At 43.0% G+C, this 72089-nt stretch overlaps 1 protein-coding gene and 1 long non-coding RNA gene across 3 annotated transcripts; one reads left to right on the forward strand and one right to left on the reverse strand.

Annotated features, from left to right (window-relative positions):
* Positions 1 to 4153: 4153 nt before the first annotated feature.
* On the reverse strand, positions 4154 to 59180 carry Dcp1a (decapping mRNA 1A). Of its 2 annotated transcripts, XM_059273958.1 has the most exons (10): positions 58924 to 59180; positions 55140 to 55180; positions 53497 to 53624; positions 30326 to 30392; positions 22483 to 22621; positions 15805 to 15918; positions 9308 to 10039; positions 7006 to 7071; positions 5189 to 5407; positions 4154 to 4923 (listed from the first exon to the last, which is right to left on the reverse strand). In XM_059273958.1, the coding sequence occupies exons 1-10, from the start codon at positions 59116 to 59118 to the stop codon at positions 4843 to 4845; spliced, it is 1782 nt and encodes a 593-aa protein (XP_059129941.1). In that variant the 5' UTR covers positions 59119 to 59180; the 3' UTR covers positions 4154 to 4842. The 2 variants fall into 2 exon arrangements, with proteins under 2 accessions (XP_059129941.1, XP_059129942.1); XM_059273959.1 differs by lacking the exon at positions 15805 to 15918.
* Positions 5978 to 16428, forward strand: LOC131919622 (uncharacterized). The gene is made up of 3 exons (XR_009381317.1): positions 5978 to 6166; positions 10118 to 10259; positions 16144 to 16428. It is a non-coding gene; the product is annotated as an uncharacterized LOC131919622 (long non-coding RNA).
* Positions 59181 to 72089: the final 12909 nt, after the last annotated feature.

Here is a 72089-nt window from a genome sequence, read left to right on the forward strand (position 1 = left end):
AACCTAGAATAATTTATCAGTGAGGGGGTGGAGTAAAGAAAGGCTTTTTAAGAAAAACAGAACAAAGCAAGCTTTTCCTACGTAGCTCAGGTTGGTCCCTTTGGATTCATGACTCTTCCCCTCTACCCTCCTGAGACAGTTTCATTTATATAGCCCAGACTGATCTTGAACTTGCTATGCAGACAAGGATGGCCTGGAACTCATGCTCCACCTGCCAAGTGTTGGGACACAGGTGTGTGCTACCAGGCCTGCAGAGTTCTAGACAAGACTTCTGTCAAATATAAACGTTTTCTTCCATTCAGTGGTTGTCTTTATTCTCTTGACATTGTGCCTCAATGCACAAAATACATTCAAGAACATATTATTCTTTGACAATTCCCAAGCAGGCCAGCTGTAGCTCTAACCTCTATAAAGAGTAACTGTAAATTAAATTGCTTTCATTTTCAGCTAAAAAACCAACCTCCTAGGAACTCCTAGGAAGTGGAGTGTGGGTCAGTGCTAGAGTGTCCGGTTAGCACACACACACAGCCCTGCGTTGAATTCAAAACCAAACCTTACAAAGGAATCAGGATTCTAGTTACAAAGAAAGGCAGTTTACTCCTAAACTGACTTTGTTCTAAGTGGGTATCTGACACCAAGGTTTCCTCCCCTAACCCACGCCTTTGCCTGTGTGGTATGTGCATGTGCAGGTATGCCTGTGGGCACACACAGAAGCCAGAGGCTGACATCACCTGTTTTCCCAAATCACTTTTCCACTTCATTCTTCTGAGACAGGGCCCCTCACTGAACCTGGAGCGGTATAAACCAGTTAGCCAGTGACTTCCCAGGATCCGGCTGCCTCTGCCTCACCAGCACTGGGCACGTCCTCACACTGGCAACAAAACCAAACCAAACCAGTTGCTGGGGGTCTGAGGCTCAAGCCTTTACATTCGTGCAGCACTTAGGCACGGAGCCCAGCCCCACACACGTGCTCCCTGTCTTCCGAGGGCTGCTTTTCTGGAGAAACAGACGCCGAAAACACGTGGTAGTCTTGATTCTGGCTGCTTTGTTCCCTGCCCTCATGACACCTGAGCAGTACATGGCTCTGGCGAGGTACAACTCATTCGAAAATTCCCTTTTATACAAATTAAATAAAAACACAATTAGAATTTTTAGTAGGTGCTAAAACTTGGTTTTGAAATTTTATTAAAAAAATATATTTGCAAACATATAAAATTTAGGATGAAAAATGCTCATTTTAAAACATGTAATAACTTAATATTTGCAAACATACACAGATGGTCTAAAATCCACACCACTAAAAAGGTGAACGAGGCGGCATTGCGCTCATGGAACAAAAGCTTCATGGTGGTGTGGGCTTCTCGTCTCCGCGGAGAAGCTGAGAAGCTGGTACAATGAAGTCAGGAGCGCCACACGGCCAAAGCAGTACGAGGAGAGACCACTCACAGCACGGACACCAACACGCTTCTTCAGGATTCACAGCTCAAAGGGAAACACAACTCTGCATTTTTCCCATTTCGAAGTGATCGATATTGCAATGCAGCATTTTAAAGAATGATGTCAGATCTGAATCCACGTGAAACATTGCATCTCTCCTGCTGAAACTCTAAGAAAAAAACCAAAATAACCCCAAACCAAAAACCCAGCAGGCTGCTCGAGGCCCTAGCTGCTCGTGGAAATGCTCTCAAGCGTGGCCTTTGAAGTCCACTGTAAGGTGCTCTGCTCAGACCCCAACACTCTGGATTCTTGAAAACAGGGCACTGTTAGTTCTAGAAGGTACTCTGAACACAACTGAAGAAAACCAAAGGCAGGCAAGAAGAAACACATGGCCCACAGAGGATGTGCCGCAAGGACACAGGACTCAGGCCATGAGCCTCAGTCCTTGTCCCGCACAGGGTCCTGCTGTGCCCTTCTCTTCCCTCCAAGTTCCAGCGTGATGGCTAACTCTGCCTTGTAAGCATTAGGCCCCTTCAGTTTCACATTGCATTGTTAGTATTACAAGGGCAGTTACGCCTCCACTACTGAAGGGAGAACACCTCCAACATTCTTTGGGGGAAGAAAGCAATAAAGCTGCATGGTTTCCAAAGACTACTGACGAGTGGAGCCAATGGCTTTATAATCCCCACAAGAAGATTCAGGCCACAGACACACCGAACGCTCGCACATGCAAACTCTGGTCACTGGTATCTACGCCAAGCCTGGGCCAAGGCCTTGAAAGAAACACCGCTGTCCAGGGCCAACCGTGCACAGCCCATATGGAGACTGCAGGGGATGCCTCTCCCGATCCTGACGGGACTCAGAGTCAAGTAGATCAAGTGGCAAGTGTCACGGGGCCCAGGAGAGGTGTACAACCGGGCACAAGGCAGTCTGAGAGGGATGGGGGTCAGCTAGGGTGTGCATCCATTCAAAAAACGTAATGTTAACTACAACGAAAAGAAGAGCAGTGTCACTCACTGGTGACACGTGTCCCAGACACACGGTACTCCAAACTCTTGGCTGCTCGTCCCAGATCCTTTGACCACAGGGGTGAGGGGATGGGATGTGTACACAGGTGGACAGAGTGGCCTAAATGCAGTCTCCTGGGCTCTGCCAACCTAGCAAGAAGCAACTCCAATGTCGCTTTCAGTTCAGCTAAGGTTCCAGCAAAGACACTGTAAACAGGCAGGCTCGGCTAGCAGAGGTTCTCGATCGCACGCCTGAACAAGCAATAAGGCAATGGAGCCGACTGTGAGGCCAGGCTCATCCAGCTGCACTAGCCACGCTTGGCCTGACTTCCTAGTAATCATGATCTGGAACTTCTGGCTTCTGAATCTGAAGTAAATGCTTGGAATATATAAATCTGGGAGTTGAAACAGGTTTCCCCTGTTCAAGTCTCCACCACTTCGGCACTTAGAAGTCTGTGTTTACACTGAGGAAGCCTTCCAGGAGATTCTGCTGCACTCCTGTCAGTCATTCCTAGGACTAGGGTGAGAAGCAACAGATCTGACGGCAGACACTCTTCAGGGTACCCATCTTCACCCTCCCAGAATATCACACACACTCAAAAGCATCAGCTAAGCTCAAATACCTACTGGAAGAAGAATGCTTTGATTCATCTGTTTCCTGATGTCCACTGAGACCACACATGGGGTGACCAGACCTACAGGAGTGTTCACTTTAGGAGAACAGTCCGGTGGTTCTGTGACAACAGATCCGTTTACTACAATTCTACCTTCCTTAGATGACGCATCAACAATTAATTTTTGGTTACTAAATGTACACACTATCATGAAAACAAACTATCCCTAACTGAGCATGAGAAAGTCTAGGCTTCCCTGAATTCTGCACACTTCACATATAACTAGGTAGACAGCAAGAGAAGACTCTGAACTGAGAAGCAGAAACATTGTCCAGGAAGCATATTGAGATCAGCATGAGCCAATCCAAGTATTCTTTAGCCTAAAAAACTAAGACCAAACTAAAATAAGTAGTTAATAAGTAATTCTCTAAAATTTCAGCTAGAAAGAAATGGATGAGCCTTTGATTGAGTTCCCATTAAAGCTTAAGCGACTATTCCTGTGGGACTGGCGCATCCGTTGGCACAGTCACAGAGAGTCCTTACACTAGCTGGCTGAGCCAACTGGGTTCCTACCCATCACTAAATAGTGCTCAGAAAAGTAAGCAGTGCATCTTAATTGGTTAAATACTACAAAATGACCTGTATCATAGAAACAAAGACACTTTTCATTCAAAGAATATCTCAAAATTACTATTGCTGAAATCATCAAATTCTACATTAAAATATTACTAAACACCATTACATGCCATAAAAGAATAAATAGAAACCATGGCAGATCAATAGCAGCATCACAAAGCATCTTTACAGTTTCACACTGTGGCTCAAGAGCTCACAGCCTAGGAATATACTGGTGAGGTTCTGCGTCTCCCACTTTCTTTGACTCCATAGTCTACAACGAAGGAAGAGCAGTGTGAGGACGGCCCCCTTTTCTGCATAGCTTGAGAACTGCTCTCAGCACATCTGAGGAATGGAACCAGAATGGCTTTGTCAGATTGGTCCACTGGTCCTTTTGTCAAAGTGTTAAGGAAAACAATCAACAAGAACTTTAACTGTTTAGACAGAAAAGGAAAATAAGGCTGTGCTTCACACACAAACTTGACACTTCCAAAGCACTGGAGAGTTTATTAAGAGCGGAGCCTCCGGTAGGATGTGGATCTGGGCAGCCCCAGCCTCTGCTTCCAAGGTTCCCAGCCTCCTCCACCAGAGCCCAGACCGGCCTATCCCAACAGCCGTGCTCCACTCGAGTCTGCCCACGGCAGGACGGGGACACTTAACGAAACACAAAGAAATCCCAGAAGTTTAAGGCCCAAGCGGGGTGCTCATAGAAAACATACTTCACTTGAACAAATACCTTCTAAAGAACCAACTTAATTCCGATCCTTAGAACTCGAAGCTACTTTGTGGAGCTGACATTCAGTTTAGAGCTTTAGGGCCAGCAGTGGAGAGAGGGCCTGGACTCCACTGGGCTCTGCTACAAGGCTGGTGGCCCCGCCCGAGGCCTGGAAAGTAAGCTGACAATCAGGCTCCTCATTCCACACCCCCACGGAACTCAACACAATGGTCTTTTCTGCTGTCTTTGTCAAACAAAGGTCTGCTGGTGATGCTTCACAGTGAAACCTCCATCATCACTGAGAATGTCTCTAGAAAACAGCCTTAAGGAACAAGGCTCTCTCAAAGGCTCAAACTCAGGCTTCTCAAAGCTCCACGTTCTATTGAGATGTTCCATGAGGAAGGCTGCTTGTTTCTGAGGTGCACCCTCGACCTTCACATTGACTGTACTCCAGTTATAGGTTGTGGTTGTCCTTCTTCTTGGTCAACACCTGCAGGTAGACTTCATGAAGTGTACTGAGGAAGCTAGAGTCATTCTGGAAGAGACGGGAGAGGTAGAGACACAGTGTCAGTTACCGCTTCAGAACTTACTTCAACTTAGGAAGACACAAAAATGATTGGTGTAGCTAATTCCCCCAAAACCTCACCCCAGAGACAGTCACAACAACAGTCCTGGAGTTGACAGTTGTCATTCCACCAGGAGAAGATACCTGGGAAGAGAGAGGTTTCTCCCAGGCAGTTGTCTGAATTTACACTTTTATTGAGGTACAAAATGAAAAGCTAAGCTGACACCTTACATACCTTTATTAGATGTATCAGTGTGTCCTGGAGCTGAGACTTGCTGAGAATAATGGAAGGCTTTCTCTGATTTTCTGGTGTTCCAACAGTGAGGGGGGAGGGAGAGCTTGCTTTCCTCTCTAGGTCTGTGGACCTGGGAACTGTTTGCTGGAACACACTGGGGGACAGCAGGATAGAAGATACTGCTGTGGTTGTTGCAGTAACCAATGGAGGGCCTGCAATCTGCGGGGAAACAACAGAGTAACAGTCACTTCGCACTGCTGTACAGAAGCAAACCCTTGGCCCACAGAAGGGGACATATGGTGAGAGAGCCATTAGCATGAGATGTCGCGGAGCAGAGTTAAACACTAGCCTCTTTTATCCGCTCTTCTTTCTTTTTAGAGAGGGCTGCAGCCCTTGCTGTCTTAGAACTCACTAAGTAGACTAACTAGGCGGGCCCAGAATTCTATCTCCCAAGTGCAGGATTAAAGGGGTGCACATCACTCCCAGCCTCTCTTCTTTTTAAAATCTGTGTATTCCATCATGAGTGCCATGGAGCAGGTATGGAAGCCAGAGGACAGCCTCGGCATCGGTCTTCACTTTCCACCCTGTCTGAATCTGAGATCTGTTATTCGAGGCACTTAGCACACCCCGCCCCGCCCGCCCCTTTCCTTAAGATTTTATGTGTATGGTGCTTTGCCTGCCTGTATGCCAGAGCACCATGTGCATGCAGTGCCCATAGAGGCCAGAAGAGGGCGCTGGATCCTCTGGAGCTGGAATGACAGTTGCCAGTGGGTGCTGGGAACGGAACCTGGATCCTGAAGGAGCAGCAGCCAGTGCTACTCAGTAGCTGCCACGGAGACAACTCTCCAGCTCTTCGCTTGCTTTTTTTGGTCTAAGACTGGGCTGGGAGCTTCTACTGACCACAAGAGGAAAAGCTAACCTAAAGCAGACAGAGGTTAACTTCTGAAAATCCAGGAGAGGATACAGGCTCACCAGCAGGTGGGCAACTGACATGGAAGAACTGCGTCTTTCAGGGTTGGTGGATGTAAAAATGAGGCGAGCGCGTCACAAAGAAGGAATGAAGTATGCAGGCCCAGGAGGCTTTGTCATAAGTGAGGGACTGTGGAAGGATACTGGTTGTCTCCTGGGATGCTCTGCTTTTCCAGGTCTAGGAGGATCTCTTACTTATAGAAACCAGATTAAGCCAGGCATGGTGGCGCACGCCTTTAATCTCAGCACTTGGGAGGCAGAGGCAGGAGGATCTCTGTGAGTTTGAGGCCAGCCTGGGCTACAGAGTGAGATCCAGGAAAAGCGCAAAGCTACACAGAGAAACCCTGTCTTGAAAAACCAAACCAAACCAAACCAAAAAAACCCCAAACAAACAAAAGAAACCAGCTTGATATGTGCCCAGCACCCACCCAGTTACAACTGAGGCATGATGGCCCACCCAGTGGCTGACCTGCTCGCTACAGTCAAGGCCGACATCTCCGTAGAGTTAATATAAGGTCTCTAAGCCACAGCAACTCAGGCCCAGAAGGGACACCTAGACAGGTTTTCACTAAGGTGCTCTTCAGAGAAGTCTCAGGGCTGGAGAAATGGCCTGGGGCTGGCTATGTCTGCCCTAGGTTAGCTTGTGAAGACCTAAGTTTGGATCCCCAGGAGCATGGAAAGATTCTGGATGGGTGTGGTGGCCCAACTAAGGAAGACACCCCAAGTCAGTGCTGGCCCTCCACACGTATACATACATGTGTATACACACACACACACACACACACACACACACACACACACACACACACACACACACACGGGGGTGGGCTGGGGGAGGGGGTCCTTACCGGGATGGCACTGGGTAACACCTTAGACTGGGCAAATATTTCAGGATCCTGGTTTTGCTGCATAGACTGAAATGTTTAATGGGAAGAAAAAGATGAATAGATACAGCAAGTTTCATGAGTTATTGGTGACACATCTATGTTTTCAACAAGGAATGGTCTAGAGGCTGAGAGACCTGTTGGCAATGCAACCAAGGACTGCTCTCCACACGAGAGCTCTGCACAGCAGCTCCTGGGGAGCTCCCCCGGGAAGATGTGCAGCCGGAACCCCTCAGGCGACCCCAAGAAGTGTGATGGGAACTGAATTCAGAGCTCGTGCAAAGCAGGCAGACTCTACTAGTGAGCCATATCCTCAGTCCTGGGATTTGTATGTCTAGAGCTGAGACTGGCCTTGAATTTACAATCTTCCCGCCTCAGCCTCTTAAGCATCTGGAATTTGTTGTTTTTTGGAGACAGAGTTTCTCTTTGTAGCCATGGCTATCCTGGAACTTGCTCTGTAGACCAGGCTGACCTCGAACTCATAGAGATCCTCTTGCCTCTGCCTCCTAAATGCTGGGATTAAAGGCGTGATCCATCACCACGTGGCACCTTTTTTTTTTTTTTTTTTTAAGACTGAGTTTCTCTGTGGTCCTGGCTGGCCTGGAACTCACTTTGCAGACCAGACTAGCTTTGAACTCAGATATCTGCCTGCCACTATCACCCAAGTGAGGGCATTAAAGGTCTGTGCCACCGTGCCTGCCTTTGGAAAATACATCACCTGTCAAAACTGGGGATAGCCCAGGCCTATCTTGCCACTGAGTGTGTATTGATCAAATGATTTAACACGTTTTCCCTGCAGTCTGAAAGTTGAACTCAGGACCTTGCACATGACAGGCAAGTGGCTCTACTACTATGTCCCCAGCCCCTACTTCTTCAAAGGTTGTTTGAACTTGGTTAGATGGCACTGAACAGCCTTCATCCTAAGTCACATTTTAAATGCTCACTTTTGTGAGAGGAAGAGAGACTTTCCTCTCTCTGTTTTTTTCTTCTGAGACAAGGGTAGTTCAGGCTGGTCTCTAGCTTGAGACTGCTGCTTCAGCTTTCTTCCTACAGGCATGCACTATCGGGGCCTTTGGGAAAGATGTGTGATACACAGCGCACACACAGGAGAACTCAATGTAGACGAAGGTCTTTTGTTTTGAGACAGGATAGCCCTGGCTGGCCTGGAGTTTGTTATGCAAAGGCATGTGCCACTATACCAGGCAAAAGCAAGATCTTAAAACCAGTTACTCCCTCTAAAGGAGTATTTACACATATGTAAGTGGTTTCTGCCAGGAAGCATGCAAGAGTGTTGTGTTGTCTTTTGGGGCTGAACCTGGGGAAGGCAAGGGCAGGATCACTGCCTGAGCTTCCAGATTAACTGAGCCAGGAGCAGACCCTTTGCCCTGAACAGAAACCCAAGGACACTTCCATACGCTTCTTCTGGTGTTTTCTCACAGCAAAAGAAAGTATGAGGAGCACTTCAGGGCCGTGACAGCTACCTCCCGAGCAGAACCCTGCCCGCAGAGTAGAATGCTCCTCCCTTTCTATGCGGTCACACCCAAATGCTGAAGGGCGGCCAGGGTCCCAGGGCAGCACACTCGACCCCCTTCCAGCCGTGACCACTACCACTCCTCTGAACTCAGCTTGCTTCCTCACTCGTGAACTTGCCACTATGAATTACTTTGAAGGGCAAATCTCTCCTCTCCCTTCTATACCACTCTACCATGAAGCCTTACTGACTGGATATTTTAAAAATCCACTTGTCCACACTGCCCAACCCAGGCCCCTACTGCTCAGGCCCAAGTGACCATCAGCTTGCTCTGTCATGAACGGCCTGACTCCATCTCTGTCATTTCCAACAAGGCGTTCTTCATTCAGAACCTTTCTGTGCCTTCTGAGGCCTGAGAACAAAGCTCAAACTCCTTAACTGACAATTTACTCATCTTTCTTTTTTTTTTTTTTTTTTTTTTTGGTTTTTCGAGACAGGGTTTCTCTGTGTAGCTTTGCGCCTTTCCTGGAACTCACTTGGTAGTCCAGGATGGCCTCGAACTCACAGAGATCCGCCTGGCTCTGCCTCCCGAGTGCTGGGATTAAAGGCGTGCGCCACCACCGCCCGGCTTACTCATCTTTCAATGCCAACTCCCCCAGGTTTGTTTCCACAGCAAATTCAGTTACTTCAGACCATGGGGCGGGTGGGGGTGGGGGTGGGCACACACAGACACCTTTGGCCAATGCACAAAATCTCTCCCTCATCCCTCGTCCCCCCACGGTCTCCTATCGTTACCTGAAGGGTTGGAGCAAGCACCATGTTGCTCAGGGAGGCTGAGGTCGCTGCTCTTGCTGCTGCCGTCTTAGAGGGGGGCTCTATGAAGCTCTCAGGGGTGGCCAGCTGGCCAGCTGCTGATGAAAAGCTGGGTGCCGCGGCACCTTTTCCAAGCGGCGGGGCCTGTATTTGGTCATGCTGTGGGGTCAACCTGAGTTTCTGGAGCAGATCAATGTTGGGGAGGGACGTGCCAACGGTGCTCGACAGACTCACCGGGGGTCTGAAGGGGCTTAGCTCAGGAACTGGCTGGCTCAGAAGAGGAGACTTCTGTCTAGGTGTGGTCTTCACTGCTTGCATCATGGTGCTATTCCGAGGTAAGTGAGGAACCTGTGTGGCAGGAGCTTCGGCTGGCAGAGTAGGACTGAGGACAGGGCTCAGTGGGACTGTGGAGCTTGGGGCATGCTTTTCCCCCGACTGTGCAATGGAGGCAGGCGTGATGAGCACTGGGGCGGTGACTTCAGGCTGGACTGTGTGGTGAGCCACAGAACGGACACCCAGGCTTTCAGACTGTGGCCCTCCCCCTGACTGCTCAAAGGGAAAGGGGAGGAATGAGCTGGGCTCCTTCTGCAATCCATCTCCGGGCGGCTTCTCCACGTCTTCTGACTCTAGACCCACAACTGTTGGTTGCTCCTTTGGCAAAGAGGTTCCAAATAACTCTTCTACTGTCAGATGTTTGTGACCAGATGGAGCCGACTGAAAAACAGATCCAACGACAAAAATGAAAGAAATCCCTGCAAATCAATGTAACCCAAACTCTTTCTCATTATGCAGAAGCATGTAGAAGCAAGGACAGAGTGTGAAAACCGCCTGGGGTAACCTAAGACGCAGCAGAGCTCAAACAGCTTCTACCAGTCTCTCCAGGTCCGAGGATCGAAATCTGCTAATAACTAAGTTCTGTACTGTCGAGTTCCAGGTAATCGTTTAGTTTACTTTGTTCCCCTTGGTGAACGTGGCTAAGGCAAGGGGCACTTACATTACAATAAAGCTCTAATGTGCCTAAGTGCCCACTGTTACTAACACACTGGCACATGACGCCAGCAAGACAGGGGGACCAAATTCTAAGAAATTCACTTTTACTGTTCTTGACAAAAAGCTAGCATTGAACTACACGAACCTAATACCCAAAACAATTTTAAGCATTTATTACCAGCCTTTCCTGCTCCATCCCCCCAATCACAGAATCCTGAAGCAAACGAAAACATTTTCACTGAAGACTGGAGCTAAGGAAGCAGCTCACTGGTGAGCCTGCCCCGCACGTGCATACGCACAGTTTTTATTTTTCGTCATCTTTTTGCTGTGGTCTTAAAGTTAAAGTGAGATTCTAAATCTGGAATGTTTCTTTTCTTTTTTTGTATTTTGAGACAGGGTCTTTCTACATATTCCTGACCTAAAACTCACTTTATAAACTGTAGAAGAGGAGCCGGACAGTGGTGGCGCACGCCTTTAATCCCAGCACTTGGGAGGCAGAGCCAGGCGGATCTCTGTGAGTTCGAGGCCAGTCTGGGCTACAGAGTGAGTTCCAGGAAAGGCGTAAAGCTACACAGAGAAACCCTGTCTCGAAAAACCAAAAACAAACAAATAAATAAAATAAATTGTAGAAGAGGAATAATAATAATAATTCACATGGTTCATTTTCCTCGTATTTTTACTTCTCCAAAGCCCAGTATCTAAGTAAAAAATATCAAGGTTCAAGTCAAGTATTAACTGGAAAATTAACACAATTGTAAATATAAAAATTACATAACCATATACACAATTGTAACAATTATTTCACAGTTCTACTACCAAGCTATGTACACCTCAGATCTTGGGATGTTTTATATTTTGGGGGCATGTATCCAGGCTGGTCTTGAGTTTTTAACAATCCTGCTTCATCTTCCTGATTGCTGAATGCCCAACAATTAAAAAAATTCTTTATGATAAAACAAAATGGTTCACGATTGTGTGACAAAAAGAACTTGGATGTGGTAGTTCATGCATGTAACCCCAGGATGGGGAGTGGAAGCAGGAGGGTTAGTGTGAATTTAAGGTAAGCCTTGGCTACATAGTGTGTTCCAAATTGGACAACCAACCAACCAACCCAAACCAACCCAAACCAAACCAAAAAGCCTAACAATTTTACTCAGCACCAAGCTGGGAGTAGAGCGCAACAGCAATACTAGAATTCAGGAGACAGTGGTAGAGGATCAGAAGTTCAAAGGCACCCTCAGCTACCCACTGAGTTCTTGGTTAGATGAGCCTATCCCTAGGAGCTAACGCAATTCTGTCCAAGTGAATGTAAACAAACAAAACCAGTTTTTTGTTTTGGAAAGTACTGGAAAGCAATATTTTCATTAATATAAATTAATGTGGAGCATAAAAATCATACTGTTACATATATATACTAATGTTTAGAGATTCCTATTTTGAAAAATGAAATATTAGGGCTAGTCTGCAGAAATTTCAGGTAAGAAATCATACTTCTATGTTAAAGACTGGGAATAATTAAATCGCATGAAAAAACAAAAGAAACCACACCAGGGAAATAGTACCAAGAGAATTTAATAATTATGAAAGTGAAATTCATTTTTTGAGTTGTACTTGTGGTATACAGACAAGTTCATTCGGGTATACTCGTGTGCACATGTAGGTAATGTGCATGTTATGTGGAGGACAGAGGTCAATGTCAGATGTCATCCTCTATGAACCAGAACTCACCTATTCAGCTAGAGTGGCTGCCCAAGGAGCGTTTGAGGTCTCTGTGTGTGTTTGCCTCCTCAATGCTGGATTAAAAGATGAGTGCCACCGGGCAGAAGTGGCACATGCCTTTAATCTCAGCACTTGGGATGCAGAGCCTGGCAGATCTCTGTGAGTTCGAGGCCAGCCTGGTCTACAGTGAGTTCTAGGACAGGCACCAAAACTACATGGAGAAACCCTGTCTCGAACAAAACAAAACAAAACCAAACAAAAAAAAAAGAGTGCCACTGAGCCCAGCTTTCTATGTGGGTGCTGGGAATCCAAACTCTGGTCCTTATGCTTGCACGGCACCACTCGTACAGACCTCAATCATCTCAGCAGCCCTCATGAAATGGGGTTCAATAGTAAGGTTTGGCAGCAGCATCTGCTACTCAGCACTAGATGGCAGTGTTACTAAACAGATACAAGATCTCCGCGTGAGCACTAGATGGCAGTGTTACTAAATAGATATAGTATCTCTGTGTAGGGCAGATTAAGGATTTATATTTGTTTTAGACAATCACACAGCTTTTGACAATATCCAAATCTCAATACTTTAGAATTCCTTGATTTTAGCTGGAAAAAGGTACAATTTTCTTTATTTCAAGTTTTTGAGACAAAGTCTTGCTATGTAGCCTAAACAGCTTTCAAAGTTGGGATTTTCCTGGTCAGCTTTGCATACTTGTAATCCCAGTGCTAGGCAAGTGGAGACAGATGGGTAACAGGGACTTACTACTGGCTAGCCATGGGCTAATGAAAAATTCTGCTTAAAAAATAAGCTGGGCGGTGGTGGTGCATGCCTTTGATCCTAGTACTCAGGAGGCAGAAACAGAAGTATCCTGTGAGTTCGAGGCCAGCCTGGTTTATAAAGCTAGTTCTAGGACAGCCAGGGCTATGCAGAGAAACCCTGTCTTGAAAAACCAAACAACCAACCACCAAAAAAATAAAAGGTAGATGGGGCGCAAATAATCGCATTTGAGGTGGTTGTGCCCTCCACATGCACACATGTGTAGTACACATATGCGCACACTTCCCACACTCTCCCCTAAGGCAAACAAATTAGTGGAGCTGGGAATGTAATCCTAGACCTTGGGAGATAAAGACAGGATGATCAGAAGTTCAAGGTTGATCCTAGGTTATATAGGAAGTTTGAGGCTAGCCTAGTCTATATGAGACCCTTTCTCAAAACAAATGAAAAAACAAATGATTCATTGGTATACATATAATTGTAACATAACAATCTTGTTAACATGTATAATGCAAACTTAGAAATACTCAGATAACTCTTAATAGCCAAAAAACTGCATATAACCTAAATATCCTTTAATAGGAAAATGATTCAAAATGGTTAAACTAGATTATAAAGGTTGAGCATTCCTAATCTAAAACCCCACAATCTAAAATGCTCCCCAAACCCAAATATTTTAAATCCCAATGTGAGGCCAGAGATGAAAAAATGTACTTCATATGATAAGTCACAGTTAAAAGCACATTGAAAAATATTTTGTAACTTTACCATCAAGCCACATCTATATGAAAAGCAAGTAAAATTCTGGTTTAGATTTCAGTCCCATTCTAAGATATCTCACTTCTATATGCAAATGTTTTAAGATCTGAAGAAACCCTAAGAACCGTAAATGCTTCAGGTACGGGATACTCACTATGAACTACTCTCTCATTAACTTCTACAGAGCAGTCAGAAGGAACACACTTGGGCTGGGATGCTGAGCTGAGGAAGAGCACTGGTCTAGCATACATGGTTCAAACCTCTCAAGGGGAGGTGGAAGCAAACAAATTCGACACATACAGCAACTTCAACAGGTCTCTGGGAATTATGCTTAATGAGAAAGACTCTCAGATTACATACTATGATTCTATTTGTATAACATTCACATGCTTGATTTGGAAAAACAGATCAGTGGTTAGCAGGGATTAAAGGGTGGTGGTGGCTGGGCGTGGTAGTGCATACCTTCAATCTAAGAACTCAGGAGGCAGAGGTAGGCAGATCTCTGAGTTTGAGGCTAGCCTGGTCTACATAGCAAGTTCCAAGACAGCCAGCACTATATAGAAAGACTGTCTCAAAAAAACAAAATATAAGAAAATGGAAAAGACGGTGGAAGGAAGAGGGCCTGACAGGGAAGTTAGTGTGGTTATAAGAGGGCCACACACAGGACTCTGTGTTCACTGATGCTGAGACAGTAGCTACCGTGACTGGTGGTGAGTACAGAAAAGCTATCCACAGGATACTACTACAGGCCGAGTGCGCACTTACACATACAAACGAGAAACTATGAGCAAGATGGTGTGTGGCTTGTGTCGACATCCTGGATGTGATGGTATACCACACTTTACAAGATGTTATCAATGGGAAATAGGAGATGAGTACATGGAATCTTTCTGTATTATGCTCATATTTTTATTTAGTATTTTTTTTTTTTAAAGATTTATTTATTTAGTACACAGCATGTATGACTGCTGGCCAGAAGAGGGCACCAGATCTCATTACAGATGGTTGTGAGCCACCATGTGGTTGCTGGGAATTGAACTCAGGACCTCTGGAAGAGCAGTCAGTGCTCTTAACCACTGAGCCATCTCTCCAGCCCTATTTAGTATTATTATTGAGATAAGATTGGCTTTCCTTATCCAAGGTGGCTGGGGAAAGTTATGTAATACAGCAGACTGGCCTCCCTGCTTTAGCCTCTGAAGTGCTGGGATTACAGGTGTGCACCACCACATCTGGCTCTTTCTATCCAACTTATCATTTAATATAAATACAATTAATACAAAGAAATAAACAGAAAAAAATTTAATGACTTAATATCTGTTGTTTTTATCAGATCATCAATTATAAAGAGAACAAATCAGTTCAATAAATGTTTATATTTCTAGGTGCTAAAGACACAACAGTGGTACAAAGTGACTTCTAGGGCAGCCAGGGTTACAGAGAAACCTTGACTCAAAAAACCAAAAAGACAAAGCATTGAACAGGGAGAGAAAATGGCTGGTCCTGGGTGGGTGTGATGGTGCACCCCTTTAATCCCAGCACTTGAAAGATAGGGGCCAGCCTGGTCTATACAGCTAGTTCTAGGTCAGCAAGGGCTACATAGTGAGATCTTGTCTCAAAGAAACAAATAAGCAAACAACTGCAGGCCTCATTAGCATGAGAAGTGAAAAACAACAACAACAAATCAAACTATGCTAGCTAATTAAAGTCAGTGAGGAAACAAAGCAAGCAGGACAGAAGGGCCTGACTAAATGGAGGATACTGCAGACCAGGAGAAAGTCCTGCAAGCCAAGGGGAACACCAGGTCAGAGTCCTATAACGAGGCAGGGGCTAGGTGAGCGGACAGTAGGAGTTGTTGGCAGAGGGAGGGGCCAGATGCCAGGTGCAGTCTTGTGGGCCGTGACTATGAGTGAGACAGGATACTGCTGAAGAGTTGTAAAAGCAGTCATCAAAGGCATGTTTTATTGGGGTCATCCTCCTTGTCTAGTTGAGCACAGAGAAAGAAGGCAGTACCAAGAGCAGGAGGCTGCTGCATAGTCTAGAGCTGGGTGTTATGTCATTATGATGTCATTATGATGTGTCTCACACACACACACACACACACACACACACACACACACACACACACACACACACGATCTGACAGACAAGTGCTGAACCAGCTTGCACAGTGGTTCAAATCCTTATAAAATGTCACTGCTTTGTTACTTGACAAGGCTAGGCCTTTAACTGTACGAACCTTATCGTGTAACCCAGAGGGTGTCTCTTCTAGTGTCTCGGTGCTTCCCAGATTGGAGAGCTGAGTGCTTGGCTGTAACCCAGGGCTGGAGATATTTGAGCCGCCCATCTGATTCTTGGAAAAGAATTAAAAGAAAAAGTCTATCATGTGAAAAAGGATTGCTGTCGAAAACCTTCACATTTGAAGTTATCAAAAATTCCTTAATCAAAAAATAAGCAAAAAAATCTCATGTTTCTATCAATTCTCATAACTTCTATAACAAAATTTCTATAAAGTGGAGAATCTATTTTATACATGGTAGGTCCAACTACTATGGTTTTATCCCTCATTTATTTTCAGGAAAAGATGCCATTATCCTACCAGATTTTCCCATGACTGAAGTGACACTGGACACCTTTAACTGTGGAGACACGGCTCTCCCTGGATGCCCACCTCTACAGGTAGGATGCAGAGCGCACACTGCAGAGGTGCTCTCCTGGGATGCCCACTAAAGTCATGCCCCTGAGCACTCCAAGAAATCAGTGGTTTCTTCTCTGCCATGGCTTTGTCTTTTGAAAACTGCTATATAAACTGGAATGGAATATAAGCACAGTACTGGCTTCTGACACGGCATAAAACTGTTAAGATTCATGCGAGCTCATTATAGAACCAATGGCTCATTCCTTTTAAAATGCTGAGCATATACCATTTGGATTGGATTATTTTCATTTTTAAAGATTTTTCATTTGTGTGTATGACTGTTTTGCCTCCACACATGTGCATCATGTATCTGCCTGGTACCCAGGGAGGTAAGAATGGGGCACTGGATCTCCTGGATCTGGAGTTACAGATGTTGTGAGCTGTGGGTGCTTGGAACTGAACCAGTGTCTTCTAAGAGCAGAAGGTGCTCTTAACCACCGAGCCTCCTCTCCAGCACATTTTCATTCTTAAACTATTAGTCTATGTGTAGTAATCACGTGTGTATGCATGGGTGAGCACCCATGTGGAAGAAGCCAGAGGAGGATCTTGGGTCACTGCCTTGAGACAGGGTCTCACAATGAACCTGGGCTCACTGTTTTGGCTAAACAGGTTGGTAGCAAACCCTTAATTTTTAATTAACCCCAAATCCTTAATCTTCCTGTTACCCCCATCCCCTCTAGCTGGAGGTACAGGCTGACACAGCCATGCTTTTTTATGGGGTGATGGGACCCAAACACTGGTCCTCATGCTTGCACACAAACTCCTTTACAATCTGAGCCATCTCCCCAGCCCCATTTTCAGTTTTCAATTATGAACACAGTTGAATAACTAACTTCGTGTAGACCACAGTTTCATTTCACTGGAGGAGATACCTAGCAAAGACAAATCAGGGTACAGTGGTAAATACCATTTTCTTCTAAAAGTTTTTTTTTTGAGACTGTCTTGCTATGTATTTCAGATTGACTTTAAATTGATCTTCTTGCCTCAGCCTCCTAAGTCCTGAGGTCACAGGTGTGACAACCACACTTGACTCGGTTTTTTTTTGGGGTGCATGTAGATGTTTTCTGGGTGCATGTGGAGGCGGCGGGGGGGGGGGGGAGGGGTGATGTCAGATGTCTTCACTCACTCTTTATCGAGGAAGGCTGTCTCACTCAATCTGGAGCTCACAGATGCTGCTATACTGGATAGCCATCAAGCCCCAGAGATCCCCTAGTCTCTGCCTCCCCAGCACTGTCCTGAACCCAACACAAGGGTACGCATGGGGAGTCTTAGGTCCTTATGCTTGCAGAATGAACACTCTGCTGACTGAACCACTGCTCCAGTCCTCAGGTGAACAGTCTGATGTTTTTCTCCCTCTAGATTTACGGGCCAGTCTGAGCTGAATTTTGAGTAAAGATTCATTTTGTGTGGGCGTGTATGCATATGGACACCCAATCATTTCAATACCACTTCAATTCGAACTTGCTAAAAAGTGATACTGCGCCAGGCATGGTGGCGCATGACTTTGATCCCAGCACAAGGAGTCAGAGGCAGGCAGATCTCTGTGAGTTCGAGTTCAGCCTGGCCTACAAAGTGAACTCCAGGACAGCCAAGGCTGTTACACAGAAACCCTGTCTTGAAAAAACAAAACAAAACAAACAAAAAAAGTGACACTGCAAGTGAAAATATTTTGGTTGCTAAAAAGAATCTTTGGCTGGATATGTGGCTCACTGATGGGTGCCTACCAAGCACGCCCAAGGTCCCGGGCTCAAACAGCAAAACTGCAAAATAAACACAATGCAACATAACACACACAAGACTCCTTAAAGATGACCCCTGAGGAACATGCAATTACGATGTTTTGGAAACCTAAGTCACATTTTAAAGATTTGTTGCCTGGCTGTGGTGGCGCATGCCTTTAATCCCAGCACTTGGGAGGCAGAGGCAGGCTGATCTCTGTGAGTTCGAGGTCAGCCTGGTCTACAGAGTGAGATCCAGGACAGGAACCAAAAGCTACAAAAAGAAACCCTGTAAAAAAAAAAAAAAGAAGAAGAAGAAGAAGAAGACGAAGAAGAAGAAGAAGAAGAAAAAAAAGTTCCAGCTTTTGTTAAGTACTGTCTACGTCAGGATGACAACAAAAACAACAACAAAAGAAGAAACATGCTCAACAGAGGACTAGAGCCTCAAATATTAAATGAATGGATAGAATGCTACATTTCTCCTACTCAAATGATAATTCTCATATTAGTTCAGATTTTTTTTTTTTAAAGACAGGGTTCCTTTAGACTAGCCTTAAACTCATTATGTAACTAAAGCTGGTCTTGAACACTGATCCTCCCATTTCCACCTTCCAAGAGTTGGGATCATAGGCATATGCTCCTATGCTTAGCTCCAGAACACATCCAACCAGTGTCATTCAACTGAATTAGGGTGAAAACAATCTGTAAAAGGCTATGAAATATTTTAATCTCCTAACATGCTGCTTTTTTTTTTTTTTTTTTTTTTGGTTTTTCGAGACAGGGTTTCTCTGTGTAGCTTTGCGCCTTTCCTGGAACTCACTTGGTAGCCCAGGCTGGCCTCGAACTCACAGAGATCCGCCTGGCTCTGCCTCCCGAGTGCTGGGATTAAAGGCGTGCGCCACCACCGCCCGGCAACATGCTGCTTTTTGAACAGGGTCATTCATCATCAATCACTATCAACCCCACTATAGGGAATGATTGGCACTGAATATCAGAGGGACATAATATTGTTGAAGTACTTAAAAGCAGAAGGTATAATGCTCAGAAATACTAAAAATTGGGAGCGTCACTAAAAGTCCAGATCTGTCATTTTTTCAGAGTGAGGCTAGATGATCTGGACTCAGTAGGTCACCTGGTAATCACTGCTGGGGCTGTACTCTAATGACCCCTTCACTTGGGGAGCAGGCAATGAATGGGCCTCAGTTCCACTGTGGCCCATGTGGCTCTTGAGTTACTAGACTTTGCAATCCTTAAATAGAACTTGTGAGATGATGTTGAGGTTATGGGCACCTCATGGGCACCTCACTAACTGTTCTGAAGTACTTTAGGGCATTTTGGTACTTGTATAGGGCCTTTGTTGAAGGTTTATTTTCTGTGTTAATGATGGCAATCAGCCACAAAATTGAGGTGATATGTCCAATCACACACAAATTTGTTGGAGGATAATTTTACAGAATTTGGTAAAATCTTTGAGGAGGTTCAATTCCCAGTATTATAGAGTGGTGCAGTGGCACACACCTGTAATTACAGCACTTGGAAAACTGGAAGCAGAGGTTCAAGGGGTTCCTTTGCTACAACAATGAGCTGGAAACCAGCCTAAGGAAAAACCTTTTCATCTACTAATTCTATTTCAAGTAATTAATCTCAGGAGAAGATTAATGTGATATATGGTGACTTAGTTCCAGGACTGTATTGCCGAAGTTTTTTTTTTTTTTTTGGTTTTTCGAGACAGGGTTTCTCTGTGTAGCTTTGCGCCTTTCCTGGGACTCACTTGGTAGCCCAGGCTGGCCTCGAACTCACAGAGATCCGCCTGCCTCTGCCTCCTGAGTGCTGGGATTAAAGGCGTGCGCCACCACCGCCCGGCTATGTATTGCTGAAGTCTTAAGGAAAAGAATTAAGCCAGGCAGTAGTGGCCCATGCCTTTAATCCCAGCACTTAGGAGGCAGAGGCAGGTGGATCTCTATGAGTTCTAGGCCAGCCTGGTCTACAGAGCAGGCTACACAGAGAAACCTGGAAGCAGAGGTTCAAGGAATTTGGTTCTTGAAAAACCAAAAAAGAATTAAGAGAAATCTAGGGTATTATTTACGTAAAGTTCCAGTTGGGAATGGTGGTGTACGCTTATAATCCCAGCAATAGGAGGCAAGGGCAGGTAGATCTCTGTGAGTTTGAGGCCAGTGTGGTCTATAGAGTGAATTCTAGGACAGCCATGACTACACAGAGAAACCCTGTCTTGAAAAATAAACAAACAAATCCGAACATACACAAACCACACGCACTTGGACAGAATTTTGGAAGGACACATAATGAAGTATTATCAATGGTTATTTCTAGCTGGCAGAATCACTGTATTCCCTTCCTTTCGTTTACTAATTATTGAGCATAAAATTTCCTAGAATATTATGCATTGCTTGCCTAAGAAAAATAATGGTATTCCTACATTTTGAAGAACAAGTAAAAATTTTTCTTAAAAATTCCCGCCCCCCCAAAACTTCGGAAAAAAATCAAAATCCAGGATCATGTCCTGTAGCTAGAAGCAATGCCAATTGGGTAGCTGTAAAGGTCTGTGGTTTTAGCTATATTTCATTACATGAAATACAAAAGTTGGTAAAAAATAAACTACAAGGATTGTAGAGAGGAAATGCTTACAGAGTTTTAAGTTTCAACCTTTATAAATACTATGCATAATGCTGGGTTTGCGCCAGTGTGGTAGTGTACAGTGTTTGTTTGAGGCAGAGAGGCGGGGGGAGAGGAGAGAGAGAGAATACAAAAGAGATAAGAGATGATTATCTTATATAAGCTGACTGAACAGGGAAGATTTAGAACTGGAATTAAATCTCATTAAACCTGAGGCTTGCTTATCCTCCCTGTGTCCCTGGTTGCCAATCTCTCAAGTCTATCCAAAAGAAACAGAGGGACCTGCCTACAGCTGCTGGGGAGAGTTCATCCAAACACTAAGATCCAGGTCTAGAGTCACTTCTCACATCAGCTCCATACAGCAAAACAGGTAAACAAGAAAGCAAGCAGAACTGTCATAGGGAAGCTCTGCTTATTTGGTTTTTAAAAACAAACAACAAATCCCTGTAAGTAAAATGTTAAAGACTTCACAAATCTTCAAACATTTCACTTGATGAATCTAACCTTGGATAATATCTTATGTATTCCAGCATTTTTTTTTTTTTTTTTACAATAGAAGATGCTGGCTGCATGATTTGCTTTTGCAGTAATTGAAAATAGAAACCATATCAGATTTTCAGACTGCCCACTTGACACTAGAGTTTCTGGAGTCTAGGGGTTGAGCGCAATGGTAGGTAGAATGCTCAACATTAGGAAAAGTGTTCAAAGAGAAAAGCAGCCTTCTTTCCTTTTGTGGTTTCTGCTTCTCGGCCAGACAAGTAAGCCAAGACCACTTCTTCAGTACCTGTCCTACTCAAGAGTATCAATTTCTGTCTAATGGGTATTTTGATCCAGTCACCACTCAGGGTAGTGATGATCAGTACACCCATGTGAACACAGAGGTAACGATAATAGTACAAGGTATTACTACGAGAAGGGATCTATGGAAAATAAGTTAGCCTTTAGACCAAACCAAACAATAACAACAAAAAAAAAAAAAACAAACAAAAAAAAACCCAAACTTCATTTTTTAATAATCATGATTTAGCTGGTTGGTGGTGGCACATGCCTTTAATCTCAGCACATGAGAGGCAGAGGCAGGCAGATCTCAGAGTTAGAGGCCAGCCTGGTCTACAAAGTAAGTTCCAGGATAGCCTGGGCTACACAAAGAAACCCTATCTTGAAAAACCAAAACCAAAAGAATACAATGTAAAACTGAATAGATAGCCAGGTGTGATAGCACATGCCTTTAATCCGAACACTCCAAAGCCAAGGTAGGTGGATCCCTGTGAGTTCAAGGTCAGCCTGGTTTACTAAGAAGCTCCACTGTCAGGATTATACCAAAACAAAAATCAAGATACAAAATTCTCCCCAAACCACAACCCCAAAAAGCAAAAAAAGCCACACTTCAAAACAAACAAGAGATAGAAAACACTGAATTTCAGAAAAGTGTCACATTTGGGTAATGATGGGCTCAGTTATGGAACACAAATGTGCCATTTACTATTATGGGGCACAAACTAGCAATGTTTTCATAAGTCCGTAAGGCCATCTAGCACTGAACAGGACTGCAGGGGTAAAGAGACACCATGACACTTTCCCCGAGATGCCGGCTTGAGCACCAGCTTCTGCTCTCCATGACCATTTTCTCCCACAGTAATTCTACAATGACTACAGAACAGAAAATGACTGTTAAGCTTTCCTCCCTAACCAGGTACTCTGAGGGAAGCAGAGCCTCCTAAGTCTGGCAGGCTTGAAATCGTAGACTTTGTTCTTTTCTATACTAATGACTGCTGTGGGTGCTGGAGTAACTTGGTCGGTCTCTAAGACTCCAGTAGGCCTCTTCCTCTCCTTTGGTATGCCCTGGGCAGTACCCAGAGAGCCTTACCCTCTCATACTCATCCTTGGCTCTGCTAAGCATCTCCAGGATGTCGATGGGCCTCTGGTCGCTGCAGCCGTTGGCCTGGCTGGGACTCTGTTTCTCTTGAGCAGCCTGCTGGGATCGCCGTGTCTCCTCTTTGACCACACTAGGAGGAGGAGAAACAGGGTTCAGAAAGGCCACATCACACAACTGGACTCCAGTACTCTCTTGTTGACTTCCCAAGGATAAAGTAAGATTGTCACATGACATTGTCCTTGCAATAGATAACAGGCCTTGGTTACCTAATTCCAGAAAACATATTACTTAACCATGTCACCATCTCAGCCATAACAGTGAACAGTTCCTTACCTTGAGAAAGACAAATGGAATCCCTTTCTGGAGACGGTAGATTAAGAAACCCATTCAAGCATCTCCTTTTCTCCTACAAGTAACTCAAAACCAGTAGAACTAAGTGGTAAATGGACATTATAAGACATGGAAAATTGCCGGGCGGTGGTGGCGCAGGCCTTTAATCCCAGCACTCGGGAGGCAGAGCCAGGCGGATCTCTGTGAGTTCGAGGCCAGCCTGGGCTACCAAGTGAGTTCCAGGAAAGGCGCAAAACTACACAGAGAAACCCTGCCTCGAAAAACCGGGAAAAAAAAAAAAAAAAAAAAAGAAAGAAAAAGACATGGAAAATTGAACAGCATACTGTGAACTAGTCTTGAAAACGGGGGTTGAGTTCTCTATAACCAGACAAAAGGATCTGCACTAAACTAGTAACCAAACTTAGGGTAGTTATGGGTATGTACTGTATTTTTATTGGCATTATTTAATTCTTCACTTTAAATTCCACAAGTTAAGAATGCCACACACAGCTTTTTACAGGCTTATATTTTAAATAACACCCTTGGTTCCTCCTTGTATCCTTCACCAAAGAAAAAAAAAGATTTGAAGCAATTGAGTAATTTCAGTAAAATGTTAGGTTTATGTAAAATGTATAGATTTTAATAATGCAACTAATTAATCAATGCATTCAGATTTTAGTCACATACTGCAGTGAATAGGCCTTCCTGCCATGAGATTTTATGGGTGCAAGTCTCACCTGGCAGTTTTGTTACCTGAGAACTCACAGACAACGATGACAGGAAGTCAAACAGCTCAGCAGCAAAAGGCTTATTTTGAAAGGACGTGCGTAACAGAAGGAACATGAGCAGTCCTAAGGCTGGTCACTTAGTGTCCGTTAAGACAGCCTGCCCAAAACTAATTAGTGTGTGTGTGTGTGTGTGTGTGTGTGTGTGTGTGTGTGTGTGTGTATGGCAATGATGTTCACTGACACTAGGTTAGACAATACCATTTTTTTACAAAGATAGAGCCAAGATCTCCTGAGAGATAGCTCAGCTGCTATGCAAATACATGCTTTGCAAGCACAAGGATCTGAGTTAGAGTTCCAGAATTTACAAAAAAAAAAAAAAAAAAAAAAAAAAGGGTGGGAGCTGCCTAAAACGATAAAGTGCTTACTGTGAAAACATTAGGATTTGGCTCTCCAGCACCTATATAAAAAGACAGGAGCAGCAGAGTGCATTTGGAATCTAACTATAAGGAAGTGGAGACAGAGGAACCAGACCCTGGGATTCACTGGCTGGCCAATCTACGTGAGTCAGTGAGCTCCAGGTTCAGTGAGAGAACCTGTCTCAGAAAGGTGAGGGTGACAGAGACACCTGACATCAGCCTCTGGCTTCCATCTGCATGCACGCACACATACATGCACGCACACATACATGCACGCACACATACAGACACAAACACACAAAAGAACGTGATGGTTCATGCTTGTAATCCTGCATTAGGGAGTCAGAGACAGGTGGTCTCTCTAGGACTCACTGGCCAGCCAGCCTAGCTTATGTGCTGGGTTCCAGGCCAGTGAGACCTATCTCACAACAAGTAAATACAAAAATGAAATAAAATTAAGGGTAACACCAAAAGAATGACACTCAAACTTGTCCTCTGGCCTATACACACCCACACACACACCCACACACACCAAGATATCAGAATCATTATGAGCTTTTTTTTTTTTTTTTTGAGATAGGCTTCCTATGTAGCTGAAGCTAGCCTCCAAAGACTTCTGCTTAAGCATCCTGAGTGTTGTTATTATAGGCATATACCATAACACCCAGCTGCCACTCTGAATTTATATATAAAATTATCATATGTGTAAGGGTGTTTTGCTTGCATGCATGTCTATGCACTACATGTGTGCCTGGTGCCCACTGAGGCCAGAAGAGGTTGTTGGATCACTTAGAACTTGTGAACTGCCATATGGGTGCTGGGACTCAAACTTGGGTCTTCTGGAAGAGCAGCCAGTGCTCCCCATTACTGGGCCATCTCTCTGGCTCCCATTCTAATTCATTAATTAAATTTCTGTTTTTGCTTCTGACTCACCAGTGCTGGATTACAGGTGTGTGTCACTGAGCATGCCTATGCATGCTCATGCAGAGGCTCTCTTAGAGAGTCTCTCCTAAACTGGGAAGCTCCTGTTTCCTCTAGGCTAACTGGTCAGTGAGCTCTGGATTTGCCTGTCTCCACCACCAGTGCTGGGGATTACACCTCAGGTCCTTGTGCTCAGATATCAACTGTTAAATCCTTAGGCCCGCATGCTAAGATGTTCTGTGGTTCTGTAAGAAAGGTGAACTTGTAGACGTTCTCAAACTCTATTTGACTATAAAGTTCTTGCCTGTCTTACATTCTAGGCAAGTGTTCCACCACGGAGCCACATCCCCCGAACCTCTGCTGCTTTAGAGTAATGCAGTTTTTCCTTCTGGAATCTTAGCCTGTAAGAAGGTGATTACTCCCACAACAAGAACTGCAGCAACACAGGCTTCATAGTAGACTAAAAGACTGGGCAGTGATACGAGAATCCGATCAACACCAGTAGCGTATCTAATACTCAGCTAAAGGCCACACCACCCTAGCCCACCACAAGAAAGGACTCCAGCACATAGGCTTTTCTACCTACTTCCTTACTTGCCACCTAGCTTGGCCAAGCTGGTGGTCAACCCTTCCCTGACTTGGACTGGATCTGTGATTCTGGTTGAAAAACAGTATTCTCTAATAATCCCCACTGTTTACCCACAGAACAGAACAGACCATGGTGGTAAGGAAGAAACTCACAAGAAAGAGGGCTGGCCTGAAGGTCTCTTCTAGGTCAAACTTAACGGACAATGCTCTCTGTGGCAGCTTGAGTGAGGATGACTCCCACAGGCTCATGTATCTGAATGGGCTCCAGTTGCTGAAACTTTGGGAAGGTGTGGTGGTTTGAATGAAAATGGCCTATAGGGAGTAGCACTATTAGGAGGAATGGCCTTGTTGGAGGCAGTGTGTCACTGGAGGTGGGCTTTGGGGTTTCAGAAGCCCAAGCCACGTCCAGTGTCACTCTCTCTTCCTGCTGCCTGCTGATCGAGATGTAGAACTCTCAGCTACCTCTCCAGTACCGCATCTGCCTGCATGCTGCCATGCGTCCCACCATAACAATAATGGACTATAAGCCAGCCCCAATCAAATGTTTTCCTTCTTTTATAAGAGTTGCCATGTTTGGCTGGAGAAATGGCTCAGTGGCTAAGAGCACTGGCTGTTCTTCCAGAGGTCTTGAGTTTAATTCCCAGCAACCACATGTAACTCTCAGCCATCTATAAAGGAATCTGATGTCCTCTGCTGGCATAAAGATATACATGCAGATAGAGCACACATATACATAAATCTTAAAGTAAAAAAGAGTTGCCATGTTCATGGTGTGTCTTCACAGCAATAGAAACAAACCCTAACTAAGGCAGAAGTATTAAGAGGTTTAGCCTCCTTGGAGGTGTGTCACTGGGTGTGGACTCGGAGGTTTCAAAAGCCCACTCTCAGCTTGTGCTCTGTCTTGTGCTTATGGAGAAAATGTAAACTCTCAGCTGAGCACAGTGGTGCACGTTTGACCCCAGCACTCATCTGGGAGGCAGAGGCAGTGGATCTCTGTGAGTTTGAGGCCAGCCTGGTCTACAGAGTGAGTTCCAGACAGCCAGGGCTATGTAGAGAGACTGTCTTAGGGTTCCTATTGCTGTGATAAACACCATGACTAAAGGAAACTGGAGAGGAAAGGGTTGATTTGGCTCACAGTTCCATATCACTGTATTTTACTAGAAGAAGTCAGGGCGGGAACTCAAGCAGGGCAGGAAACTGAAGGTAGGAGCTGATGAAGAGGCCGTGGAGGGGATGCTGCTTGCCTTTAATCCCAGCACTTGGGAGGCAGAGGCAGGTGGATCTCAGTGAGTTCAAGGCCAGCCTGGTCTATGGAGCAAGTTCCAGGACATATATAGAGAAACCCAGTTTTGAAAACCAAAACCAAACAACAAAAAAGCACCCCCCCCCCAAAAAAAAGGGACAAACCAACCCAGGACCACCAGCCCAGGGATCAATCACTAATTAAGAAAATGCCCTACAGGCTTGCATACAGCCTGATCTTACTCAGACATTTCCTCAATTGAGGCTCCTTCCTCTCTGATGACTCTAGCTTGTTATCAAGTTGACATAAAACTAGCAAGCACAGAGACCCTCAGTCAAAACAAAGCAAAACAGCTGGGTGGTGGTGGTGCATGCTTTTAATCCCAGCACTCGGGAGGCAAGAGACAGGAGGATCTCTGTGAATTTGAGGCCAGCCTGATCTACAGAGCGAGATCCAGGAAAGGTGCAAAGCTACACAGAGAAACCCTGTCTCGAAAAACAAGACAAAACAAAACAAAACAAAACAAAACAAAAAAAACAACAAAAACCCAATCCAAAACCAACCAACCCCAACACCAACCAAACAAAGGTGCCCACATTGCTCCAGCGTCATGCCTGTCATGTTCCTGACATGGTGGTCAGGGAGCCAGCCTCAGAAACTGGAAGCCCCAGGACACATTTTTCTTCTATACGTTGCCTTCATCATGATGCCTCTTTACAACAACTGAAAAGTAAGGCACCCTTGCCTCTCTCCCTTCTCAAAGTCCAAAAACATGCACCTAAGATAGATCAAGAGCAGAACATACTTTCACAAGCTCTACAAAGTTTGCTCAGCCATTTCTGAGCAAACACTCAAAGTTTTTTTTTTTTCTTTTTCTTTTTCGGTTTTTCAAGAGTTTCTCTGTGTAACAGCCCTGGCTGTCCTGGAACAAATCAGCCTGCCTCTGTCTCCTGAGTGCAGGGATTAAAGGCATGTGCCACCATGCCCAGCCTCAACATTCTAAATTTTAAGGTTAAGTTTAGAATTTTGTCATTGACCAAAGAGAGCATCCGAAGTTTAGATCTAAATAGATAAAGGCTTAGGCAGTCACTCAAATTTCCCACATGGCCTCTCAGCTTTAAGTTAAAGAATTTTTATTATATTGTGGCTATCCATCAAAGAGGTTATAAGAACTGTATCTAACAGAATGTGGACTGACAGACACGCTTTATTTATTGTGGTGCTGGAGACTAAACCCAGTGCCTGCCTAGAACATTTACCAAGGAACTTCATCGCCTGCCCAAAGTCACTTGTTTAAATTCACAAGATAGCTGGGCGGTGGTGGCTCACGTCTTTAATCTCAGCACTCGGGAAGCAGAAGCAGGAGGATCTCTGTGAGTTCAAGGCTAGCCTGGTCTACAGAACAGAGCGAGTTCCAGGACAGGCTCCAAAGCTATAGAGAAACTCTGTCTCGAAAACAAAACAAAACAAAAAAGCAAACAAAACCCCAAAAAAGCACAAGATGTGGAAGTTTCAGCATTAGTCAGTGGGGTGATACTGACTGACATAGAGAACAGAGGTATATGGAGGCAGACAGACAACAGTGAAAGACCGTTGTCCCCTCTTCTCCTTTTTCTTCAATCTCTGGTGACCAGAGACATTTATCCCAGAGTTAGTGGCAATGTTTGTGAGGCATTCTCTTCAGATATAAATAGGCCAAGCACTCAAAAAGTCACTATCAACTGGGCACACTTTTGGGGACACACGGTCTCCCTCCCTTCTTACATAGCTGAAATGTGCTATGTCACCCAGGCTGATCTTGAACTCACAATCCTTTCACCTCAACCCTGGGATTACAGACATCTGTAATCACTTTCAGTACTTCCTTCGATTCCCATTTCTATTTCCGTATCTATTTTCGGGCTCAGTACAGTCTTCAGATGGGCCTTCAGTCTTCAGCTCTAGTTACCACTGAGGTTTTTAGTATGTAGAATGCTGCCAAGGCCCTCAGAAGAAACTTCAAGATGATTTTCCTTCAGTAGTTGTTAGGACTCAAACAGACAGAATCTCTCGTTTGGGACTAAAGACTCTAATTTGGCAGGAGAAAATATCAATGTATTAATATAGTCCAAAGTTTAAATACATCTGCCACTTTCGTGATCAAATAAATGCCTTGGCTGAGGTCATGAGGCAGGGCCCCAGGAGCTCAGTGCTAGCATGTTTGTGTTCTCATGTGATGATGCACTTCATTACTACAATACAGCAAGGTCCTTTTCCCATGTTAGCCCATGCTCCTGACTTCCTATGTCTATACCACACCACATTCTACATGAGCAGAATAAACCTTTTCTCTCTATAAACTCAATGGATGCCACTGATGAAAAGTAGTGTAACTCCACAGATAAAATGTTTTAAAAGGAAGTGTGCTTAAGAAAGCCAACACTTCTCTAGTAAGACTGTCAGTTTACAGGCAGCAAAGCCCTCCAAGGTGCAACCAGCAGTACCTTACAGCCAGAGCAGCTGACAGAACAGTGAGTGGATGGATACACGTTCAGTTAGGACACTCCAGCAGTCCTGGGTTATAACCTGACCTTTGTATGTGGACCTTCTAAAGACATGTAAGCACACCTAGAATTGAGGTTACTGGGTTAACTATTAGACTTTCAAGATGATTAATTCAAACTTATAGTTAAATAAATCAAGAATATTTTCCCCCAAATACACACCTTGAAGGGAGTAACAGAGGTTTTGGATTTGGTAGGAACAAGAGCTCACGGCAGATTCAGAGCAAATGCTAAAGCAGCAGCCAACCTGTGCCAGAAGACACCACCCACTGCACACCCTGCTCTAGTGCTGTTGTCCCAGGCCCTGTCTCGCACTATAGTGTCCTGGGCTCCCAGAATTAAGATGGGCAGCCTTGCACTATGGTCACTCAAGAGGTGGCTTCTACAGGCTAGCACAAGGACAAGAAGTCATCCTTTAGATCATTGATCTAGTGGAAATCATTTTCCAGACTTCAAGATTGTGAGTTTTAAATATCTTTTGGAAAACAAACTGTACACTGAGACTTGCTAAACCCACCCTGTGCTCAAACCAACTTCATCTAAAGGATATGTAATCTGTATCGAGCTACCGAACACAGTGCCATTCATTACAGTAGAAATTGGCATAGTTACTGTATATGGTGGTCAGCCTATGTGTCCTGGCGTACCTCATATTCTCTGCCAGGCATCTTGGCAACTGTAACCACAGCTAAGCATCTGTTAAACTGAACTGTCTGTAGGACTGGATACAATGGATAAATGCTACAAAGAAAAATTTAATATCCTGAAAAAATGCTGTTGACATTAAATCATTAAACAAATGTTCTTACATTTGTAGATAACAATCACACACATCAATTTAATGTATACACAACACAGATTAAAAGGGAACAGACATTTGTAAATACACTGATTAGTAGGATCATAGGTAATTTTTAGAAAAAATAATCTGCCTTTGTCAAACTTTTGGCAATAAAAAGGAAATTAAGAGGGATGTAAGTTAACGAGGAGATGTTAGTACTGAAGAGAAGTTGGGATCGGAGTAATGTTTTATCTCTCATTAATCTATAAAATAGATATACTTACTCAGCCATGAGTTTTGCTATGCGGTGACAGTCATTCTTGTCATAAAACCAGATACTGTATATCGACACTTGAAAAAAACAAAGGAAAACAGAAAGAGATAAGCATAAGGTTTTCAAGTCTGAGGACATGAACAACATAATACAGGATTTACCATCAGATCCTCAAATTATTAGTAATCCCTCTAAAGAAAAAAAGGAATAAATGAAACACAAAACTTCTCCCCCAGAAGTCCATTAACACCAGGACAGGTAAAATACTCGAGATATTAACAACAAAAGCCAAGTGAGGTGTGGTAGCGTATGCCTACGATCCAGCTATTCTGGAGGCTGAGGCAGAGGAAATGCTAGTCCAGGGCCAGCCTGGGCAACTAAGTAAAGTAAGGCTGTCTCAAAATAAAATTAAAAACCAGTTAGGGATATAGTTCAGTGGTACTTAGTTCATCCACAGTAAAACATAACCCTCCCCCTCCCACCCCTCCACCCCCCACCCCGCTCCACACACACACACACTTTGTTTTAAACATCATAATCTGCCACTAAATATCAATGTTCAGTTGGAACCTCCACTCACTCCTGCTTGATCCCGAAACCTCATTGCTGTTTCTCTCTCTTCAAACTTTGCCCTCTCAGAATCTCCTAACAAAGAAAAGGCACCAAAGCCCCGTTCTGAATTCTTGGCAACTACTGTAACCTCCTCCCATGTTGCCACCAGCAGCCCAAGTCCCCATCTAAAGCGTTCAGATTTTGACCATACTTGGGCACAAACCCAGCCTGTGGTGGACACATCATCACCCTGTATCTACAGCCTATATAATCTCTCTGCTTTAGTTCAGGAGTGTGGCTTCTCCAGCCTCAATCTCTGGGACTAGAGAACCCACCCCAAAAGTTGCTTTGCTTAAATAAACCTGTTGCTATACTTTTTCAATTTGGCTTGTTCTGGCTTACTGTGTCGGCGGAGAAAACCTATTAATCAGATGCACCATTACTTATATATTATCAAGAAAGAAAGGCTGCCAATGAACTAAGACTCAATCAGTATTGATGATTCCAAACACAAAAATACGAAAAGGTCTTAATTACAATGAAAAAGTTAACAGGAAGTTTTAAATAACTGATCAACTGTTCACACTCGCCATCAGTCAGTCACACTTCTTTGCCACCTTTTCTTATTCCCAGAATGGTGAGCCACATAACTAAGGACTTCAAAATCTTTGTTGCAGGATAAATTACTTTTATCATTAAAGATGGCAATATATAAACAAGCTTTTAAAGCAGGTTTTGGATATGATGTGTAGAAATACTGAAGATGCAAGTCAAAATAAACACATGGCTGGGGAATGCCCCCTGACTGTTCTTATGTACCACTCGGGGAGTGCAGTCTATCATCCTGGAGGTAACTCACTGGGACAGGAGCTTGAGACAGATGGTCTCACTACCCCTACAGCCAGGAAGCAGAGGGATGGATGCTACTGCTTAGCTCCATTAGTTTGTCTGGAAGTTAGGGCAGGTCTTCCCACACCAATTAACCTAATCTAGCTAACTCCTCATGGACATGTCCAGAGCCTTGTCTCCTAGGTGACTCTAGGTCCTGGCAGGTCGACAACCAATACTAACCATCACATCCTTTTTTCTTAGAAATGACAGCTTCATTCTATCCAGGAATCTCTTCTATCTTTGTAAATACCAGTGGAGCTTTTTTGTACGCATGTTTCTGAGTTCTTTATTTCCATTTGTCTATCTCTACCATGTCTTGATTAGTGTAGTATAGATGTATGGGGAGATTTTCTTTACGTTTTATTTTTGAGGCAGCGTTCTGGTGTTTCTGAGACAGTCTTGCAATGTAGCTCAGGCTGACTTCAAAACTCTTGCTCCTTCCTCTGCACGTGTGTGTCACCAAACCCAGACTAAGGCACTGTTTTTTGTTTCGAACATGTTGATTTATTTTCTACATTCTTAACTATACTAGAATTCCCAGCCCTGCAATGGATTTGTGTGAACTGATCTCCTATCTTGAGACTACCAAACTCTGTCAGCTCAAAGAGTTGTATAGACAATATCGTTTGATTAGGGACAGACTGAATTCCTATAAGTATTTGCTTTGACTCATCACAGTGGTCACAAGTTTCAGTGATATTCTAAACAGAATTGGATGAACATCATTGCCTGGCTCTTAATCTCAGAGGGCAAGCATTTAGTCCTTTAGCGCGCGCGCGCGCACACACACACACACACACGCTATTAGCTGCAAGTTTGGTTTTTCTTTTTGGTTTTTCGAGACAGGGTTTCTCTGTGTAGCCTTGGTGCCTGTCCTGGATCTCACGTGGTAGATCTGCCTGGCTCTGCCTCCCCAGTGCTGGGATCAAAGGCGTGCGTGTGCCACTGCTGCCCGGCTATTAGCTGTAAGTTTTTGTAGGTATGCTTCACCAAGGTACTGGGTCACTTCTATTCATAATTCGAGTTTTTATCATAAATGGACAGTGGATTTTGTTGGTCTTTTAAAAAATTTTCCTCAGGGGGGCTGGAGAGATGGCTCAGTGGTTAAGAGCACTGACTGCTCTTCCAGAGGTCCTGAGTTCAATTCCCAGCAACCACATGGTGGCTCACAACCATCTGTAATGGGATGTGGCGCCCTCTTCTGTATACATAATAAATAAATAAATAAATCTTAAAAAAAAAAATTTTCCTCAGAAAGTAATCATGAAGGCTGGGTGTGCTACTGGATTGTGGAGCACATGCATAGCTTGTGCAAGGCCCCAGCCTCAAAATAAGAACAAACACCATGTATTTCTTTAGTTTATTGACTTGGTAGACTTCATTTATTAATTTTCAATACTGAATCAACTTTTCCTATCTGGATAGAGCTCCCTTGGGCATTGAGTAAACTTTTTAAATGTATTAATGGACCTGATACGTTAGTATTTAGGAGAGGATTTTTGAGTCTATGTTTATAAAAACACATAGGCTAGTAGTTTTCTTTTTCCTCTTTGTTTTGGTATTAGTGTAATAACAGTCTTACAGAAACATCTGAGAAGCATTCCTTCTTTTCCTACTCTCGGGAGACTAACATTAGTGTCAATGCTTTTGAATTTCTTTTTCAGGAACATGTAAGTTACAAATACAGTTTCTTTAATGTGGTTCAGCAGTACTCAGGCTATCTATTTTATCTTGGTTGAATGCCACAGTTTGTGAGTTTTAAAGGGAGTTGTTCTACTTCTTCTAAGTCACCAAGAGTTGATAAATGCGAAGTTGTTCTTAAAATGTCATGTATCTAGGGCTGGAGAGATGGCTCAGTGGTTAAGAGCACTGGCTGTTCTTCCAGAGGTCCTGAGTTCAATTCCCAGCAACCACATGGTGGCTCACAACCATCTGTAATGAGATCTGGTGCCCTCTTCTGGCCTGCAGACAGAACACTCTATACATAATAAATCTAAAAAAAAAAAAAAAAAAGAAAAAAAGAAAAAAAAAGAAAAAAGAAAAAAGTCATGTATCTAGACAGTCGCAGGATTTGCAATTTCTTATCCCCCTCACCCTCCAACAGAGACAAATTTGATTTTGTTCTTTGAGACTGGGCCTTACTTTGTAGCCTATGCTACCTGGAATTCACAATCCTCTTGTCTCAGGATCCACATTCCAAGAATTACAAGCATGTGGTACTATGTCCATCTATCAACGTATGCCTGTACTCTCGTTAGCGTTGTTAAACATTTTATCAATTATATTGTCTTTATTTCACAGAACAAGCTTTTTGCTTCAGCGATTTTCCTTCACTTTCTCCAATTTCGCTGAAATGTGTTCTCATCTTTAATTTCTAATTAAATTTTAATTTTTATGCTTTGAGTTAATATTGCATTTCTTCTTCCCTTGTCTTTTTTTTTTTTTTAAGGTAAGGTTCCTCATAGGCCAGGATGGCCTTGAGCTCCCAATCCTCCTTCATTTTCCATGTGCATGGGATCATAGGCATGTGCAAGCACACTTGGTTATTTCTAATTTCTTTCAGTGGGAATTTAGTAAGTTCTCAGCCAGTGCTGCACAGAAAGGCAAGCATTTACCATGGCTTAAAAACTATGTTCCAGGCCAGAATGGAGACATAGCCCTCTGCCATTCCTATCCTGACTTCTTCCGTGGATGGGTGTGGGGGTTGGGATGGGGGAACAACCCTGGTGGTCACTTCTTCTTAGCAGAGCTTCCAATCTGCCAGGTTTACTTGGCTTGTCTAGTATTATTGGCACAAATTCCATGCAGTCCAAGGGAGGCCAAGTCCACCTGGGCTACCTTCTGTTGCTAGGCCGGCTTGCATTGTGTTAAGACTGAGAGAGACATCCTCCTGCTGGTCTGGTCTGGATATCTGTCACACCCCCCATCACCTTCTGGCTAGCCTTCAGAGTTCTCCAGTGTGTCGTATTATCTCCAGGTTTTATATTTGTACTTATCAAGAAGAGACAAATCATTTGCTTGATTGTTCAAGTCGTTGATATGCACTTTTATGGTTGGAAAACAGGAGTCTAAGAAGACGACTAGGTGGTTTATTAATAAAGCAGAGAAAAAGATTAGTTTTAGGACTAGAGCTACAACACAGGCTGGTGCATTCCTAGAGCACCTGTTTTGCCACCCCACACCAGGCACCTAGATATACAGAGGTTGGAGGACAACTTACAGGGAGTTGGCTCTCTCCTACTATGTAGGTTCTGGGGATTCAACTCAGATCATAAGCTTTGGCAGTAAATACCTTTATATGTTGAGTCATTTTGTCAACCCCATACCCACCCCCACTCCTCCAAACAGGGCTTCTCTGTGTAACAGCCCTGGCTGTCCTGCTCTGTAGACCAGGCTGGCCTCGAACTCACAGAGATCCACCTGCCTCTGCCTCCCAAGTGCTGGGATTAAAGGTGTGTGCCACTACTGCCCGGCCCCATAACACTTCTTTATGGCAGTGATAGTAGTGACAGGGCTTCGCTGTGCAGTCTCAGCTCTCCTGGAACCTCATCTGTAGACCAGGGGGTCCTGGGTGCTGGGGGCACAGACATGTACCACCACGCTCAGCTCTATAAAATAGTGAATGTGAATTACACTTAAAGACTAGAGAAAAAGAAAGAAAAAAAATTAAGTCAAAAATCGCACTTTTTAGGATAGCATAAAGCTAGGAATGGTAGCATAAATATGTAATCCTGCACTCTGGAGGCTAAAGTGAGGAGGTCATAAATCTGGGGACAGACTGAACTACACCAGCAAGACCATGGTGTAAAGAAACAAGAAGTTGAGGGTATAGCTCAGTTGGGAGTGTTTGCCTAGTATTTGAAAAGTCCTAGGTTTGGTCCCTACCACTGTGACAGTGAATGTCTGTAATCCCAGCACTGGGAGGTGGAGGCGGATTAGGAATTCAAGACCATTTTCAGCTATATAGAGAGTTTGAGGACAGGAATTCAAGACCATTTTCAGCTACATAGAGAGTTTGAGGACAGCGTGAGATATACAAGGCCCTGTTTCACAACACACACAAGCACGTGCCAACAAACTAAGAAAATATAAATGTAAGCATAAGAAATTGTATTTTGTTTTTTATTTACTATTTTGTTTTTTTTTAGACATGTATCCCAGGCTGGCCTCAAACTTCTGATTCTCCTTACTCTGCTTCCCAAGCACTGAGTAGGTATAAGCCATCTTACCTGGCTTCAATAAATTTTATTTTATTTGACTACTAAAAATGTCCTTTATTAAACTTTACTCACACATGTAATAATGGCAGATAAACAGTATATTACCAGAAATGAGGTGGGAGGGTTAATTTTTTTTTTCCCCCAGACAGGGTCTTTCTATATATCCTAGGCTAGCCTCAAACCTTTTTCTTTAAAAAGTTTTTCATGTAATCTACTAGTTTCAATGAATTTTAAATAAATTTAAAATGTATTTTTTAGAATAAATAAAAAAGTGGCTGTGCATGATTAAAAAAATGCATTTTTAAAAGCCTGGCGTGGGTTAGGGATTTAGCTCAGTGGTAGAGCGCTTGTCTAGCAAGCACAAGGCCCTGGGTTTGGTCCTCAGCTCCGTTGGGGGGGGGGGGGGGGGAGAGACACGGACAAAAAAACCTTTGCAGCCAGGTGGTGGTGGTGGTGGTGGTGGTGGTGGTGGCGGCGGCGGCGGCGGCGGCGGCGGCGGCGCACACCTTTAATCCCAGCACTCGGGAGGCAGAGGCAGGAGGATCTCTGTGAGTTTGAGACCAGCCTGGTCTACAAAGCGAGTTCCAGGAAAGGCACAAAGCTACACAGAGAAATCCTGTCTCGAAAAAACAAAAAACAAAACAAAACAAAACAAAAAAGCCTGGTGTGATCATGATATGTGCCTAATAATTCACAATGAAGCTAATGCAGGATCAGTCTGAAGCCAACCTGGGCCATGTAAAGAGATCTTGTTTCTAGTAAAGTTAAAAAAAAACCCTTTTTAAATAAATATTAAATAAGCTCTGTAAAGATTTTATTAGAATATATCAATCTATAAAGCCAATTAATCAAAGTTATTTTGATGGCAAATTATTTGTTGCATCTTGAACTAAGTGAGACCACTCTTCTGCAAGACTTCACGGCAAGTCATGTGACAATCCGCTGCTTAATTTTCACAAAGGTTAAGTTGGATTTTTCTACTGTTACTACTGTGTGAATTAAGATATTAATAAATAGAGTAAGCAGCCGGGCGGTGGTGGCGCACGCCTTTAATCCCAGCACTCGGGAGGCAGAGCCAGGCGGATCTCTGTGAGTTCGAGGCCAGCCTGGACTACCAAGTGAGTCCCAGGAAAGGCGCAAAGCTACACAGAGAAACCCTGTCTCGAAAAACCAAAAAAAAAAAAAAAAAAAAAAAAAAAAAAAAAAAAAAAATAGAGTAAGCAAATGGCTTCACTTTAATAAATGAAGAACATGGACAAGATTCTCTTTTCCCTACCCTATTGACAAGGTTCTTTGTTCTGGCACGGAAAATCTCCAACCACACTAAAACTGCCTAAACCTTCAGAGCCCCGTGTGGCCACAGATCCTTATGGTGCTCGAACATGAGGCTGCTTTCCATGCCTGGGACCCATTGTTTAAAGCGATTCTTCTATTCACAGAATTTCAAAACACTGCATGTGCTTCCAATGAACAGGAATTTTGTAATGTTTTACATAATGCAAATTAAAAAATTAACTCAGCTTTGACATCTCAATGGAAGAACACAGAAGTAGCCTTGTTAGAGAGAGAATGATTTCACATTATCTACTACTGGGTCTAAAAGCTAAATCTTACCCCAACACTAATTTAGAGTAAATCACACTAAGGCTTTCAAAAGATTCCATATATGGCAATTACAGGCAATCACCTTTCTTTAAATATCCCTTTTTCCAACCTTGGCTCAGAAGACCTGAAACACTAAGCCCAAATACAGAAGATTCCGGTTTTCACATACTACACAATCTCCATCTGGACACAGCCACGTGAGCTGCAGGGCTGACAAAGTGCGTTAAAATGCAATGCATCAGGTATAGAGAGGAGCACAAAGCTCTTTCTGGGATTCCAAATTAAACTATTAGAATTTCAAATTGAAAACTGAAGTAATTTCACCAGAGCTGCCAGCTTAAGGCAAATCTTCATTTAAGTTATCCCTTTTTCTTTCAAGAAACCAATGTAATTTAGAAATAAGACACTTGCTTCTATACTTGTCCATTATCAAACAAACTGCCAAAAAAGAACCAAACACTTTCAAAGGCATGTTTGCAGAAGAAACAGATAAGGAGGCCAGAACGATAGCTTAATGGGCAAAGGATAAGAGTCACACTCGATTCTGCCAGAAGCAGACCTGTAGAGGTTCAGAGACGCATCCAAGAATCAGTACTGTCTGCCAACATATCAAAAGCTCAGTGCACGCAACTGGCAAGAAAGCTCAGGGAGCTGCCACTGAGCCTGTCACTGCCACTAGTGAGGAAAACCAGATAAGTCTGCCAGATAGCCGCGACCACAGAGGACCTTGTCTCTAAACCCAAGTTAAGTATTCTTAAGAGAACCTACACTTGAAGGTCCTACACATGCTGCCAACAATCGGTGCTGAGATGTCCTGAAATAATCTCCCCTCATTAACTGTCCCACACAAGACTCAGGCTTCTGGGAAAGCAGCATTACTCTGCCACAGCAAACAGTGATTTGTACCTGTTTTATAAATGGTTTTTCTCAAGATCAAAGGGAATTAGTTGGTGGATACCCACCATATGTCTTGACGGCTGGTCCCAAGACAATTAGACATAACTGCAGCCACTGAAAAGGTAGGGAGTATAATGTAACACTGTTGTACTTCTATGAAAAATATCAAGAGGCAAAATAGCCCCAAACAAGTGTTTCTCCTACTTTTCAACTGGGGCCCTTTCCTTTGGAAATCGAGAAAAAACAACAACAACAACAACAAAAAAAAAAAAATCAAAAAACTGTTAAGAGCATTTGGATTATCTAAAATTTAGAAAAACTTAAAAGCTGATGGGGAAAGTGTTTAGTTATCAAAAGAGCCCTGTAATAACCTACTTATTAAAATTTGATATTACATTTTACTCAGCTTTATTTAAGCTGTATATGACATACACAAGATTAAGGAAATTCAAAGTAATTTGAAGACTTTACCAAAGTCTTTGAAGAGTTCTAGAGCTACTGTGACACACTCTTGTTCCATGCTGTCTTCTTGACTCATTTATCATTTATACCTGACCTATTTTCTAAAAGGATTTGAGGAGGCTGGTGGTACTTTTCTTAATACAGAGCCAAGTGAAAAGGAGGGCTTCTGGTGTTAGTGTTAAGAGTTCTAAAACTTCTGGGGGCCTGGAGAGATGGCTCAGTAGGTAAGAACACTTGTCCCTAAACCTGATGACCCCAATCCCCCAATCCCTGGAATTCACATAGTAGAAGAGAACTGACTCCCTGCAAGATGTCCTCTGACTGCTACATTACCCACATGGTCGGTCTTGGTCTTAGTCTCGCTCTCTGTGTCTCTGTGTCTCTCTCTCTCTCTCTCTCTCTCTCTCTCTCTCTCTCTCTCTCTCTCTCTCTCTCTCTCTCACACACACACACACACACACACACAGGCACACCATAAACAAAGAATTAAGAAAAAAAAAAGAGCTATTAATTTTGGAGCTGTAGCTCAGTGGTAGAGCAACTGCCTAGCAAAAGGGGGAGGGTGTCTCCTGAGTTCAATTTCTAGTACCATGAAAACCAAACCAAACCAAACCTCCAAAGTGGAAATAGTTCTAAAGATATAAAGAAGGGCTGGAGAAATGACTTCAGTGGCGTATTGCTCTTGCAGAGGAGCTGAATTCAGTTCCTAAGACCCTTACACTTGCCTGTAACTCTAGATCCAGGGGCTCTAACAGATTCTAACTTCCAAGGGAACATGCATACATACATGATGCATATAAACTCAGAGTCATACACTCATACATAAATAAGACTTACAGGTATGAAGATTTCCTACAATAGGAAGCAAAAACAAGAAAATGGACTTTCAACATAGTCAAATACACTTTAACAATCAAAAATGGAACACTGTAGCTACATAAACAGACGTCTGCTCCAGCTAGTAAGAAAACACATGTCAGCCGGGCGGTGGTGGTGCACGCCTTTAATCCCAGCACTCGGGAGGCAGAGGCAGGCGGATCTCTGTGAGTTCGAGGCTAGCCTGGGCTACCAAGTGAGTTCCAGGAAAAGGCGCAAAGCTACACAGAGAAACCCTGTCTCGAAAAACCAAAAAAAAAAAAAAAAAAAAGAAAAAGAAAACACATGTCTTTACACTGACAGATCATTTCCTTTCAGAGAGGAGTAAGCCTGGCAGCCCCTGTACAGAACCAAAGACAGACTGGCCTTTGATTCTACCAGGAGATACTTGGCAGTCTGCAAACACTTAGGTAGATGAGAGGATGCTGTGTGTCTGACCTCTTTTTCTAAACAGTAATCACCCAGAACAATGCACACTAATATGATAGAAGAGCCCAAATCCTAAAATTGAAGTCTGAGTATCTACTTATTGAACACTGGGTAGAAGATTTGAACCATATGACCTAAAAAACTATACTCTGCAAGCTTCTCAGCTTATTTTAAAAGGGTTACCCTCTCAAAATTAAATACTGTGGAAGCAATGTGATCTCAGAGTGGGATTCAGGTCAGTGAGATGGTCACTGAATTGGGAATTAGGAAAACAAGTTCAACAATACTATGTCTGATGTTTCCATTTATCAAAGTTTTTTGTTTTGTTTTTTTCTTTGAGACATGGTTTCTTTTTGTAGCCCTGGCTGTCTTGGAATTTGCTCTGTACAGCAGTCTGGTCTTGAACTCAGAGCTCCACCTGCCTCTGTCTCCTGAGTGCTGGAATTAAAGGTATGTGCCACCATTGCCTGGCTCCCATTTATCAAAAGTTTCTTCTTAAATGAAGGGCAACTCCAAATAAAGGGGAGAAGCACAGTAAAGCTTTCACTTGATACAGGTCTACAGGCACCATTATCAACAGTGCTCACCACTCGAGGCTGGGCTTCCAAACATGTGCTATGTCTGAGTACGGGTGTGACACAATGCGGAGCATGTCCTGCCAGCCATCTACTTACTCTATGCTCCACCAATCTACCACGTTAACATATTGGATGGGAAAGGTAAAGAGCGGGAAATGGCGTTTGACATTTATAGGTCTGAATTCTTGTTTTTCGATTTCCAGGAATCTACAGTTAGAACGTCTGGATATAGGGTTGATTATGGTTTAAGACACAAACCTCCTCTTTTTCCCTTGACTTCTGCTTTCCTATACATTTTCCTGTCAGTTTATTAAGAGATCATCCAACTCAGAGTTGTAAGCGTAAGTGCCTATAGGATATAAGATCTCGCGGGGCGGTGGTGGCGCACGCCTTTAATCCCAGCACTCGGGAGGCAGAGCCAGGCGGATCTCTGTGAGTTCGAGGCCAGCCTGGGCTACCAAGTGAGTTCTAGGAAAGGCGCAAAACTACACAGAGAAACCCTGTCTCAAAAAACCAAAAAAAAAAAAAAAAAAAAGGATATAAGATCTCAAGAGTGTTGTGTGATTAGCAATGGGCATGTTTGTTTTCCCCAGAACTTTGGCTCAGATCAGTATTTGCAGTGATGTTAGCACTTTGTGGTCAAGGAATCCAGGTGTGTGGGGACGTACCTGTAGCTCATTTGGTAGAATGCTTGCCTAGTATGCACACAGCCCTGAGCTCCAGTTCCAACACTACACAAACAGGGCATGGTAGTGCATGCCTGGTATCCTAGGACTTGGGAGGTTTAGGTAGGAGATCACTAATTCCAAGTCATCCTTGGTTACATAGATTCCAAGGTGAGTTTCTACCTTAAAATAACAACAAATCCAGGGGTGTGTGCTTAAGAATCAAATATGTAATTTTTATACGTTGGTAGCAAATGCTTATCCTGTGTTTAACTAAAAAGACACAGCTGGCCATGCCTGGAAATATTGACTTTTTTGTAACTGAGATCTGCTTAGATTCCCAGAGCACTGAACCTGCAGAGCTCAGTCTTGAAGTTCATGCTGCCCACTCCACAGGGCTTCAGTTCTTGGGCTAGTGGTTACCTTGTGCTTCACATTTTATAGCAGTGATGAATTTCATTACGTAAACACGACATACATTTATATACATGTGACATATTTTTTTTTTTTTTTTTTTTGGTTTTTCGAGACAGGGTTTCTCTGTGTAGCTTTGCGCCTTTCCTGGGACTAACTTGGTAGCCCAGGCTGGCCTCGAACTCACAGAGATCCGCCTGGCTCTGCCTCCCAAGTGCTGGGATTAAAGGCGTGCGCCACCACCGCCCGGCACATGTGACATATTTCTATCATCTAGATATGTGACTATGGTTAGTGACTTCTCAAAAGAAAAAATTCAAAGTATTTACTAAACTAGATATAATTATCTAACAACTAAGATAACATTGGAACATAAAGATAAAAGCTTTTAAACTACCTTAGGGGAGAAAAAGCCAGTAATTAGTGAGCTATAATAAAAATATTCCATTTTGGACATTCTGAAATGTTCGAGGACTCAAAAACTTACCAAGAGGGTGCCCGGCAGCACTTCTACCAGAATACAATGAGACAGAGCAATACAGAGTTTTACAATGGCTGACCTCACAGCTCCATCAGCTCCCAGACTGAGTTCTGTATGTTCTCATGAGGTTTTACTTCTTCAATCTATAACTGGGGCAAGAGTGAGGAGGCACTTTCCTTATCTTGGTCCTGGAGGCAGGCTAATGCAGCTGCCACAGGTCCTCTTTCCCTTCTGATTACAGAATCATACCAACCTCAGCCTGCAGCTGGTGGAGACCACCTGCCTTTCCTCAGGCTGCGAGCAGCAGTGTGCTGAGCTGGGAGATCACAAAGAACGAACTGCTGGACTTTTTTTTTTTTTATTGTTTATAAATTCCTTTTTCAGTCTGGAGGTAGAACTCACATTTTTTGACTTGATAAATTATAAACTCATCTTGCAAGGAAACTTCTTGCACTGCGCTTTAAGTCTGAAGATTTGTTCCAAATGCCAAGAGCACCCACCATCTCGACTGCTCTGCCTTGCCCTTGAACTGAGAAAGGACACGGAGAAAGACAAGAACAGCAGCGCTCCAGCATTTCTGCACTAGAACTTTCCACCTGGCAGCTGTATTTTCAACACTATGGAAATGAGCCTTCCAACCTTTTCTAGTGATCTAATTTTAATTAAAAATGCTCTCTCCCAAGAGACTGATACCCGGTATAAAGGCAAAGTTGTGAGTGAAGTGGAAACCAAGGAGGACTTCTCCCAGGCCTTTTCAGGTGAGTTAAACAGTAATGTTTTTACTACCAGCTATATCTGTAGGTAACTGACTGTTGTTGGGAAGGCTAAGGAGTAACATATAAGACTAGCAGCTGTATGTCATTAAAACTCTGGATAAACTCCAGATTGGGTTTTATCTAAATATGATTATTTTCATACTGCTTCATACAAACCACAGATCTGTTACTGCTTAGAAGTGTCAGGTGAGATGAAAATCAGGACACACCCAGGTGTTCTTGGGGAACCAGAGAAGGACTTTGTTCAATTGGGATTCTAGAAAACATCTTAAAATGAGGAAGCAGCCTTCAGCGGGAGGCCACGTTCAGGTGGTGAGTGGGGGAGAGCTGAAAGGCTATCTTCCTTTAGATAATTCCTTCCAGTAAAAACTCTAATAAAGTGCACAAAATAGTCATTCCTCTTTTGGTTAAAACTACCACTCCACTTTCCCCAGAACAGAATAAAGTTAGGAGAACAGAAAAATCTGTAAAGACATTTTTTCTAATTAATGGGTATGCGATTGAAACTTACTAAGAAAAACATGCAAAATATCACACCTGACATCAGAATTTTAGCACCAAAAGGCTAATCCTTCAAGTTTATAACTGGTAACTCTTTTAGTTACAGACCTTAAATCATCAGATTTTGCCACTCTCCTACAGCTGTTTAAGAATTAAACATGTATAGCTCCAGCCTTCATGAAGTAGCATTACTTTACTAAGAATCTGTGTGTGTGTGTTCCTTACTGGCCTGATACTTGTTGTGGAGTTCAGGCTGGCTTCAGCCTTAGTCAATCCTTCTGTCTCAGCCTCAGAGTGCATGAGCTGCCCTTGCTGGCTTCACTGAGAACTCTAACCCTTCTGAGGAAGACAGACAAGTTACTGGAAGCTCCAAATCATTTCAGTAACCGTTACTTACAGTTCTCCAAGAAAATAGAACTTAAGGACCAAGAAAAATAAAGTTCTCTGAAAGTACATAAAAATTTTAAAATTTATAAGGCATGGCATCTGATTAAGGTGCTAGGCAGATGACATATCTAATAAATATCACTGAATTGACATCTGAGTTAAATAATCATCTTTGTTTAGGTAAAAACAAAGTAAAAAGCAGTTTGAGATAGTTTCTGTCAGAGGAAATTAATACAAGCTAGTTTGCATAAAAGAAAACGATTGAATGTCAGAATTGATTCTACAAAGCTTGCAGGTATCACAAACTTAGTATTTGCAATTAACTGGGTTATTATAAACAGTTTAGCTGTAAGAAAAAAAAGTTGCTTATTTCTTCTATTTTTGTTGTTGTTGTTGCTCAGAACGTAACCCTATAGTATATTTTTGATGGTATTTCATTATTGAGTAATAGGTAAGCAAATGCATTAAAAACTGATCCCAGGTTATCACTGTAACGCTAAGGTGTCCACGGAAGTAGTAATCAATGGACACTTGACACTGGGGGAAAATATGATCTGGGAGAAATAGTCAGGCATCTTCCTGCAAGGAGTGGATAATAAAGCATGAATTCCTCACCACAGAAGCACAGCCTAAGCAAACAAGCTTCCTGTAGTGACAGACCAGAAACGTACGAGACCTCAACCTGCCTTTTCAGAGTCTGGTCTACACAGAGAACTAACCGCCCTAGTACCCCCACCAAACAGAACATGCCTCTGGGAATTTCTTTAGACGTGATGGGGAGATTTTACATTGTTAGACCATTTGTTGTGCTGTTTGAGTCCATTTAGATCTGTTTAGGCCTGAGGACACTTCTGTTAAATGGGACATTTCTAGGAAACCCCCTCTCATCTAAGTTTTAAACTCAGGCAAAAAATTCACTGCTTGTTTCTAAAAACTGCATGAAAAAAAATACATTCAGGTCTACCTTCCTACATGTCCACTGTACCTCTTCTGGTTGCTTTTGTTGATGGGCCAATCATTTTATCTACAGATAAGGTTTTGTGCATTTATTCTCACAATGCAGTTTCTGCTTTCCAATCAATTTCTACTCTTTTATTTTCCTTCATCTTTATTCAGATTTCCTTTCTTCTTTCCTAACCTCTTGTCCTGGATAGCCTAACTATACTATCCCATAACCTTATAGAAACTTGCAATTATACATTTCTAACATTCAGTTTATAACTTTCATATATACTCAGTACAAACTAGTTCAAAATTGTTCACATTTGTATCCCTACTGATAATTTTCTGTCAGTTACGTATTCTGGTTACCTCAACCTTTCTTGGTTAAAATCTGCCTGATACAGCTCATTCTACGCCCCACCCCACCTACCATTTTCAACAACACATGACAATTCCATATTCATCTATTCTAATTATCGATTTACTTATTCTGCCATTTTATCTTGGCGTTTCTATTTACTTTTTCTCCTTTTCTAGTTTTCTCCTTTCTAGACAGGGTAGCTGCAGTGGCCATCCTGGATCTTTACTGTTTGTGGTACTCAGAATCAAACCAAGGGCTTTGTGCATGCTAGGTAACTGCTGTACCACTGAGCTATTCCCCCGGCCCACAACGAATCAGTCATCTCATTTAAAAGTTCACCGCTCATCAACTCAGCTACCCTCATCTTTTTCTTTTCCTTTCTTCCCTTCCTCCCTACCTCTCCTCTCTCATGCTTCCCTGTTTTTAATTTCCTGGTTTTTCAAGACAGGATTTCTCTTTGTAGCCCTGGGTGTCTGGAACTTGCTCTGCAGACCAGGGTAGCCTTGAACTCATCATTGAGATCCACCCGCCTCCGCCTCCTGAGTGCTGGCATCAAGGTGTGCGCCAGTGCGCTCCCCTTCTTCTTCTCTTTGGAAAGGGTTTCCTTTTGCAGCTCAGGCAGTCATAGCAACTACAGCACGAACTCAGCAATCACTGGCCTGAGCCTCCAGGAGCGCTGGGGTTACAGGTGTGAGCTACGATGCCTGGCTTCACTATCCTCTCTCTTGGGAGGCTTTCAGTGTGAAAACTCATGTGACTGCTTCAACTTTTCTCTATGTGCTGCAGACCTTGAGCACATTAAGCAATAAAGCAGCTGTTCTACCACTGAGCTACACTCCAAAGCTCAGCTTGGCTTTATCTAATACTTCTATTAGAAGAAACTGGGCATTTCATTGTTCTATATAGCCATTGCCTATCTTGATGTGACTTTTTCTTTGCTCATCAATCTTAAAGATTTTCATTATTCTAACTGCATGTGTGCTGTGTGTCTGTGGGTGGGTATGCAGTCCTCTGCAGAACAAGCAGCTCTCCTCCCTGCTGAGCCACCTTCCACTCTCTCTCCACTTTGTCCTCTTCTCTTTTTCTTCGCCATTGTTTATCTCATTTCTTCTGTGTTCAGTTTTTTTCTAAACTGTACCTTTGGAATGATGCTACTGTTTAAATTAATTGAAATTAAAGATTAGTAATGACAATGAACTACAATTGAAAACTCAGCAGCACTAGCACCATTTCAGGGCTCGACAGCCACACGCGGCTGGTGGCTTGTGCCCTGCACAGGAGGTCTGGAAGCTCCTCCAGCTGGGCTCTCCCAGAGACGAATGCTTTGCTGTTGGAATGCTCTCCTGAACTCCTCACTGGTTCGTTGTTTCCCCCGGAGTCGTAGTAGTCAGTCTGACGGGTGCTCTTTTGAGCCCACCTCAAGCAACCTTTGGTTTCTTCCGTCTCTGCCATATGCAGCAGGGTGAACATTTATTCCTATTGTGCCTGGGCCTACCCCAATGACTAAACCTAAGACTTACATCTTTTATAGATTCTGGAAAGTTCTCCATTATAATTTCTTCAAATACTGCCTCTTTTGAATCACTTTAACATCCTGACAATCTTGCCCATCATGTAGACTTTCTAATTGTCCTACTTCCATTCCTTTTTCCCTTCTGAGGATTCAGTCTCTATTTCCTCACATAGTCCTCCTAGTTTACCAATGAGTGTGTGCATGGGTTTTTTTTTTTGTTGTTGTTGTTGTTGTTTGTCCACCCCCCCCCCCCTTTTTTTTTCTGAGACAGGGTTTCTCTGTGTAGCTTTGGAGCCTGTCCTGGATCTCGCTCTGTAGACCAGGCTGGCCTCGAACTCACAGAGATCCACCTGGCTCTGCCTCCCAGTGCTGGGATTAAAGGCGTGTGCCACCACAGCCTGGCCTCGTGTGTGCATGTTTAAAGCTGTTGTTAATTAGTTGCTGAATCCAGGTAGTCTATTTTAGTAACTAAAATTTTAATTTCTGTAAGTTCTACTTGGTTACTTTTCAAGTCTACTTGTTATTTTTAATAGCATTTGACTCTGAAGTTATTTCTTTTTAATTTATAATCCACATTTGATAGTACACCCATTAAGTTCTCCAAGTGGTAGTCCATTAACTGAAGTTCCGGAGAAGGGCTGTCTAATGCTGCTCTTTCTTGTATCTCTCACTACTCATTGTGAATTACCTCCTTGCATATCTGTAACTTTGGACCACAAAGCTTATGTGACATTTGTGGGCTGCCTGGGTTACAGACACATCAAAGAGTCTTGCCATTGCTTCTGCCCAGTATTTTTGAATACTTACTGGATAGTGATTAATTTTATGCTAATTTCTGCCTAAGACTGTACACCTAGCAGTTTAACTCAGACCCAGAATTTCTATGATGAAAGGCCTATGGTTATATCTTTTGGGAAGACATTTTCTATTGAACCTATGACTCAGACTTTGATACACTTAGCTGTCATCTCACAAGGCTGACAAACATATCTTTCTAATTAACTGATATGCATAGAGCATTAGATCTGGCTAGAGGCTGGGATCTGATTCTCAGCTCTAACTTTCCACATTTGTGAAATCTTGTCTCCCAATCCTACCACACAAAATAAGATCATCCTTAACTTAGGAGACTTTTCATCCCAAGGACCCCATAATAGCTGACAGCAAGTGTTAAGCTCACGGGCCTCTCACTGAAGCTTTCCGTTTTCACTTTGGTATTGGTTCATGGAAAGGTCCTCTACTCCCTCTTCGGTTCTGCTATGTACTTAATGTTTCATATAGCAAAAGAACTTTGTAACACCATGGCCTATCTGTCAGAAGTGTTTCTATTGAGTATTTAAAAAAAAGATTTGGGAATCTAGGCACACCTTTAATTCCAGCAGAGAATCAAGAGTTTAAGGTCATACAGTGAGTTGGAGATCATCCTGTGCTACAAAAAACACTGTTTCAAACAACAACAATGACAACCAAAGGCTGCGGAGCAGAGGACGTAGCTCAGTGGTACCCATTACTGTAGAATGGACAAAGCCCTGGACTCAACTTTCAGCTAACATCTGATTACTTGAATAAAAAGTAGCCTTAAAGATTTAATTTTAACCCGGTGGTGGTGGCGCACACCTTTAATCCCAGCACTCAGGAGGCAGTGGCAGGCGGATCTCTGCGAGTTCGAGGCCAGCCTGGACTAACAAGTGAGTTCCAGGAAAGGCGCAAAGCTATACAGAGAAACCCTGTCTCAGAGGAAAAAAAAAATTTTAGCGTATGTATCTTTTTTTCAATGTATATCTCAACCTGTCTGTATCTAAAATGTTTGAACATAGTATTTGTAAAGAGAAACAAAGAGAGTTGAGGCTGTAGCTTAGGGAAGAATACTTGCCTAGCATGTGTAAAGTACTGGGCTTGTAAAAAGTAGGGGAAGAGGAGTGGGGAGAACTTCCTGAGAGGCAGGCTGCTACTGGTTCCTGTGTGAAGTGATCAAGGAAACACTACAGGCCTGGGTTATGAGGGAATCTTGCTAAAACTTAAGTATTTACAGTTGTTTACTAATAAGATCACCTGGCTTGAATCGAGGATGTTAAAACTTAACAGGTTTAAGTGATTCACACAAGGTCACAGTAAGATGGCAAAGCTTCCATCTGTCTGTAATCAAACTCCACTCTAAGGAAGTGCTACCATGGTAAAGCCTTCCTTAGGGATTTACTCTACAGCTTTTGAACGCAGAAATCATTTATAAATTTCAGAAAGGAATGACTAAAGGGAGGCATAAAAGCCTCCTTCGTGTATGTCCTGTTTAAACAGGACACGGTAAATGGTACGCCGGAGTACCATTTGTGCTGTGGGCTTCACTAGTTCAACATGGCAAGTTCAAATGGCTTAAGGAAATAAAAAACATCATCCCAGCCGGGTGTTGGTGGTGCACGCCTTTAATCCCAGCACTTGGGAGGCAGAGCCAGGCGGATCTCTGTGAGTTCGAGGCCAGCCTGGGCTACCAAGTGAGTTCCAGGAAAGGCGCAAAGCTACACAGAGAAACCCTGTCTCAAAAAAAAAAAAAAAAAAGTCATCCCTTACATTTATTAGCCGCATCCTGGTGCTCAGCAGTCAGTCACATATGGAGGCGGTCAGTGTTAGATAGTGCCGGTAGAGGAGCCTTCCATCATGCAGAGTTCCAGCATACAGCACGCACTGCTCTACAGTGAGCTGTGTAACTCTACGGTGGCAGTGGTGAAGGACACCGGCTCTGCAGAGCAATGGTGCTGGAGTCTACATCTCTCAGCAGCTTCATAACGCCTGGGCAAGTTTCTAGACACCCGAGTATCTTGTCTGTTCATCTTTTAAGATGGGAATCGGAGAGATGGAGACAGGAACATCACTGCTATTCAGTAACTGCAGAATCTGCAACCCCTCAATCCCTCAATGAGGTCCAATTAAAGCCTTCTGTAGCTACCAAAAGGCTCCAGACAGAATGAAAATACAGTGTTTCTCAGAGATTCATGAGAATCATTGACTCCAATCAAAGTATCTTCTAAGATTTGACCTTTTCCTTGGGGAGTAGGTGAGCAAGTATTTTGTATAAAGAAAAGCTAAAAAAGAAATACAACAGTTTAGAATTGGAAAAAGTTTTAGTTCAATGGTTGTTCCCCACCCTCATTTACTCTAAAACTGAACCTGAGTGAGAAAAAGCTGGATATGAAAGTATCATTTGAGTTAAATGGGCCAGGTATTTTGGTGGCATCTCCCACGGGAGAATGAGGAAAGAACAGCTACAGGACCAGGTATAATTACCCACACAGAATCAGATTCTAGCATTTATTTAACGGACAAATCCCCAAACAACTCAACAGTTTCCTGACCCAACAGAGCTACGTTCTATGTTTATGACTCATTAGACAATCGTACACTCAGGAGAGTCCTAAGACTCCACACGTCACCCTATGCCAGTGGTTCTCAACCTGTGGGTCAAATGACCCGTTCACAGGGGTCGCCTAAGACCATTGGAAATATCAGATATTTACATTATGACTCATAATAGTAGCAAAATTACAGTTATGAAGTAGCACGAGGAACTGTATCAAAGGTCGCAGCACGAGGAAGGTTGAAAACCACTGCCCTATGCTGTTGGGCCACCTCGGATACAGCTCCTCCTTTATTTAAATGTCGCCCCCAATAGGATGACCCGGGTAAGTGAGTTCTCTGTTCAAGTAAGGAAATGTTTCTATACTTTGAAAGCTTTCTAAAAAACAAAGACGAACAAAACAAAATCACAAACAAAAAGCATTAGTTCACTTTTCTCCACAAGAATATTTCAATTAATGCTATGAATACTGCTGATGATTAAGGTCTACTAATCTATGATACTGTAATGGGTTAAACTTACAGAACCCCGACAATTTTATGTTGATCCCAGTTACAGTCTAGATAGCTGCTGGGTATTTACATAATAAAGCCAGATGATAGTTGGTTTGCTTATAAATCTCCCTTATTTTTTCTGCACAAGTACTAGAGAATCACTTCCAAAGAGCCCAAACTCTGGTAGGTTCTATTTGCTTTTTTGTTAGTTTGGCTTTAAAGACAGGGTCTCACTATGTAGCTTTGGCTGGCCTTTGTGGACCAGGCTGGCCTTGAACACACAGAGATCCACCTGTCTCTGTCTCCTGAGTGCTGGGAATAAGTGTGTGCTCCACCTCCAGGATGCCCAGTGTAAGTCAGTTTCACAAGACTGCAACTGTGAAGGACTTAGGCTTATGCTACAGGTAATCAGGTGCTCCAGTCCCTTGATGATTTTCCCCAGTGACTATCTTAAAAATTTAGTTAGTGGCCAGGCGGTGGTGGCGCACACCTTTAATCCCAGCACTCGGGAGACAGAGTTCAAGGCCAGCCTGGACTACAGAGGGAGTTCCAGGAAAGGCGCAAAACTACACAAAGAAACCCTGTCTCGAAAAAAACCAAAAAAAAAAAAAAAAAAAGTAGGTGTTCTTTTGAAGAATTTCCCACAATGGAAATTTAACATAAAGTGGCCCTTTGTAACATTCCACTCTTTCTCACTAGTTCACATAGATCCTGAACTTACAGGTACCAAATAACATGCTTTTTTTGTTTGACTCTTTGAGCTATGAGCTTATAGCACGGGCTATCCAGCCTCCAAAGTGCTGGGATTACGAGTGTAGACTACCATTCCTGGCTCAAAAAGTGTCTCTAATATGTATGGAGGATTTAAAATTTGAGAGGATGTAAAAACCTGAGAAACAGTTTACTGAAAAAATCAAGAGATAGACCTTATTTTGCTTACTTAAAAATGAGCAAGAATGAATTTGAGGCTTCCAGCTTTCTAAACCGCTGTTTTCATAACCCTATGGGTTAGACAAACAAACTGCCCCTCTGTCCTCAACCACACTTCTAATACCCATACTGAACTATCAGAATCCAATGCACATTTTGTGTGTGTGTGTTGCTGGAGATCAAACCCAAAGCCTATGAAGGCTAAGGATTCATTTACAATTGAGCAATATCCTTGCCCTTTAAGTATATGTTTTTGAACAGATGGTCCCATACTTATGATAATCTGACTTAAGATCTTTTGCTTACAAAATGTTGTGAAGTAGCATGAATGGAATAAAAACCGTATGTTGACTGTACCTTGCCTTCAGAGTAGGAATAACGGGCAACTCTACTGCAGCGCTGTATACAACCACCAACCACAGCTCCCACTCCATAGGATCACAGGGGGACAACCAGTAATATACAGTGTACTGTGTTACGATATCTGGTAGCTTAAGTATACTAATGAATTTTCAATTTATGATAGATTTGTCAGCAAATAATTCCAATGTGAGGTGAAGAACATGTATATTCTACTTTTTGAAAGTGTTACTCTGAGCTTTGTTGACTGAATTTCAATCACTATTAGAACATGTAAAAATGCTTGAAAAGATCTTGGACTAGGAACTCTCCAACTAACTATATGCTATTGGGGACATTATTTTAAGGTGTGTTATTTTTGTTTATCTTGCCATTTTTTAACTCTGTGAAGCTGTGTTATGTTGCCTGTCTAAAACACCTGATGGTCTAATAAAGAGCTGAACAGCCAATAGCAAGGCAGGAGAAAGGATAGGTTGGGCTGGCAGGCAGAAAGAAGAAATAGGAGAAATCTGGGAAAGAAGGAGGAGCCAGCCACCCAGCTACACAGCAAGCCATGAAGTAAGAAACAAAGTAAGATATACAGAAGTAAAAGAAAGACAAAAACCCAGAGGCAAAAGATAGATGGGATACTTTAAATTAAGGAAAGCTGGCAAGAAACAAGCTAAGGCCAGGCATTTATAAGCAAGAATAAGTCTCCATGTGTGATTTATTTGGGAGCTGGGTAGTGACCCCCAAAGAGTAAAGAGCCAAAACCAGCCAAAACCAACCAACAACAGCATGCCATGCACTGTTGAGTCTTAGTTGACCAAACTACCTTGTATCCCACACAGGTTACTTTCTATCATTAAAGCACAACAGCTTTTGACACAGTATTTGTACCTACTAAACACTCTATTAAACTAGTAGGTTGAAAAGTGCCACCATCCATGGCAAAGTACTTTCCCTGTGGAAAGCATGAGTATCTGCTCTCATTTTGTCTCTCGGACTAAGTTCTGTTGCTCAGGGATAGGAACTGACAAGAATCGGCACTACAACAAAAACAAAGGACTAAATATTTCATAACAGAAACAAATACAATGCTAACAATTGGGCTAGATAGTATAGTTAACTAAAATAACCTAAGTTAGTTACTTGCAAAAGTCTTTTCAATTTTAGAGCTAGCTGAAAATGTTTGCTTTTGGGGCTGGTAAGATGATGCAGTTGGTGAAGGGACTGGCCATCAAGCCTGACGACCCGAGTGAGTTCCATACCTGGGACTGACATGGTGGACGAGAGAACTAAAGTTGTCCTCTGACCTCCATACATGGGCTGTGGTGTGTGTGCACTCATGAATTCACAGTCACATACATAGATACATTTATAAGAGTTTTATCTTTTACCAAGACACGTATGTATTTATAATCATAGCGTATAGACCATATTTTGTATAATTTGAAACTCCAAACTCTAATGTCCTAAACCTGAAGCACCTCTGTTCAATGTAAACAGATATACTCACAGCTTGCATTTCTATACAGAAGAAATGGTTCATGGAGCTGAAATTCCAAATCTTTATTCACTGGTTCGACCAGGTTGTGCATGTTTAGTCGGTTGACAATGGTGAAACCATGGTAAGGTGAAGCAGACCTTAGATTTAAAGAAAGGGAACATGTTACCTTTCAATCTGGAAAAAAGGCATCTACTTTTTTTTCCGCTTAAAAAAAAAAAAAAAAAGAAAAAAAAAAAAAAGCCTACATTATCACATCACATGACATAATTAGCATTTGAAACCATGAACAAAAACACAAGGCAGGGATATAACTCAGTGGCAGAGTGTTTGCCTAGCATGAACCAAGTCCTGGGTTTAGGCCTCAACTCTTAAAAGTCAGACCCCCCACTCCCCCCCACCCCCGTTTGCTCCTAAGTGTTGATAAGGATTCAGTTCCTCAGTGTCACAGTCAAGTCACCGAGGTCCCCACCCCACTTCAGCTCCTCTATCTCTTTCCTGCTTCCACTGCTCTGGCTGTCACCATCCGCAGGGGTGCTCCCACCTAAAGACCAAATGAGCACCACCCCCTTATCTCCAGCAAGCATTTGCTCAAATGTCACCTTCTCACCTCAATACCTACCTACGGTTTGTCTATTTACCATCTTTCTCCACTACTAGAATGTAAGCTCCCTGCATCTGAGGAGCTTTGCCTTTTCCCCCATACATGTATACATAAGCATGTACTGACATAAGATTGACATAGGCATGTAATACATATATGCTGGAAGAAATACTATTTTTTTTAAAATATGGTACAAGTATGTCTATGACTGCCATTCATAGCAGCAATAATCTTTCTTACATTAAATAGTTTTTTGTATGTTTTTTCCTGAGTTAGATGGACTTGACTCCTACAGTAAGAATGCTCTTAGTTTCTTTACTAAGGGGATTCAACACACAATGCACTGAACGTTCCTCAAGCTAACATAACACACTCTTTAACACAACTCAATACAAACAGAACCAGACAATCATCTTGCTGCCACCACTCCAAGTTCTAGAAAACAAGGGATGTGCCTCTAAGAACAAGCCCTATAGGCATCTCCAAAGACAAGTGTCCCATGACTGTCATATCCTGTGGTCTGTCCAAACAAGGTAATGCTGTAAACCATTGCAAATTAACAATTTAAAGAAATTTCAGAAGTTTAAAGTAAATATATATACATTTATGAATAACCTAGGCATTCTAAACTCTCAAACTAAAATAGATATGATAAAGACTATATAACCCAGAACTTTAGGGAAGACATGGGAAAGGGGCAGAACCAGTCATAGACGACAAACTCTCATTAGAAACTGCAGGTCAGCAAGACTGACGTCTCAACTACTATAGCTAATGTGTACTGTATCCACAGACATTCCTATGTTCATCCTCTTTAATATGGGAGAGCTGGGCAGCCTCTCTTTGGGATTCGTTATTAGAAAAGGATTTCTATCCCGAGATAACTGTGTCAGGCTGAGTAGAGAAGCAGCTAGGGTAGGGAGTGCACAGCCTGCATGGATGAAGCTGGAAGGAAACAGGATGGCTCCAAAGAAAGAAGCACACCAGAAACAGACCATGTTACAAGAGACTGCCCCATTCAAGTGAAATAGAAACAGACTTAAAAACTTACCTTCGATACACAAATAGGGTCCCTTCTATATCAGTCTTCTCCTGTAACAGACAATAATTCTGTTAGTTTTCCACTAATAAACCAATGGCAAATGGTTTTAGTGGAGAAGAAATGCTTTCAGACCAACTTGTTTTATTTATTGTGAAACCAAGACAGACAGAAAGACAGAGACAGAGAGAGGGTGAGTGTGTGTGCATGCAGATGTTTGTGTAGAGGTCAGTGGTCACCCTCAGGTGTCACTCCTCAGGAACTGTCCATCTTGTTCTTTTGAGTCAGGGTCTCTCACTGGCCAAAGGCCAGACAATTAAGCTAGGCTTGCTGGTCAGTGAGCCCCAGGGAATCACCTGCCTCTACTTCCCTAGTGCTGGATTGGAAGAGCACAATATTACACCCAGCTTTTTATGTGGGTACCTCAGGTTCTTTACATATTGGGTATCCATTCAACTCTATAGGTGTTTATATGAGTGTACGCAACGTCCAGCCCAGCATGTCTACATCTGTAGCATTTTTCTATTTATTTATTTATTTATTTATTTATTTATTTATTTATTTATTTTTCCGAGACAAGGTTTCTCTGTGTAGTTTTGGTCCCTGTCCTGGATCTCACTCTGTAGTCCAGGCTGGCCTCGAACTCACAAAGATCCACCTGGCTCTGTCTCCCAAGTGCTGGGATTAAAGGCGTGCCCACCACCGCCGGCGCATTTTTCTATTTTAACAGTAAGGAACATTAAAAAACAAAACAAGCCGGGCGGTGGTGGCACACGCCTTTAATCCCAGCACTTGGGAGACAGAGCCAGGCGAATCTTTGTGAGTTTGAGTCCAGCCTGGTCTACAGAGTGAGATCCAGGACAGGCTCCAAAGCTACACATAGAAACCCTGCCTGGAAAAAAAAACCAAACCAAAACAAACAAAAAAAAAACCCAAAACAACAAACAGAATTAGTTTTACTTTTTATTTTTATGTATTAACTTTTAATTAAAAATGTGCATGCATGTTTTGCTAGCACATATGTCTGTGCACCATGTGCAGGCCTGGAGCTCACAGAAGATAGACAAGGGCATTGGATCCCTTGGAACTGGAGTTACAGATGCAGGTGAGCTGATCTGTCCTCCGGGTTCAATGCTCTTAGCTACTACTGAGCTATCTTTCCAGCCCCAGCTTTAACTTTGCAAAAGCTAAAACCTTTCAACCAGGTATCTTAATATCAAGTCAAAGTATTTTGTGTTGCAACTCAAAAAAACAAAATCAAAATCAAAAACAACAAAACCCAAACTTTAAGTCTATCAAAGTTAATAGAAAAAGAAAGTAAACTGATACCAGGGTTGAACTCAGGCCCTGGGCTAATGATGCACAGCTGTATACCACTGAGCCAAATCCCTAACCCTCTAGAAATTTTCTTATAAGATACTTTGTTTCATCTCTGGAGAATTTAGGATTATTTTCATTAGTAACACATTTTGTGGTCAGTTAAGGACTACTACCAAACACAACTTTTTTACTTTTTTCTATTATCATGGATAGAAACCATTCTGACTCAGGCAGTTCTGGTAGGTTTTTAAAATAAGCACCTGAAATTTTGATTAAGAAATTGTAACTTGGGCTGGCTATATAAGCCAGTGGTAGAGGTATGCTGCTTACACAGCATCATGAGGCCCTGGGTTTGATCTTCTGCACAGCAAGAAATAAAACAAGAAAATACAACCCATTAGTATTCTTTCATTTGTTGTATCAATGTTTAGTCAGGTAGGCCGGGCGGTGGTGGCACACGCCTTTAATCCCAGGACTTGGGAGGCAGAGGCAGCCGGATCTCAGTGAGTTCAAGGCCAGCCTGGTCTACAAAGTGAGTTTCAGTACAGCCAGGACTATTACACAGAGAAACCCTGTCTCAAAACAAAAAACAAAGAAGTTTACTCAGGTTTTAGGCACACGCGTGGTGCTTTTAATTTTTTCTAAAGTCAAATAATCCTATCAGTCCGGAGTTCATGGCCTACATTGGATCTTGATATTTTTAAATGTAACCAAAAAATTGCCAAAATTTAATGTTAGTTATATCAATTTATTGTGATAAAAAATTAAAAATAAATAAAGATCTGTTTTTTATACATGTCTTTTACGCCACGATGAAACTTTCCCTTCTTGAGGGCTTTTCTTGCCTTTAAAAATGTTCTCATTAGAAGAAAATGGCAGCCAGCTGTCTCAGAGTAAAAGTAAACTTGCCTCCCGAAATACATTAGGCAAAGCTACAACTCACCACTCACTATGAGAAAAGATGGTGGACGCACCATGTATCAAGATCCAAATAAACAAGCAGCAGCTTAGTTTTCATTTTACAGAACTCCATGGTTCAAATCCTCAAGTGTTGTAAGCCTTTGTGAAAAACTCTGAATAGCTAATAGTAATAAATGCTACCTACAAATTCTCACCATTTGTCTGCAGCTCCTATTTCACAAATTCATACATAGATCAAGCAAAGAAAAAACGATGCAGAATACTTCAAGCTAAGGCCCTGTTTAAAAGAGGTACAAGGGTAGACAGTTTATAATTTCACTCTTGGTGGTTTCCTATATCCTTTTCTCTTCCAGAAGGAGGAGGAAAATTATGGAAACTTCTCAAGTAACTTTCATAAGTGACGATAAGTTTCCACAAAATTACATCTATGTATCAGTATCACACTGAATAAAAGTTACAACAAGCCAGGCGGTGGTGGCGCACGCCTTTAATCCCAGCACTCGGGAGGCAGAGCCAGGCGGATCTCTGTGAGTTCGAGGCCAGCCTGGTCTCCAAAGCGAGTTCCAGGAAAGGCACAAAGCTACACAGAGAAACCCTGTCTCAAAAAACCAAAAAAAGAAAAAAGAAAAAAAAAAAAGTTACAACAATACTTCAGCGTTTTTGTTAGTTTAAGGGCCTCGTTACTTGTTGAAGTGTGACCGCCAATCGTTGATCAAGTCTATCCAACCAACGGCTGCCCATTAAAAGCATGAAGCTTCTACAGCTGAATGAATAAATTAGGAAGAGTCAAGCACAAGAAAATGGAAAATCATGTGACCAGCTCCAGGTGCTTTAAGTTGGGGCTAACCAGACTCAGTGAATAGGCACTGTAACTTTTTTGGAACTCCACCGCCACTCACAAAATTCAGAAAGTACTCAGATGTGAGCCATCAAGCGGATGTATCACTGGTGTCTTTTCCCTGCAAAAGGGCTCCACGGAATCAAATCCTTACTGTAGTAGCCCTTTCCCAAAATGCCTTGCAATCTTTCCCCAAACTCTGGAGATAAAGAGTAGTTCGATTGAAGCTGGACTAACTCTTGAAACTGATTTTTAAGCTTCAAACCCTATCATCTCATTTAGGTCGGGTGGGGGAGAGGGGTGGACTTTGTAATTAAATACATGTAATTTACCTAATACTTCTCAACGTCTCAAACATAGGTCTTCAGTCACTTTTAAAATCCAACTTGTCTTATATCCTTCCAATGCAACATGTAAAGGAGGCGAACCACTCAGGTCCCCAGAACCGACCCCAAAGGACTGATCCTGCCTCATTCCTCCCCTCCATCTGATTTTCCCTGCTATGCCTCTAGCCTGCTTCTTCAGCTTCTTTCCTCCAATCCCGCGTGTCACCCCTTTGGCTCTGCCCGGGCCTTTAGGAGAGGTTCTGGCCTCGCCTTAGCGGTCCTAGTCCCCTGCTTCACTCCCCCCCACCCCCAATCCTGAACTGTCTGCGCGGCCCCTTTAAGAGGCGGCAGCGGCCAGGCTGGCATCCCCCCGCGGCTGGGCCTCACTCACCCACTGGTTGGCTTTAGGGCAGAAAGTGTACAGAGCGACCTGGCCCGTAAGGTCTGCGATGCTGGTGATATAGGGGTCGTGTCGCTTCAAGGCCGCCAGACTCATCTCTTGCCCTGCTCGACTCAACGACTCCATCTTGGATCCCGGAGCCGAGCCCCTCCGCCGGGGGCGGGCTCGAGAACAGGAAAGTGCCATCCAGGCAAAGTTCCCCCAGCTCCGTCAGCCCGCCGCTTCCGCCTCTCCTCCGGGCCTCACGGAGGGTGGTACTGCAGCTATTCTGTTCCGCCGCTCCCACGCCCTGGGAGCCCGGTTCCGACCTCCTTAAGGCCGCATCGGCCGGAAAGTCCCGGCGTCCGTCCGCGGCTGCGCCGTGGCGCTTAAGTAGTCCCGGGACCTCGGTCACCTGGCGGGGTTTGAGCTCGGTCCACCAGCGCTTCCGCCTCCTGCCTGGTGTTCGGGACCCGGACACCGGGGCTGTCTCGAGGTCGGGCGCAGAATCGAAATGCTGCTGGGGGAAGGAGTCTCCACGGACCGTTTAGAAGACTCAGAACAAACGAGAAAGTGTGCGTGTGTGTGTGTTTAGAAGACTCAGAACAAACGAGAAAGTGTGTGTGTGTGTGTGTGTGTTTAGAAGACTCAGAACAAACGAGAAAGTGTGTGTGTGTGTGTGTGTGTGTGTTTAGAAGACTCAGAACAAACGAGAAAGTGTGTGTATGTGTGTGCTGCATGTTAACCTCCGACCTCAGACTGCACCTTCACTGTTAACAACGCTAAATTTTGAAAAAATGTTTCAAAGCAGCCTAACTAGTTTGCCTGGAACTACCCAGGACTTGGTCTATCCCTTTCTTTACCCCTTTGCTTTTTCTCTTCCGAGTCCCAGGTAAATATTTCGATCGTTCCGGATTAAAGAACACCTTTTTTTTTTTTTTTTTTTTTGGTTTTTCGAGACAGGGTTTCTCTGTGTAGCTTTGCGCTTTTTCCCGGAACTCACTTGGTAGCCCAGGCTGGCCTCGAACTCACAGAGATCCGCCTGGCTCTGCCTCCCGAGTGCTGGAATTAAAGGCGTGCGCCACCACCACCGCCCAGCAGAACACCATTATTTTATAAGAAGATCACTTAAAATCAAACAAAAAGCAACCGGGCGGTGGTGGCTCAGTCCTTTAATTCCAGCACTGGGAAGGCAGACACAGGAAGATCTGAGTTCATGGCCAGTATGATCTACAGAGTGAGTTCCAGGACAGCCAGGGCTGTAACACCGAGAAACCCTGTCTCAAAACAACAAAACAAACTCCAAACATTTATTGGGCATCTTAAGGAGTTAGGTACTACTAAGAAGTAAAACAAAGTGCCCAGCCTATTTTCACTGAGTTACTTTAAAAACCAGCGTTTTCCTTTATTGAAGACACCTCGGTGCAATTGAACATTTTTTAAAGAACAAACTATACATTTTCATCAAAACACCACCACATATTTGTATTGCTTATGGTTTTACACCCCAAGATCATTTATGGAATCGTGTGTGGAGCAAGTACAAAAGCAGAGAAAGGAACCTGTTATTTATTCACGCTTCCCTCACCTGTATTTTAAATGAATTTATAGAGTAGTGGCCACTTCTGAGTTTCCAACTCTTTGGGCTCTGGGAGGAGCTGAAAGCAAGCAAATAACCCCTGTGCTAGACATTTCTCTTCGAATTCCAGAGGGTGGAGCCCTTAATCCCATCGGAGGCAGAAAAGCTTCCTAGGAGGAGGTAATGTCTGAATTGGTGCTTTGGGTGAATAGGTGTTCCCTGGGAAATCAAAACAAAAACTGAGGTTTGTTTCACAGCCCAGTGGTGAGAGGGAACCTACCATTTAATTGATGATTTAATTCAGACTCCAGAGAAGAAGTCAGTGGCTCAAAGTTTCACACCAGTCAGGAGGATTCTGGTGTTAGAATCTCTGGGATCCTTTATTCCACATTTGGGGCATCTTTCTTTCACCCAGTGGTGGTGGGCAGGAGCCCCGTTACTTTCTGTACCTTCAGTTACCCTCTGTACCCTAATTTTAATGTTATTAAAATTTTAAATTTACATATGTGCATATGTGTCTGTATAAATTTATGCCAACATATGTTTGCAGGGCTGCCTGTGGAGGCCAGAAGAGGGTGTTGAAGCCCTTGGAGCTTAGTAAGTTAGAGGCATTTGTGAGCCTCTGGACCTGGGTGCTGGGATCTGGACTCAGGCCCTCATGGTTGAGCAGCACGTGCTCTTAACAGTGGAACCATCTCTCCAGCCCTTAATATATTATTTTAAGTTAGGTACTAAATTCAGAGACACACGAGCTACTGTCTTTCGCTTCCTTTTTCTTATGTAGGTGTTCTAAAATAATCCACACTCTTTCCTTTCGTTGTGAAATGTCCCCCATGAATGATTGAGCTGTTGCTATCTTAAGTCAGAGCAAACAATGATTACCTCGGAGCTCCTCACAAGGTTGGGCCTATTAACACACGCGCCCTTGGAGAGAAGGGCGGGTTCACTAGCGGTCACGAGACCACCTGGGAGGCCTGGCAGAAACCCAAGGGAGGAGCTGCTGTGGATAATCCCTCATCCATACACCTGTCAGTAAGCAAGTTAGACCTGGGGAGAAGCCCTTCTTCAGTATAATGTTTGTACCCTGGAGAAAACAGACACTCGGTCACATCTCCCCAGGAAAAGCTAATGCAACACCTTTTAATCCACTATTGCGAATCAAGCAAGGCTAAACTTGTGAAGCAGGCCAAGCTTTCATATTTTGTAATAGAAAATTCTCTTCAAAACGCTTTGTTTTCGAGACAAGGTGTTGCTGTGTAGCCCAAGCTAGCATGAAACTCACCAATTAGGCTAGGCCGGCTGCTGGGTGAGCTCCAGGGAGTCCCCTTTATATGCCTCCCCAGAGCTAGGATTACAAATGTGTTACCACATCTGACTTTTTTGTTTGCTTTGAGACAGTTTCTCTGTGTAACAATCTTGGCTGTCCTGGAACTCACTTTGTAGACTAGGCTGGCCTCGAACTCACAAAGATCCATCTGCCTCTGCTTCCCAAGTGCTGGGATTAAAGGCATGCACCATCACCGCTTGGCAAAGATTATTATTATTATTATTATTATTTTGGCTTTTTGAGACAGAGTTTCTCTGTGTAATAATAGCCCTGGCTGTCCTGGAACTCACTCTGTAGACCAGGCTGGCCTCAAACTCACCGAGATCTGCCTGCCTTGACAACTTACATTTTTATATGAGTTCTGGAGCTAGAATGTAGGTCATTTTGAATGTAGGTTTTTATTGAGTTATCTCCCCAGCCCTGTTGTTATTATTTTGAGGCTAATCTAGTCTTGAATTTATTATATATATCAGATTGATCTCAAACTTGTGATTCTCCTCTCAACCTACTGAATGGTGAGCTTACAGTTTTGTGCCTCCATACATGGCTTCAATAATTAAAAAATAAATAAATAGGGCTGGAGAGATGGCTCAGAGGTTAAGAACACTACCTGTTCTTCCAAAGGTCCTGAGTTCAATTCCCAACAACCACATGGTGGCTCACAGCCATATATAATGAGATCTGGTGCCCTCCCCCCCCCCCCCCCCCCCCCCCCCCCCCCCGCCTTCTGGCGTGCAGACACACATGGAGGCAGAATGTTATATACATAATAAATAAATAAATAAATCTCTAATAAATAAATAAATGATTTACAAAAGAAAACCTAAGAGGCAGTCAATCTCACCCCTGCTCTACTTTGAGCTGCTCTGTGGTAAAACATGAAGCATTTCTGTGATGATGTTTGTTTTCATTGTTAGGATATTTTGTCATAGCAACCAGAAATGAAATCAGGACATTGCCATTTAAAATTATGGGGTTAATCTGTACTGTACGCAGTGGTGTGCAACTGTAGTTCTAACTCCTCAGAATTCTGAGACAGAGCCACGTATGGTGGCTTGTGCCTTTAATCCCAGCATTTGGGAGGCAGAGGCAGGCAGATCTCTGTGACTTTGAGGCCAGCCTGGTCTACATATGGTAAATAATAGAGTCTACCATAAAAGATGCTGGAATACCCATCACACAAGTTGAGCACTGTCTTTTAGTTCCAAATCTAACCGCTGTATATATAAAACCTTGTTAATGAACCATAGCTTTCTCAGTTCTCCAGTGTGAAATCCAAAGGTCTTGCTAAGACCTGGGAGATACTGCTCCATTCAGTGTGCTTGCTCATGGGAGCACCTCTTACCTTTCCTCTCTCCCCTCAACCCTCACTTGCCCCCACCCCGTCTCTACCTCTGTCACTTCTCTCTTGGTTATGCCCAGATCTCGGGGACCCCTAAAAGACCACCAAAAAGAATCTCCTATGTAAAAGCAAAGAGCCTTTATTTCAAGCTTGAGCTTGGACTCTCTGTCTGTCCAATGCAGCAGTGTGAGGAGAAAGCACCTCTGGGTGGGGTAGGGTTTTTATCATAGCAAAGGTTGGGGTGAGCGGATTTCCAGGGTTCAGGACCCTGATTGGCTGACATTTGTCTAGGGGTGTCTTGGCAAAGGGGGGAATAGGTGTGTACTGGTCTCAGGGACATCTGAAATGTTTGGAATGTCAGGTACTTCCCCTTAGGTGCTGGCCCGTTCCTGGGTGGTGCTAGTTATGGCTTTTCCTGGATCCAGGTGTAGCCTGCCAGTAAGGCTGTCATGGCTGCTGTGTAGTCAAGCTGTTTTGGGCCTCCCACATCTTACTGTTTTTCTTTCTCTGTTTCTCCTCTGTGTGTCCTCCCCCATATGTGTTCAGGTATGTGGCAAGTGGATATGCATGCATGTGGGGGCCAGAGGTGGAAGTCAGATGTCTTCTTCAGTTGCTCACAAACTTTTATTTTTGAGACAGGGTCTCTCAGTGAACCATGAGTTCCCCAGTTTGGCTAGACTAGATGGCCACTGAACCCCAGGGATCCTCCTCTCTCCCCATCCCCAGTGCTGCGGTCATAGGCATGCTGCCTTGCTTGTCTTTTTTATGTGGATTCTGGGGGTGGAACTCAGATCTTTCTGTTTGTATGGCGAGCACCGAGGCATCCTTCTAAGCACTCCACTCTCTTTTTTAGACAGGTCTCCATATGTAGTTCAAGTTGGCCTGGAGCTTGCTAAGTAGCCCAGGGTGGCTGTAAACTTATTTCTCCTGCTTCTGGCTTCTGAGTACTGGGAGCAAAGTTGAATATCACCACACCCAGAAATGTTCATTATGTTCATTATTTGCCACAGATGTGTGGCAAAAATCTGACAGAATGCCGGGCGGCAGTGGCACATGTCGTTAATCCCAGCACTCAGGAGGCTGAGGCAGGCGGATCTCTGTGAGTTCGAAGCCAGCCTGGTCTACAGAGTGAGATCCAGGAAAGGTGCAAAGCTACACAGAGAAACCCTGTCTTGAAACAACCGAAAAAAAAAAGAAAAAAAAAAAACCCAAAAATCTGAGAGAAGACATAGTAATTTTAGCTCTAACAAAGCATTTGCTTATCTAGGTGCCTGATTTGCTTGTATTAACATATTTATTATTCTTAGGTTGCATGCTTTCTAAAAGCAAACTTTTTAATATAGCCCAACATAACCACTCAGTCCATTCCCCACATGTGATTTTTTTTTCTCCTTCTTTTCCCTTTATTTTTTCATCCCAGTTCCCCAGCTTAGATTTTTTTTTAAAGGCTTATTCTAGAAGTGTCTGTTTATTTCTGTTTTCATTTTTGAGAATCGAAAGCTAACTTTCCCAACATCATATCGTGATTCATTTGCTGAGTTGGGATGAGTATCTTTTAGCTCTGGTGTCCAGATGGATCATGTATCTTGCTACTATTCTGCACGGCTTACTCTTGAATTACGTTAGCTGCACGCGAGTGGAACTTGTTACCTCCATGCTGCTGTTCATCACCGATACCTGTTGTTGGTTAAGCGGCAGAATGAGAGAGAGGGAGAGAGAGAGAGAGAGAGAGAGAGAGAGAGAGAGAGAGAGAGAGAGAGAGAGAGGGAGGGAGAGGGAGAGAGATGGAGGGAGAGAAAGAGAGAAAGACAGAGAGTACAGAAGGAGAAAGTGTGGAAAAAGAGAGCACAGAGAGGGCACACCTAACCCTGTTGCAGGCTGGTGACGTAATTAAGGACATAATCCTTACACCCGTTTTAATTCCTTTTGTGTGATTGCTGTCCAAGTAGTGGCAAGCTTACTGTGAGGTTCACAATTGAGTCCTTACCGGATACTTAAGAGTAATTGTTTCATTACTGTAAAGGTCATTAAAGAGATCCACCTGCCTCTGATTAAAGGCGTGTGCCACCACCGCCAAGCTTTTCTTTCTTTTTTTTAAGATGCCAAGTATTTTCTAGAATTAGAGTTCTGATATGTGACCTGGTCTAGACTGTTGGTTCTGGAATAGAAATACACATTTTGAGACTGGGGAGACAGCTCGATCAGCAAAGTGTGTGTCTTGAATGTATAGATCTGAGTTCCATTTCAGAACTCAGTTAATACACACAGCAAACAAAGCATGAGTCTAGCGACTCGTGCTTATAATCCCAGTTATGGGGAGGCAGAGACAAGTAGATTCCTGGGGCTAGCTGGCCGGACCAGTCTAGGTGAGCTCCAGGCCAGCAAGGTTTTCTGTTTCAGAAAACCAGGTGAGGGTGCGTCTCCTTTGAGAAGCCCACATTCACATTCTTGGGTGTGTCTCCCTTTCTCCCCGAGTGTCTCCCTTTCTCTTCACCCTGGTGCTGAGGATCTGTATTGAAACCTCCGACTCTGTTTCAAAACAACAACAAACACAAGGCATATGGCACGGGCAGAAGCATGCCCCAAGTGGATCACTGACTTTCACACTTATACATGTCCACGCCATACACACACACACACACACACACACACACACACACACACACACACGGTGGGTGGGGGTTTGGGACATGGGAAAGAAGTGCAGATGCTTCTGTAGGGATAAGAGAAAGAAGCTAGGACAACAATAGAGCATCATTTACTTGATTTACTTGATTTCCAGACAAAATCACACAACATAGTGCTTTTGATAATATTCTCAGGTCGAAAGTTTTGTGCTTTTTACAGTTACTTAATCTAACATACTGTCTCTGCCAGCAGTATTGCAGCAAATGTCCTAAATAATAGCCCCACAGCCAACTGGCAGACTGTCACCAAGGTGGTTCATAGGTACATATGTTAATAAGCTCTCAATAGGGGTACTGTGTGTATTCTGTCACCTGTTTATAAAGAAAAGAGCCCAGAGGCATGAGATTGGTTGACTTGCCTGAGGCAGAGGTTGTTTGAAGTTCAAGGACAATCCCTCTTATCCTTTTCCATTGTGTTGGGTCATTTCTTTGGTTTAGGTGTGGCTCTGTGACCCAATTCTGGCCAGTGGACTGTTAGAGAAAGTGATGTGTATCATCTCCAGGCTTGGTTTTCAAGGAGCCCATGGCCTTCCACATTTCTTATTTCACCTTCCTTTAGTGTGGGCAGGCAGCCATGGTGGGGCTAGAAAGAATGTCATAATATAGGAAGTAGCGACAGTGGATCCGAATCACCACGTGGAGGGACCTGCTGGGGGCGAGGAAATGTTCTTCTCTGACAGTTGTATAAATGAAAGATAGGCCTGTAAGGTCTCCTTTTTACCCTAATGTCCATCTGAAGAAGTTATTACTGCTCAAATTGTTTAGAAACTCAGCAGCAAAAATCCACTTGTACTGGGTGATGGTGGCGCACCCCTTTAATCCCAGCACTCAGGAGACAGAGGCAGGTGGATCTCTGAGTGAGGTCAGCCTGGTTTACAGAGCGGCCAGAGCTACACAGAGACACCCTGTCTTAAGCCACCCCCAAACAATCCACTCTAAAGTAGAATAGAAATTAAGCATATGATTTAGCAGAACATACTGCTTTGTGCCTTGACAGTAAGTCAAGATCTGAAAAGAACTCCAGGCACAGCTCTGTATTTACAATTAGCTGCAGCCACAAATTTGCAGAGTCACAAAGTGGCTAAAGAGAAAAAAAAAAATTATTTTTCTGTCTACACTATTAAGCAATTGATTTTGCCTTTGCATTGCGAAGCAATCTGCTAAGTAGAGTGGGAGGTTGTCATTTAAAATGTGCTGGTCTCTGTCAAATCCACAGCCACTCTCAGAGGACCTTTAGCCTGGCTTCTGCTTAGGCAAATGAAGACGTGTTTCTGAGTGAACACAATAGGAAGAATTTGATTACAGGTGTCTTTCTGCTGCGTCAGTTCTGGAAACTGCAGGCTCCTTCGCTGACTCACGGGAGGTGTCAGCTACACTCTTGTGTCCCAGCTTTTATATTGGCATTATTCACTTACCAGTATTTGCTTTTCTAACAAAATTAACATGGTTTGTCTTACTTTTGTTTTTAATTCCCTTAATGAGTTTTAACTGAAGACCGAGTATCAGATCCAAGGCATACTGACAAGCTGTTGAATGCCTATGGATTGAATTTGTCCAGGATCTCAGATAGAGATTAATTATTTATCTTCAACATACTCTACTGTCCTGAGATAAAACCACAGTGCCACATTCTTTACCCACTCAGTTGTTTTTTGTTTTCTGTCTTCATCTGGATTTTCCAACATAGGTCTACTTGGAACCAAGCTGACGTAAGATGTGTTGGATGGAGTCTTCCTCAGACAAACCACTCATATGGTTTCTGGAATAACCATATTTTGTTTAACTTGATTCATTATCCCATGGGTTCCCTCACTTGCACATAAATTAATATGAAACAGGATATATTAAAGCTTACTTTGAGTTGCTGAAATGGTCAAATGCAGTGGCATTTTATCACAGCGGCACTATTACAATATGAAAAAACATTTGCTCATCTGTACATTGCCTGCAGCCTTGAGGAAGCTTAAGGAAAAGTACCTGTTCTACATCTTGAAGGAGATCTCAATATTCATTTAGTTAAGAGAAGGACATAGAATATGCTTTGCCATTCAAAGGCACTGACTTATAAAACACAGGATAACCAGTTTCCCTGGCACAATAAAATCATCAGCGCTACTGTGATAGGAGATTGAAGTAGGTCAGGAGTGGGCCTTTTTACATTGCTCGGGAACAGAAGAAGGATTAAAAATGCATGCATTACCTTCTAGAAACAATGATCTGGGGCAGAAATGTAATAGAATACCTGCTCTCTTGTGTCGCCCTCCATGGCCCGTCATCTCACTTTGTGATTGCATTAGGACGGCAGCTTGGGAAGCTCTAGAAACTCTCAGCAAAGATGAAGATCCACAAACCCCAGGGAAAGTTTTGCTGACAATCCAGAAGCAGATGGTATAGAAAGGTAATGTCAAAATAAAAATAAAATAGAATTGTGTGTTTCTATGATCCACATGTTAAAATGTATCATAAATGTCTTTCTGATTGAAAAATACAGGGTAGTTATTGTCAAATATTCCAGTGGCCAAAACTACCAACATTTCTTCATAAAAGGGCCTTATTGAGTTTGGAAAAGTTACTTGTTAATGTTTCATTAACTTTTTAGACATTTCTCAGTCTTTTATTTATTTTATGTTATAGTAAAATACGTTTAATGCTGAAAAGAACCTAAGAGAACTATTTAGCAGTATATGCAGCTTTGTCTTAAGAAATGTTGGGAAAGTGGAATTTCTTTCTTTCTTTCTTTCTTTCTTTCTTTCTTTTTTTTTTTTTTTTTTTTTTTTTTTGGTTTTTTGAGACAGGGTTTTCCTGTGTAGCTTTGTGCCTTTTCTGGAACTCACTTGGTAGCTCAGGCTGGCCTTGAACTCACAAAGATCCACTTGGCTCTGCCTCCCGAGTGCTGGGATTAAAGGCATGTGCCACCACCGGCCGGCTTGAAAGTGGAATTTCTTATCTGTAAATGTCTAGACATTGTGTCCGAAGTATTGTTGATCTAAATGGGTGCTTTTTAACAGAAAAGTTGCTGCTTTTCCTATCTTTTTCCATTGATGACCTCTCAGTGTCCAGTAATGAAGCACAGTTTTAAGCCTTCCCTTTGTCTGCTTGGGCTAAATTTCCTTTTCAGTAAAGATGATTAAAATGATTCCTCAGGAAAACCTTACTGGTCAGGCTTTTTTTTTCTTTCTGCAGATCCCAACAGTTCAGGAATCTATTGAGAACTGAGACGAGAGAAAAATAATGGAACATACATAGAATTCTTTATTTTTAAATTCTTTGTAGGTATATGTTGTATACATGAGTCTGTGTCATGTGTGTGCAGGTATGCCTGTGGCGGCCAGAGGTCAGTCTCCAGTGTCTTCTATCTCTCTACCTTGTTCTGTGAGACAGCATCACTCACTGGACCTCACACTCACTGCTTACATAGGCCGGCTGGCCGGTGAGCACCATTCACCTGGCATTCTCTGTTGCTGGAGAATTTCTCTCCAGCTCCCACCACCAAGTCCCGCCAGTCTCAGAGCCCACTTATAAAATAAACATACAGACTCTTACATTATTTAAACTGCTTGGCCATTAGCTCAGGCCTGTTATTGTCTAGCTCTTACTCTTATATTTAGCCCATTTCTATTAATCTTTACTTTGCCACATGGCTCATGGCTTACAGGTACCTTACATCTTCCTTGTCCTCATGGCGGCTGGCAGTGTCTCCCTCTCAGCCTTCCACTTCCCAGAATTCTTTTCCTTGTCCCGCCTACACTTCCTGCCTAGCCAATGGCCAATCAGTGATTTATTTACTGACCAATCAGCAACACACTTGACATACAGACCATTCCACAGCACTTCCCCTTTTCTTTTCTTAAAAAGGAAGGTTTTAACTTTAACATAGTAAAATTACATATAACAAAACAATTATCAAGCAAGAATTACAGTTACAGTATTAAAGAAGAGATCCTATCTATCTTATATTTGTAAGTTTAAGGTTTTATATCTAACTTATCTTTTATTATAACTAAGGAAAATTGTAAGTATCCAGTCTTTAACCACATCAAAGACCTCAGAAGGATATATTACTACCTGAGAAATGGAGAAGGATATAAGCAACTTTTAGGAGTCTTGTAGGGTAGACAGAGACAGCTGGTAGCCTGGACAGTCATTCAAAGTTCTCTTGTAAAGTTGGGGCATCTGTCTTCAGCCCACAGGCCTAGAGTCTCTTATTCACTTTTCTCTGTGTCCTGTAGAATGTCTGGCAGTTTTCTCTGCAAAGCAGGAACCTGAAGGACCATTTTGTCAAGCAAAGTTCAGTGGTCACCTTTGTATGGGTCCTGCATGTCCAGTTGATCAGGCAGTCCAAGCAAGAACAGTTTCTTGCCCAAATGGCTATTTTTGTCAAGGTGAAGATAAACTCCATATGGAGTGTCTTCGATGCCCATCCTCCTCTCTGAAGTAAATCGGTGCTGTCAGGAGCAGACATGTCTCACTGTCCAGAAAGTCTAAATTTTTAAAACATTTTAAATGCCATATTCTGTAGGTCTTTGAAGTGTTTGAAGACTACCTATCTATCTGAAATATAACTATGTATACCTAGAAGACTTAACTAACATGGCTACAAATATGATTATCATAGATGACTAATTATTAATCTATTTTTTAATTATCCATTATAATTTTAAATGAGTTACATAAACATAATACCTCAAACAAGAATAGAAATATATATACAGTATAACAAAATTAAGTTTAAATTTGTATCAATAAACTAAAATCTATAGCAATGTAAAACATTTTAAACAAGTTGTTACTCTTTAAAAGTAGGTTCATTAATCTACCCTTTCATCCTATCATATCTAAACTATCCCCTTTTTTTCTTTAGAAAGAGATTGTATTTATAATCAACCTGCTTTAAATAAAAATATTGGTTTTTGTCTGTCCCACACCAGAGGGCTCTTCTGATTTGGGACATAAGAATCTCTTAACCATTTTTTTTTTTTTTTGAGCAATATGTCTGGGTTTAGAGGGGGAGTGAGCCAATTCCATCTCTAAAGCCAGCTTGGTATATTTGGGAATTTGGGCGTAGCTTCTCTTACTACTTCCTGCTGGAGGGGGGCGCTGTATCTTATGGGGACACGAAGAAAATTTTAGGATCATGGAGTAGTCCATGAGGCTGTATCGTCTGAGCCAGTTGCCTTGAAACCATTCTGGATGTTGAATCATCTGGGCCATGGTGTCATTGGAGACCTTTCAGGGGGTCTTGGCTGGTCAAACCTGATGTATCTTAATCTGGAACAAATCCATAGTCTCTGGCTTTCTGTGGAAACAAGAGCAGAGACTCTTTTCCAAAGCAACATATCCTTATATCCAAATTTTGAAGTCAAGGTACCTTTAAAATATACATTTTGGCATAACTCAACAGCTTTTACAATCAAATGTTTTTCTGCAGTTACGAATATCAAAGAGAACATAATCCAGATTCTCTGTGTGGTAGTCATCTTTACGTGGCTTATTTTTTTATATTAGCTTGAGCCTATTGCTTTAAACTGCAGCCTTCTAAGCCTGAAACGGCGCAGTGGCTGCTGGCTCCGCCCACTTCAGCTTCCCAACATGGCGGCGGTCCGCTTTCCGCCAGCTCTGGGAGCCGTAACTCTCAGAAATAGTGGGTCTACACTTTTACCAAAGTAGCGTGTAGCCCAGAAACCTCTTTTTTTGTTTTGTACTAGCAAAGGCTAAATCCACCACACAGTTTAATGTGCTACTTGTAGAGGCCTCATTCCCACCATACTGCAGGTCGAGAGCGCACGCTAGGAACCCGCCAGTAGCTCAAACTGGCAGCTGCCGCTTATTTGAGAGAGACAATTAGGAAGCTGTTTTTAGTTCCGTTTTAGAATCTTTTTTCTCAGTTTTTAGGTGGAAACTCTTGCCCCACGTTGGGCGCCATTTGTTGCTGGAGAATTTCTCTCCAGCTCCCACCACCAAGTCCCGCCAGTCTCAGAGCCCACTTATAAAATAAACATACAGACTCTTACATTATTTAAACTGCTTGGCCATTAGCTCAGGCCTGTTATTGTCTAGCTCTTACTCTTATATTTAGCCCATTTCTATTAATCTTTACTTTGCCACATGGCTCATGGCTTACAGGTACCTTACATCTTCCTTGTCCTCATGGCGGCTGGCAGTGTCTCCCTCTCAGCCTTCCACTTCCCAGAATTCTTTTCCTTGTCCCGCCTACACTTCCTGCCTAGCCAATGGCCAATCAGT

Source organism: Peromyscus eremicus, chromosome 9 (assembly GCF_949786415.1).
Source record: "Peromyscus eremicus chromosome 9, PerEre_H2_v1, whole genome shotgun sequence".
NCBI classification, from domain to species: domain Eukaryota; kingdom Metazoa; phylum Chordata; class Mammalia; order Rodentia; family Cricetidae; genus Peromyscus; species Peromyscus eremicus.

What these genes read in the sequence shown, in the direction of transcription:
- Dcp1a (XM_059273958.1), bottom strand. Translation starts at nt 59,118, where the DNA reads ATGGCACTTTCCTGTTCTCGAGCCCGCCCCCGGCGGAGGGGCTCGGCT. An exon ending in TGTTACCCAGTGCCATCCCG is followed by an intron (nt 5,408 to 7,005) that starts GTAAGGACCCCC and finishes GTTTCCCCGCAG; the next exon opens with ATTGCAGGCCCTCCATTGGT. An exon ending in CACTGATACATCTAATAAAG is followed by an intron (nt 4,924 to 5,188) that starts GTATGTAAGGTG and finishes CGTCTCTTCCAG; the next exon opens with AATGACTCTAGCTTCCTCAG.